This window comes from Pipistrellus kuhlii, unplaced genomic scaffold (assembly GCF_014108245.1).
Source record: "Pipistrellus kuhlii isolate mPipKuh1 unplaced genomic scaffold, mPipKuh1.p scaffold_m20_p_9, whole genome shotgun sequence".
Classification (NCBI taxonomy): domain Eukaryota; kingdom Metazoa; phylum Chordata; class Mammalia; order Chiroptera; family Vespertilionidae; genus Pipistrellus; species Pipistrellus kuhlii.
In genome coordinates, this window is record NW_023425595.1 from 525,516 (window position 1) to 594,632 (window position 69,117).

At 56.7% G+C, this 69,117-nt stretch overlaps 3 protein-coding genes across 6 annotated transcripts in view; all 3 read right to left on the reverse strand.

Annotated features, from left to right (window-relative positions):
• TESMIN (testis expressed metallothionein like protein) overlaps positions 1–6,906 on the reverse strand; it is a 14,156-nt gene extending 7,250 nt beyond the window's left edge. For both annotated transcript variants that reach the window (XM_045577828.1, XM_036426948.2), the window contains exons 1-4: positions 6,858–6,906; positions 6,105–6,635; positions 3,345–3,497; positions 1,509–1,629 (exon numbers count right to left, since the gene is read on the reverse strand). In XM_045577828.1, coding sequence (XP_045433784.1) covers positions 1,509–1,629; positions 3,345–3,497; positions 6,105–6,581 — 751 coding nt within the window. In that variant the 5' untranslated portion in view covers positions 6,582–6,635; positions 6,858–6,906. The remainder of the gene's footprint in view (positions 1–1,508; positions 1,630–3,344; positions 3,498–6,104; positions 6,636–6,857) is intronic.
• A 2,594-nt stretch (positions 6,907–9,500) lies between these two features.
• Positions 9,501–47,693, reverse strand: CPT1A (carnitine palmitoyltransferase 1A). Of its 3 annotated transcripts, none has more exons than XM_036427073.2 (19): positions 47,549–47,693; positions 32,848–33,000; positions 30,091–30,230; positions 28,347–28,518; positions 25,899–26,000; positions 24,297–24,434; positions 23,734–23,811; positions 23,473–23,580; positions 22,501–22,588; positions 21,089–21,284; positions 20,123–20,311; positions 19,328–19,433; positions 18,661–18,777; positions 17,148–17,312; positions 13,853–13,987; positions 12,938–13,090; positions 12,196–12,309; positions 11,978–12,070; positions 9,501–11,349 (listed from the first exon to the last, which is right to left on the reverse strand). In XM_036427073.2, the coding sequence occupies exons 2-19, from the start codon at positions 32,986–32,988 to the stop codon at positions 11,263–11,265; spliced, it is 2,322 nt and encodes a 773-aa protein (XP_036282966.1). In that variant the 5' UTR covers positions 32,989–33,000; positions 47,549–47,693; the 3' UTR covers positions 9,501–11,262. The 3 variants fall into 3 exon arrangements, with proteins under 3 accessions (XP_036282966.1, XP_036282964.1, XP_036282965.1); XM_036427071.2 differs by lacking the exon at positions 47,549–47,693 and adding an exon at positions 40,874–40,892; XM_036427072.2 differs by lacking the exons at positions 12,196–12,309; positions 47,549–47,693 and adding an exon at positions 40,874–40,893.
• Positions 47,694–66,930: 19,237 nt separating this feature from the next.
• The window catches only part of MRPL21 (mitochondrial ribosomal protein L21), a 3,983-nt gene continuing 1,796 nt past the window's right edge, over positions 66,931–69,117 (reverse strand). Inside the window, exons 3-6 of the mRNA XM_045577840.1 lie at positions 68,231–68,394; positions 67,754–67,806; positions 67,273–67,376; positions 66,931–66,995 (exon numbers count right to left, since the gene is read on the reverse strand). Coding sequence (XP_045433796.1) covers positions 66,931–66,995; positions 67,273–67,376; positions 67,754–67,806; positions 68,231–68,394 — 386 coding nt within the window. The remainder of the gene's footprint in view (positions 66,996–67,272; positions 67,377–67,753; positions 67,807–68,230; positions 68,395–69,117) is intronic.

Genomic DNA, 69,117 nt, shown 5'->3' on the forward strand with positions numbered 1-69,117 from the left:
CACGGAAGAAAGTTCAAATGTGAAAATGTATCATGGATTTATCATCATCCTCTTTGTTTTTTATCCTGTAAAAACTTTCAAGTCAATGTAAGTGTTTACTAATTACACCCTTTTTCTTTGCCATGGAGCCCCAGGGATAGTCTGTCCTAAACCATGTTGCATACACAGGTCCCCAAACTGCTGGCTGAGGTTCCCTGGAGTAGGCAGCAAACTGGCCCGGAAGTCGCCAGAAATTTTATTTTCAAAGCAAGCACAGCGACATCTGTTGGTCACCAGATGAAGTACTTTCCATTTAGGTGTTTTCTCTTTCAGCTGGTTGCTGAGTTGTTGGGATGTAAATACTGATCAGGCTATTTAGCCCAAACTCCCCGAGGAGCAGAGCCCATGCGAGTTTCCTGGCCTGAAGGCACAGTGACCACCATTCCTAAGACACTAGGGCCTGGTGGGTCCCGGGAAGGAGAGCTGTGCCTTCAGCTCCCGAGTCACCACCTGCAGCCGCAGAGTGATGCTGCCTTAAGGCTTAGGCCAGGATGCAGCGGTTTCATGCTGATACTTAGAGTGTTTACAGCATAACAAAGGGGACTAGGCAAGGGAATCGGGATCTGAAGGCACTAGGGCTTGCTGAGGGCCAGAGGGGGTTAGGAAAGAACCCCCTGCCTGTGTGAGGACCAGCGGCAGTGCTGATGGACAGCGAACGGAGCCCGAAAGCTCCCGGCTGTGAGGACCATGGCAGCCCTGCTCTGACGCTGGGACAAGGCTAAGTCCTGACGGCCTTGCTTGTCCCTGGATGGAGGGACTGTCGGAGGGAAGAGGGTCACAATCTCTCTGGACTCTGCAGGCCCATGGAAGTGACATCAGGGTTTAATGTTGATTTACATTATGGGCAGTGAGTCATCCGGTAAGGGAATAGTCTGGCTAAATCAAGATTTGGAGAATCACAATTACTACATATACAGTCCACATAGAAATGCCCAGTTTTTAAGAATTCTTGTCTGACTTCTGTGAGCACAATCCTAAAGCTATGCCATTCAGTCTCTCTTCGGTCATGCCTAAGGCATTACAGGATAATCAAGTACTTGCATGTCGCTTATTACTCTGGTGCCAGTTTGAAGGAGTTTCTGAGTAAATGAATGGCAGGTAGTCAGCATTTGTGCTGCTACTTCAGAGCTCCTGGGGATTACGTGAAGGCATTTCCATTACATGCAGTGTATCCCACACCTGATGCCTCAGCCAGGCCCCTCCAGCACCCGCCGCTGAGAGGAATTGCCACCTGTTAGGATGGGAGGCTGTCACAGCCACCCAAACTTTGACAGTCAATGCAAGGCCCGTAAACTGGTCTATACCGATGTGTTTCTATTCACAGCTCACTACTACGGGAGATGACGTTTGCCAAATTGCCTCCTTAATACCCTGACTGCCTATTTCACCCCTCCCCATGTACATAGCCAAACATGTTCACTTACCAACTTATAGACATGACAGAGTTTTTGAATTAATGTACTTCGTACCTGGCTGCAGAGAATTGTTTTGGTCTTGATACTGAGGAACCAGGTGGAGTGCTTTCAGTTCCCGCGCACTTGGGGTGTCTGTGCACAGCATCTGCGTGCCGCCCTTCAACTGGCAGAGCACCTGGAATGAGAAACAAGGTCTCCCTGTCAAAGCCGCCGGGGGAGGGGGCTCTTTCCCCTCCCACGTGGGAGTCTGTACTTGCTCTTTAATAAATTGTCACTTTTGCTAAAAAAAAAAAAAAAAAAAAAAGAAGAAAAAGAAAAAAGTCACACAGAAACTTCCACCAAGAACATAGCTTTAACCCAGAATTTATGTTTTTCTGGAAAATGGCAAACTGCCAGTCTGCTCCCGGTGTCTTGCCCGCAGCACGCTCTCTGAGGTGTCTGTCTCCGTCTCCAGCCCCTGAAAACAGAGTGCCTCAAGCTGCCCAACCCGGCCCCACTCAGAATCTTCTTTAATGTCATAACAATTGTTCTTTCCCGCCACCCTCATGTGCTATTAGTTAACATGTGTGATTTTTAAAGACATCTATTCATGTTATTTCCTACAAGCCCAGCTGAGAAAGGTTAACCCAAGAACTGGAAAATTCTAAGAAGCCATAGCAGTGTTCCTGGGCCTGGCCAGCCCCCAGGCACCTGGCTGGGCTCTGACCATCAGTAAACCCTCCGAGAGGCAAGTGCCCGCCATGGAGGCACGTCGGGCCAGCAGAGCCCAGCGGGAGCCCTCGCTGGTGGCCCCGTCCCAGGAAGGCAGCAGCGGTTTTACCCACTCAGCTTCCACCTCCAATGGGAAACCACAGGTCCCGGTTGCTGTGCTTCCGCCCTAGTGGCCTTTGGGCTCTGAGACAGGACAGCTCAAGCCTAAAGGGTCAGTGTCCCCGGTCACAGGGGGCCGTGCTCCCGGCGGAGCTCCGGGCACCCTGATCCTGGACGAGAGGCCAGCACTCGTGTTCAGTGGGAGTTTGTATCTGGAGGGGTAAATTATAGCCGCTCACGTTCTCTCTCTCTCTCTCTCTCTCTCTCTCTCTCCCTCTCTCTCTCTCTCTCTCTCTCTCTCTCTCTCTCTCACACACACACACACACACACACACACACACACACACAGGCGCAGGTGGACCCCAGGCCTCTGTCCCGTGTGAGAGGAGGAGGCCCCGCCCTGCTGGAGAGGCTCCGCCTCCTTCCCCCGGCCTGACAGAGCGGTGAGCGATGTGCATGCCAGAGTTAAGCCGAGTTCACTTCCTGGCAGAGCGTGGGCTTAGGGCTAAGGCCTCCTCCCTCAGAGTGAAGAGCTGGGGGTTGGGGGGCAATCTGGGTGGTTGGGCTCTTTGCTCACAAATGCATGGGGCAGGCCCGAATCCTACAGGCCCTGTACAGGGCCACTGTGTAACATGTTTTCTTGGCCATAAAATGAAGACAAAAATAATGCCCACCCTACAGACCTGATGGAGCCTTACAGGAGAGCAGCACGTAGGCCACAGGTGTCACTGCCTGTCCGGTCCGAGGGGAGTGTCGGTGGTTTTAGGGACTTGGAGGTGGGCGGGGAGGGCAGCAGCCTCAGCCCTCCATCAGGCCCCTGGGCCTGCGCTGACTGATGCGATGTGTGGTCACTATCCTCAAGAAACATAGCCCTGTCCTCCTCCTCGTTTGACTTGCTACATCTGGTTGGAGTGAGAATCTTAGAGCTGGGAGGATTAGGCAGGCACTAATGTCCCTCTGGATGAGACCGCAAAATGTTGATTCCACAGGCAAACAATGACAAACCAGCAGTGCAGCTGGCTCAGTCAGCATTCACTCAACAGCCGCATTCTCACTCTCTCGCTTTCTCGGCAGAGTTACCATGGTGTTCGCGTCCTTCTGAGAGCCGCCCGGGGCATCCTCGGCGTCTTGCGAGGACGGGAACTTGCAGGGCTCCTGGGACGGAGGGTTCTGCAGAGCGGCCTCCTCCACGCCCTCTCTCGGCACAACGCCACCTCCTTCCTTCACTTCCACCTGGAAAAGCAGTCGCTGCTCAGAAGCCACGTGGGGTCATTGGGTGCAGCAGCTGCACATACAGAACATTCTCTGGGGGAGTCACACTTGGCCCTTCTGCTCCTTCCTCACCCTCCCTCTCCCTGCGGGCACAGTCGTCCCACCAGCCTCCGTGGGCCGAGGGCCCGAGCCACCTGCCCGTGGGGCGCACAGGTGTGATCTCCATGTGGCCCGGTGTGACCGGCAGACGCCCAGGCCAGTCGGCACCCCTCGAGCTGCTCGCCATCCCCCACCCCACTGGAGCTGCAGCCAATGGGACCCTCCTGAAGTGCCCACCCTTCAGTACCACCCCGAGAGCAGGCTTGTCAGCTCTGTGGAAGGTTCTGGTCCATTGTTTGCTGTTTCCTCTCAAAGCAGGAAGTCCCTGCTGCTGTTTGGTAATGTTTATAACTAGAGGCCAGGCCCGGTGCACAGATTTGGCCTGCGGGGAATGGGGCCAAAACCAGCTCTCTGACATTCCTGAGGGGTCCCGGATAGCGAGAGGGCAGTTCTTGGATGATGCACCCTGGAATTGGGCTCCCTTCTCTCTGGTTCTGGGTGCATCACCCAAGAATCGCAGCTGCCAAGTCACCACAGCTTGGCAACTCCTGTATTAAGTGTCTGCCCCCTGGTGGTCAGTGCACATCATATTGATAGTTACCAGCTGGAGCATCTGCCCCTGGTGGTCATTATGTGTTATAGCTAGCAACCAGACAGTTGAAAAACCGGTAGCTTAGGCTTTTATATATATAATAGATGTAACTTATGAGCTGTTAGCAATAGTAGCAGAGCTTTCCTAACTGAACAATAGGACAATGTGAATATGAAACAGTGAGGGTAGGAATGACTGTCACTTTTGTGTCTAAGCTATGCTCTACACAACTGACACCTCAGTGACACACCAGCAAATTGCCAAGAACAGGGAGAAATACCATGATATTACTGAAAATCAGTAGAATAAGAAAAACACTAAAAAGTCTGTTAATAAAATTACCATCAGAATTGAGGGCTTTGAAATTAAGATACTTGGTAAATGATAAGAATGTAAGGAGGCTGCCCTCGGTTTTTCTCCGTGGTTAGAGCATTGACCTGCAGTCCCAAGAGTTTTGGGTTATTTGTCAAGGACATGTGCTTTGGTTGCAAGTTCAATCCCCGGCCCTGGTCAGGGCACATACAGGAAGCAACCAATTGATGTCTCTCTCATCGATGTTTTTCCCCCACCCCGTCTCCTCCTCCCTTTCTCTCTCTCTAAAAAATCTAAAAAAAATCTCTCTAAAAATCAATTTTCTCTAAGAAAAATAAAAATCAATAGGAAAATATCCTTGATTTTTAAAAAAAGAATGTAAAGAAGGCTGAAAACACAGTCAACCTAACTGTGCACCCTCCGTCCCCCACACTTAAGCTCCGCCTGCCCAGCTGCCTATGAGACAGGGCAGGTAGTCCTTCAAAAAAGATGGCATTTGTATGGGAGCTGTGCCAGAGCCAACAGGCAGAAGCTGTCAGGGTAAGTTTGGCAAATGGACATTCACACCGTCTGAGAGGTTCTGGGGAGACCTCAGTGCGAGGAAGGCTTAGGGGCTGCCTGCTCTGGGGTCCCTCTCAGTCAGCGATGGTGCTAACATAACCCAGAACACCAGAGAGCAGAAATCCAAGGTGCTGCTATGGCTTAGGGCTGTGGCCGGCAAATTGCGGCTCGAGAGCCACATGTGGCTCTTTGGCCTCTTGAATGTGGCTCGTCCTGGGTCTATTTTGAAGAAGTGGTGTTAGAAGAAGTTTTAAAAATTTGTCTCTCAAAAGAAATTTCAATCGTTGTACTGTTGATATTTGCTCTGTTGACTAATGAGTTTGCCGACCACTGCCCTGGCCGGTTTGGCTCAGTGGATAGAGCGTTGGCCTGTGGACTGAAGGGCCCGGGTTTGATGCCGTTCAAGGGCACTTGCCTGGGTTGCAGGCTCGACCCCCAGGAGGGGGTGTGCAGGAGGCAGCCGAGCCATGATTCTCTCTCCATTCCTCTCTGTGTGAAATCAATAAAAATATTTTTTTTTAAATGAATTTGTTTGGCGAGGGCAGAGCAGAAGATCATCCATGATTTTCTTCAGCAAAGGAGGGTAGTTAGCTGAGAATCGGCAGGAAATTGCTGTGCTCTATATGACATAGGCTCGAAGAGCAGAGCATTCAAAATGTAATTCTAAATAGAAAGGGGGAAGGAAGTAAAAGGCAAGCACATGGAAATTCATCCACGGTGCGTTTGTTGTCACCAGTTACTCTGACAGCCAGGGCTCCTTTCCTAAAGCCAGTGACAGCACGGGGATGGTTACCCACTTCCCATCCTTTTCCTGTTCTCGGGCGCCCCCTGCAGGGCTAGGCCAGGTTTGAATCCAGGGACCCCAGGACGTAATTCACCTGCAGGCAGAGTGGCTTGGCTGGCTGGTGTGTCTTGGGTTACAAAGGGGTGCACCCTGGGCGGGGGGACCCCAACCAGGGATGGGGCTGACATAGGGACATGCCGGCGGCGGCAGTCAGCGGTCTCCCCGCCCTGCTCCGGGAGGGGTGAGGGGGTGCCGTGCCCATTTCAGCCCCGGATCTTACTGGGATCACCCGGACGCCGGCGTGGGCGGCTCCGTCCAGGGCCCAGGCGCCCAGGGGCACGAGGGCGGGGCTGCGGTGCGGGGTCAGCAGGGAGGACAGGAGGTGGACGTTGTAAATGGGCGGGGGCGGCGGGGCGGCGGGGAGCACCGCGTCCTCCAGGGGGTCGAGCTCGGCGAGACCGGGGAACTGGCCCAGGATCTCCTCCTCGCGGTCGTCCACCAGCAGCTCCACCTTGACCTTGCTGCCGAAGTCGGCGCTCAGCGGCGGGTTGAAGGCGTGCAGCAGGGGCTCCGTGGGGCCCGCGGGGCTCAGGTAGGGGTCCTTGAACACGTGGAACTCCTCCTCCTCCGCCTTCACCACCGCCGGCGCTTTCAGGCCCGCGTTTTCCGAAACAAACCGGCCGTCTGCGCCGAAAAGGTCCGGCCCCATCTCATCTTCGGGGCTGGACATCCCGCCCAGCAGGGGCGCCTCGTCCATGTTCCCCGCGGGACCCCACACCTGGCTTCCGGCGGGGTCGGCACAGCCGCGCACCTGCGAAGACGCGGCCGAGTAAGAGGGCGCTTCTGCACCGCGGCCACCCCCGTCCCTCCGGCCGATGTGGGGAGAGGGGTCCCACCGTCCCGACCCGGGGGTCCAGCCGCCCCGAGGAGTTGCCCCCCTCCCCGAGGCCGGGCCAGGGCCCTGGGAGACCCGACGGCGGCCGGGGACCTCAGGTCCGGAGACACGGAGACAGGCCTCCTCGGAGGGGCGCACCTGGCTTCGGGGTTGCCGGACCACCAATGTGGCCGTTAACGGTTGTGGAAGGGGGCGGAATTGGGGTTGGACTGGGCGGGGCCTGGAAAGGGGCGTGGCGCGAGGCAGTGGGCGGGGATTGGAGGCCCGGCCCGCCGGCGGGAGTAGATTGGACCGCAGGCTAAGGGTGTGGCCTGTTTGCAGTAGGCGGGTCTGCAGGGCGGGGCGCGCACGTGGATTGGGTCTCAGGGAGGGGCGTGGCCTGTGGCGGTGGGCGGGGTGCGCGGAGGGCCACCCGGGACCAGCGGTCAGCCATTACGCGGAGGTGGGCAGGGAAGGACACTCTGGAGCTCAGCAGCTCCAGGCTCAGGTGGGGAAACAGGCCCTCAGACTCTTCTGATGCAGCGCTCGCGGGACTCCCTCGCTTGACTTATGACTTTAGTCTTTAAAATATACTTTTTCTGCTCCGTAGAGCTCAGCCCTCTGAGCTCCCCCCAACTTCCTACCATCGCTGGGGACGGACCGAGGGCCACACACTTTACAGCCTTGGTGCTGCAGCTTGGGGTGTGTGACTGAAAACTGGGGATCCCTAGTCAAAAGTAAACACCCAACGTTGATGACTGATGCTGGGGAGGAGGTGGAGTCCCGCAAACCCAGACACGGCTCACACTAGCATGACGCTCCCTTTGGGTGGCGAGTGAGCTAAATGCACCCTCCATAGCAGTGAACACTGCAAGAAGTGAGTTATTTACAACCCAAAGGGCAGAGCTGAAAGGGATTCTGAGGGTGCAAGGGGGGTGTCAGGGGTGAAGATTCACCAAAACTCTCAGGGACGGTTTTACGTGCAAATATTGTTTGGGTAAAATTAAAATGTAAACACAGCAATTTCATAATCTCATTTTTAAAAGTTTGGCTCAGTGGATAGAACATTGGCCTGTGGACTCAAGGGTCCCAGGTTTGATTCCGATCAAGGGCATGTACCTTGATTGTGGGTACATCCCCAATGGGGAGTGTGCAGGAAGCAGCTGATCAATGTTTCTCTCTCATCGATATTTCTAACTCTATCCATCTCCCTTCCTCTCTGTAAAAAATCAGTTAAAAAAATTTAAACTTTTCAAACAGTAACCAAGACAGCAGCACTGTATACTGCCATTTAGCCATACACCTTGCCATTCAAGAAATCCCAAGAAAATTTCATGCAGTTGAGAAATCCCAAATTCAAGGTACAGCCTTAAATGTTCTAGGGCTCATCTGATTTTTTTTTTTTTTCTTTTTCTGGGGCATTACAGTTTAGTTCAAAAGAAGACAATGTAATTAAGATTCCCCTGTTGGAATTTTCCTGCCATATTCCAGCAACTAGTTTATTACAAATGCGCTTGACTTGAAACTCAGGCCCACTTTTTGGACATTCACTTCCTGTTCCTGCGATCCACAGGACAGGACTCCATAGAAGGTTCTAGCGGCTCTTCAGATGGAAACTAGGATGGCTTTATAAAAATTACATTTAATATTTAAATATCACAGATAAAGCTGACAGTCCCTGGAGCACCATGGTGTCCCTAATCGCGCTGCTGGGCAAGGCGGGTCACTGTGAATGAAGTCCTTCCCGGGGGGTTTGCATACGTATGTGTGGCGACGGCTTTACGCTGATAACTTCATGGTTGTAATAACCATATTGAACTCAGCTGAGTTCTGGGGGAGGGGGAGGGGGGCAGAGAGTACAACTGCAGGGGCCTGAAGGCAGCTAATGTAAATCCAAGAGCCCAAGTGAAAAAGTGAGTGGCGCTGAAACCGGTTTGGCTCAGTGGATAGAGCATTGGCCTGCACACTAAAAGGTCCCAGGTTCGACTCCAGTCAAGGGCATGTACCTTGGTTGCGGGCACATCTCCAGTAGGGGGTGTGCAAGAGACAGCTGATTGATGTTTCTAACTCTCTATCCCTCTCTCTCTCTGTAAAAAAATCAATAAAATATATACATATATATTTTTAAAAAAAAGAAAAAAGAAAAAGCCAGTGGCTTGAATAGCCTGCACAAGCACACCGCCCACCCATCCACTCACACACCAGACATCTTTACGGAGCATGCTCCACACAGCCACCCGGACACCAAACTGGCCCCTAGCTGCCCTGCCGGGTGTCTCCCCTCAAGCCCGTTTCCAAATGAGCCCCCTTCCTGGGCCTGTACTCCCCCCTCCTCCTGCTAGACCCGCCCACCACGGTCCCCTTACCTGCCTTGGCCACTTACAACCCTTTTGACTGGCTCTCTTGGTTACCTGCTCCCCCTTGGTAATCTGAGCTCCAGCCACAGTCAGAACCTCGTGGGTCCCCACTGTATCCCCAGTGTGTAAATCGGTGCTTAGCACCGTGGGTGCTCCGTAAGAACTGAGAACACGGAACCCACGCGTTCATTGGATCGATAGTTACTGAGCAGCTCCTGTATGTCAGGCACTGTTCTAGGCACAGGGCGAGGGAGGGAGGGATGGATGGATGGATGGATGGATGGATGTGGAGTGAGAATCCACAGCCCCTGCCATCCACTCGGCCCGCGCCAGGCCTTTTCCTGCAAACCTCGGTTTCTTATCTTGGTCCCAAGTGGCCCAGCTTGGTATCTGACTTACAACCTCCTTGTTAACAGAACAAAAGACTCAGAAGCAAAGGCTGTCGTAGTCTGGATTAATGGTTTTATTAATGATAACGTTCATCCTGCATTTCTAAGATTTACAACCAAAAGAGCATATTGTATTTACATGCAACGGACAGTCCAAGCTAACAAATTCAAACCACAGCTCCGGTTAAGGCCGTGGTTCGCTCCGAATTAAATTAAATACATAATACTCTGACCTCTTCCTTTCACCATGTGCAGTAGAAACCCACTCTTCCACCTTTCAAGGAATATAAAAATTGCATTGACAGCTGCACTGATTAGCAAAAAATATTTAAAACCTGAGAGAGAAGCCCAAATATATTTGAGTGCTAACACGTGTACATCTGAACACTTGGTAACACACACTGGTCAGTGGTCGATAACGGGTGATGCAGGTGGCTCTGGGGCTCAGCCTGGGACCCACGCAGCCTGGGGCAGAGCGGGCCACGCCCCCCACGCCTGCTGGGCTGTGTACCACAGGTGAACTGGGGTTTTCTCATTATGGTTGTGTGTTTTTCTTTCTGTTTTCATTTCTTCTTACTTTAAGAAAAAACAAAAACAAAAAACACCTCTCTGGCCCAGTCAGACGGGATTTGTACATGACAACGCAGACACAGTGAACCACACACGCGTTCTGTGGCCGGCCCCTCCCCCTCCTCCTGTAGTTCAGCCCATCGAGGGTCCCTGAGCACGGAGCCACCTCAGAGCAAGCCCAGCGGGGAAAAGTGGTCAGAACACATGCGTGCAGTTCCTCAAACGGACAGCCGCGCTCATAAGGACGCGGAGACAGTGGCACTCAAGTCCCGGGATCCTTCCTTTTCACACCAAATACCGAGGGCGAGTCAGTGCACCCGTGTTTTTGTCCCTCGCCCTCTTCTGCTAAGGCACTCCCATCTGAAGGGTGGGCTGTGTGTATGAAACCCAGCACCCACCACTCGCAACGTGTTTTTTTTTTAAATACTTTTTTGCTGATTTCAGAGAGAGGAAGGGGGCGAGAGAAACATCCATGATGAGAGAATCATCGATCCGTCGCCTCTTGCACAACGAGGGACCGAGCCCGGTCTTTTAGGGGGGCGGGAGCCGCAGGAAAAGGCCTATTTAGGGTTACCACTCAGTAGACGGAGGAGTAAGACACCCACAACCCCACGTAAAGACTACAGAATACATCCCTGCTCTGGCCTCCCTTACACGTATAGGGCCTTCGTGTTTAAGGCACTGGGATCTGGGTACTCACAAGGCCAGGGACGCTAAAGATGCGCGAACTACATGCTTGAAACGTGGACAGGCAAGCGTGCGCGACGCTACTGGAGGAGGGCGGTTCCCGCGGGGACCACCGGGGGTTCAGAGCACAGCGCGCCCGTTGGCTGCTAACACCTCCACCCCCGGCACTCTCTCTCTGGACAAACACATTTTAGTTTTACTCTGAAAAATTATACACCCCCGGTACCAGGTCCCGGTGGCCACCGAGGAAGCGTGAGCGTCCCGCTCCGCAGGAGAAGTCCCCACGGGCGATGTCCTCAGCCCTCGGCACCCGCGGGCTGACGCGAAGGCGTTCGGGCGCTTCCTCCAGGGCCCCCCACGAGGGACCGGCCTGGAGGGAGGAGCAGGGTGGAGCCCGCTGTTCCGGACAAACAAGAACACACCACGCCCTCGGCGGCGGCAAGAGCAGTTCCGAGTTTTTTAGAGCAATTTTCCATCCTGAACTAGGATCAGGGGCAACAGCTATGCTTCATTTGGTTTCTGTCGGAGGAGCCCCCTCTCCTCCCCGCAGCCGTCCGGGGATTACTTCCTGGAGTTGGAGCTGAACCCGAAGAGGGCGATAATGTCGGTCATGGCTTGTCTCAGGTGCTTCCCGAAGCGATGAGAATCCTTTCGTTTGGAAACAAAAACAAACAAAAAAAAAGCACGTTACCATGTGGCCGTTCCCCCTTTCCCGACCTCTCCCCAAGTCTAAGTATATAATTGAAAATTTCTGTCAAATTAAGGATATAATTCGAGCCCAGCTGGTGTGGCTTAGTGGTTGAGAGTCAAAATATGAACCAGGAGGTCACAGTTGATTCCCGGTCGGGGCCCATGCCCAGGTTGTAGGCTCGATCCCCAGTAAGGGCTGTGTAGGAGGCACCGATCAATGATTCTCTCTCATCAATGATGTTTCTATCTCTTTCTCTTTCTCCCTTCCTCCCGGAAATCAATTAAAAAATATTTAAAGAAGCAGCCCTAGCTGGTTTGGCTCAGTGGATAGAGTGTTGGCCTGTGGACTGAAGGGCCCCAGGTTCAATTCTGGCCAAGGGCACATGCTTGGGTTGAGGGCTTGATCCCCAGTAGGGGGCGTGCAGGAGACAGCCGATCAATGATTCTCTCTCATCATTGATGTTTCTATCTCCCTCTCCCTTCCTCTCTGAAATCAATAATAAAAAAATTATATATATATATAATAAAACAACAACGAACACGAAACACATCCCATCTTTTTTGGGGGGGGCCCTTTGGTCTTTACCGTCTCGGGGCAGGAGAACTTGGACGATATGTGGAAATTGATGAGGTTCTCTCCCACTATAATGTAGGACACGCCGTACCCATCGTCAGCAACCTGCAGGACAAAGGAAATTGAAACTTAAGCTCAGGCTTTTAATGGTGACAAATAACAGGCAGGTGGGACGGGCAGTGCTGGCCCGGGGCCTGCCGCCGCGCGCCCACCGAGGCCCGTCCACTTACCGGCCCGAAGCCCCCACCGCTGCTCACGTACTCCGGGTTCCTCTCCAGGTCAAACAGCTCCACCTGCTGCTGCGGTGTCTGGCTGGTGGACAGCCGCCACGGCTCCGACAGGACCTGGGAGGGAGCAGGGACGTGTCCCGATGACCCTCTCCCAGCCCCGCCTGCGGTCCCCAGGGCCCCGGGAGCTCAGTTTGGGGCTGTTTCGGGCGGTACGCCTGCAGGCAGGGGCGGAGCAGGTGAGGACGTCTGGGCTGCGGGGGCCGACCCCAGTGAAAGCGTCCCTCGCACAAAAGGTGGCAGACACGTGGAGGCTCGGAGCGGGGCCCTGGGCAGGCTGGCACCAGGTGAGCCCAGGGAGGACTCCCCGAAACTCTCAGGCTGCTTGTGACACACAGCCATTCCTAGAAACGAAATGAACTCCACTGACAACACGGTGAGACACCCTCAGGGTCCGGCTCTTCTGAGCTGTCTCCGTGCACCTGGCCAGCACCTGCGCCCTGTGGCTGGCCACACCCGTCGGTCAGGAGGGTGTGGGTGTCTTACAGAGCAGAGCGGGCAGGGCTGAATCAATGCAGCTGGAGACACAGCCCCAACTCCTCCGCTCCCTGCCCCCGCCCCCCTGCAGCAGGGAAGCCCGGGCTCCGCAGCTCTGGCCGCCCGGCCCCTGGAGCGGTCGCCAACCTTTCGGACCTGCCCCTCATCCCGACCCCGAGCGGAGGGGCCGCCCGGAGGAGGGACTCACTTCCTTCAGGAACGGGGACTCCACAGCCAGGTACTTGGACACGACGTACAGGCAGAAGAGGTGGCGGTCGATGCCCGCGCCCGTCATGGCCAGGCGGTACATGTGCTGGTGCTTCTCCGACGCGATCTTGAACAACCGCAGTCTCTGCTCCATCTGAGCGACAAGGACGCCGTCACTAACCCCACCGGGGCTGGCTCACACCTCCGCCAAGACAGCCCTTCCGGACGGTCAGGGCTGCCCCGGGAGGCGGCCACCCAGGTCACAGGACAAGGAGGCCAGTCCAGGGGAGCCCCTCCCCCGCCCGCAGACCTGGCCATCGGGAGCCCCGCGTTCACACGGCTGCTCCCCCTCGGACGGAAGCCCTCCCGGAACCAGGCGCCCGTCCCGCAGAGCAGAGCAGAGCAGAGCAGGGCGAGCGCGCCCCGGGGCCTCTGCGCTCCGGCCAGTAGGCCTGGGCTGAGCCCACCTGCACCTCGGCTCCTTTAGCTACAAAAACCGGGCAACACTTCCTGGGCCAACGCAGGGATGTGCGAAGGCGGTGACAGGGCGCTGGGCTGCCTGCTCCGGCCGCCGTCACCGAGCTCCAGGCCCCCGTGGCTCACCCTTTCCCCACCGCACCCCGACTGCTGCACCCCGACTGCCGTCCTGCTGAGCGCGCTTCCAGAGAAAGGCCTCGGGGAGCCTTGGGTGTGTGTGTGGGGGGGGGGGGGGGTGGAGGGGGGCACGGGAGTTACAAAAGGCAGAGGACGGGCTCCAGGCCGTGTGTGTCCGGGCAGGTACGCGCTAACTCCCTGCTCCCGGGAGAGGGCGGAGGGAAGCAGGCGGCGAACGTGGGACCGGATGAGCAGGTGCGCACAGGACTCCATCAGAGACCCCGGGCCTCCTCCTGGAAGCGCAGGAAGCGGCGTCTCTCACCGTCTGGGAGGGGTCCGCCATGGCGAGCACGAAGGCGCAGGACTCCACGGTGCAGGATCGCACGGTCTCCGTCCGCCCCTCTCGGAAGAGCCGGGTCATGGATGCCTCGTACGTGAGGCAGAACTTGCCCATGTCCTGGGGGAGGAGAGGCACGTCACACGGGCACGCCGAGGACGCACACACACAGCCGGGCCAGCTAGGGTCGGCCAGGAGACAGGGCCTGGCCATCAGCTTTAGTTTTTAGTCGTCGTCAGTTTTAACAGGGTTATGAGCGGCAGACGGACACGCCGTTAGCGTTAGACAGGCTGGGAGTCCGTTCCCGACGCGGTTGACGCCACGGCACACGCCTCCTCGCGTGCGCACACGCCTGCAGCATGAACACGACACGCAGGCCTCATGCACCGGTTTGGGGTTATCGGTGGGGAGAGGATGGAGGTCTCTTGGGACTCTCGCTTTCTCGGCAACACAGGTCCCCATGAGAGTGAGGCCGGGAGGAGGTGCTGACGTGTGAGGGGTGACCCGGGCATTTAGGCCACAGAAGCACTGCTGGTCAATCAGGTGAGACAAGCCGGGGGCTCGGGGTTTCCTCCGGCCACGCTGGCTGCCGGGAGCCGGCTGACGCAGGCAGGGCGGGCACAGAACCAGGCTGTGCTTGGGGTCAGGCCGAGCCGGGGACTGGAATTGGAATGGAGCTGGGAAGTCTGCGGCTGAGAGGAGAAGGCGGCACGGTGGCGGGCAGAAGGGCCCAGGTGCTAAGGTGACAGCCGGCGAGGGCTCGGAGGGCAGCAGAGGATGAGGACGGAGGCGGGTCCCAGGGCGTGTGACACCCGGGCACAAGCACCGGGCGAGGAAGTTACTGGCAGTCTGCCCCCTCCCACGGCCACCAGGCAGCTCGGGGACGAGCGGGCCCACACAGAGCGGAAACGTGACCGCTGTGGACCCCCATGTCTCCCGACCAGACACAGCCAGGCTTTCGGGGGCCGCCTGCACAGGCCTGGGGACCCCAGGGAGACAGGATGCTCCCAGGGGAGGGGCCAACCCCAAGGCCCACCGTCCGGGTGTGCGGCCGGCCCCGGGAGCTCTCCCGCCTCCCCGACCCGCTTCCCTTCGGCTCTGCGCGAGAGGCTGGCGGGCCGGGCAGGGGGGCGGGGGGGAAGCCCTGCGGTGAGCTCTACCCCTGCGGTGCCTGTGCCCAGCCTCCTGGGTCCGCACGGAAGGCGTCACAGTGCCCCCAACAGAGACCGCCCGCTCCCAGCGCCGGCCACTGAGGCTCCGCCGCCCACTCCCCTCGGGCCAGCCTGCGAGGAGGGGGACCCAGGTTTATCACTCGGCCCTTCAGGGCCCTCACAGGCCCCCCCGACAGGGTGTTCCAGGGGCTCGCTGAAGGAGGGGGAATGGGGACAGGAAAAGCACCAGGCGTTTTAGTCACTCAGGGGTTAACGGGCCACAGGAAGCAATGATTTACGTGAAGTCGGCTTTTCCAGCGTCACACTCGAACGTCACACTAGCACCGTCATGCACGAGAGCCACCCCCGCAGACAGGGCCCTCCGACACCCGCGGCAAACGCAGGCTATTCGTGCGCTCAGACCCCAGAGCCAGGCCCGCAGCGCCTGCCCCCACCGAACCTGCCACGGCCACCGGGAGCGGCCGCTCGCCGCCGCCACCACCACCGCGCCTCCGGCGTCTAGCGCCCAGGATGGAGAGGCGATGTCTACAAAGACATAACGCGCGCAGGACACGTGAGAACAGACCTGTGACACAGCATGGGGCATGTTCATCCCCCGCTCCCTCAGGAAAAGCAAAAACGCCTAAAAGCAGGAAGAAGATGACTACAGACTAAGACGATGGCCGCTGTCCAGTGTCGCGTTCGGCCAGTCATCAAATATGTGTCTGTCTCTTCCTGGCTCTGCGGATCCCGCAGCACACAACCGCCCGGCAGGTGACGGCGTGAGGTCACGTGGTGAGGGACAGGTGCACCGAACAGAAATGACGCTGCTGAGCTAGTGAGAGCGATGGAGTGGTGTCTATTCCCAACGGAGAGAGGGTGGCACCGTAAGAGGCCTACGCTCCCGCGCCTCACTCGGGAAGAGGGCACCTGCCGGCAGAGAGCAGGTGCAAAGGCCCTGCGGCAGGAATGAGCTTCCCATCGCTGACAGCAGCAAGAAGGGCAGAGTGACAAACACAGTGCAGGAGGCTCGGAGTGGCACCAGAGAAGGCTGGGAGGGTAGCCAGGGACCAGACCACTGGTTACTAACCTTGGGGCTGTGTGAACTTGGAAGGGAAAACACAAATATTTTAGTCTCCGCTAACTTCAAGCCGGAATATCACCTTACGGAGCACAGGCCACAAGCCACAGGAATAATGAGCAGTGCCTGTGACTTTGAGTAGAAAATCATAGCTGTTTTCACATCAAGTTACGTTTGTCGCACATGTTCCAAAATATCATCCACGCTTATCGCTGCCTCAGAGTTACAGCCGCTCTTAGACCTGCCGCTCAAATAATTAGTGCACAAAGAATCATGCTTCCTGCACACAAACTGCTGCTGAATGTTCTGGCACCTGCATTTAAATCACCTGGTTCACCTCTGTAACCCGGGTATTTCCCGTTATGCTTTAAAACATTATTCTGGGAAGGGTCCCCAGGGCTTTGCCAAACTGCCCGAGGGGCCTGGTGCAGAGGAGGTCCAGAAGCCTGGAGCAGACCCCAGGACCAGGCAGGACGCCCAGACTGAGGCCACGCTGCTCTGAGCTGGGCGGAGGTGGGTCTGACCCTTAGCTCTACAGAGAGCCCCATCCCTAAATGAGCTGGTGCTCAACTGAGCATGCACCGAAAAGTTCCTGGTCGACGGAGCGTGCCTGGGTGGCAGGTTCGATCCCCGCCCCGGTCAGGTGCATGCAGGAAGCAACCAATTGACTTTTCTCTCCCTCTCCCTTCCTCTCTGAAATAAATAAAAACATATTTAAAAAAACAAAACAAAACAATGCAGCCGTACACAATCTGGGAGTCTATTGCATCTATAATCATGAGTAAACTTAGTCCAGAACAAAGATCAGAGACATCAGTCATCTGCCCCAAGGGTGTCTGCTTCCCCAAACCCTCAAGGTCAGAGCTGAGTTTAAGGGTTACGTGTGCACTTTGCAGGGCAGTGCGATCTGGCTGTGCTCCCCTCCCTGTCCTGCGGGATGGGGGACATCACCACACCCCACCCCCCGGCACAGGCCTCAGGCCTTAGCCCCCAGCACCCCCTGCACCCCGGCCAGGTGCAGGGCCAGCTCCCCACAAACCCGCCTCACCTTGTAGTGCGCCAGCTGCAGGGCCAGCTGCACAAAGGCGTCCGGGCTGGTGCGGGACTTCTTGATCAGCCCCTTCCCGAACGTGTCGAAGGGAAAGGAGTGGAAGTCCACATCGTTGGCCAGGAGGCTGGCGGTGCTCAGGGACGCCTCGATCACCTCCTGACACTGGGGAGGAGGGGGGAGAAGGAGGTTTCCCTGAGGGGGAAGTGCGGACACGCAGGAGGGTCCCAGCACAGCCAACAGAGCGACACAGATGCCGCCACGCTTTCTCGTTGGCTCTTTCCAGAAAGGTCACCGTGTGCCCGCCACCTGCACCCGCCCGCCCTGAGGTGCCACGCCCCCCCCCCCCCCCCCCCCCCCGCAGGCAGAGCACGGGTGGGACACGGGGCTTCCTGGTTCCAGGTCAGACCCCAAAGGGCACTCCCGGCAGCCGCGGTGCGCTTTGTAAAGCCCCTTATTCCACACGGGGGTCGAGGACCTGTTTTAAAGAATAAAAGCACGGAGGTCCAATCCTGCCACGGAAGGAGCTTTCTGCTGCGAAGTCACTCGGAGGAGCCTTCACTGCAGCCCCTGGGTGGGCACGCCCGGCAGTGACGCCGGGAAAGGGCAGAAAAGGGGGCGCAGGGGGAGAGGGCGTGGCTGGGAAGTCTCAGCACAGGGCCCTTTATTCTCTACGTCGGAAACCCCTCCCAGCCCCAAAACGTTCAACTCTTACAGCAAAACGAAAAAGTGGTGCAGCCCGGCCCGGGCGGGGACGGAGCATCGTCCCGCACACGGAAAGGTCTCGGGTGCGATTCCCCGTCGGGGCACCCATCTCGGTTTCCGGTTCAGACTCTGGTTTGGCACATGGGAATCACCTGACCGATGTTTCTCTCTCACATCCATGTTCCCCTCTCTCTTTGACTGTCTACCTTCCTCTCTCTGAATCAGATGATTAAAATAAAAATTTAAACCCGGTGTATGCTGTGGTCTACAAGGGTACTTTATGGGTATTTCTAAAAACAGTTTACAGCCAGGGATTTTAAACAAGCATAGCTGAAAACGGTTCCTTTCAGTGAGAAATAAATGTTTTTTTAAATTAAAAAAAGTTACTTCTTGGGCCCTAGGAATTCCTGCTTGGATCAGACAAGCCAGGATTTGGCATTCCTAGCCCTAAAATTCCTCCCCCCAATAAACCTGTACTAGGTGGACATCTGAGAATCGTGAGGAGTAACAAACATGATACGTGAGTGGCTCAGAGTATTTCAGCGGTAAAAGGAAGCGGTTCTGCCTGTCCCATTCTCTCTGCGTCATGGGGCCGAGTCTGAGCTGGAACGCTCCCCGACCCGCTCAGCTAAAAGCTCAGCATGGGAGGAGGAGGACTTGCTGGGGTTTCTGAGGCTACAGGACTAGAGCCGCTCCACGGCTCGGCCAAACTCTGTGAGGTGGACGGATTCCGGTCTCCGGGGCCTTCCCCGGGGCTGTGAGCACGGGCCTGCCACGGGGACCCGCCCCCTGGGACCGGCCCACTCACCTCCTCCGGGATGTCCCACTGCAGCCGCGTGGGGGGCGGGATGTTCGGGTTGGTGTCCCCTTTGCAGTGCCCGTCCTCCAGGTAGCCCAGCTGGAAGCTGTCGGTGGCCATGACGTACTGGGGGAGAGACACACGTGGAGTCAGAGAAGATGACACAGTTCACAGTGTCAGGGAACACGTGTGTGTCCCACCTGGCCAGGGTGCTTGGTGGTTAGAGTGCCCACCGAACACGCAAGGGTAGAGGGTGTGGTTCCCGGTCAAGGGCACGGGCAGGAGGCAGCCAGTCGGTGTGTGTCTCTCACATCGATGTTCCTCTCTCTCTCTCCCCTCTCCCTTACACTCTCTCTCTGAAGAGCAATGGAAAAAATATCCCCAGGTGAGGATTAACAAAACAGACGAAGAGGAAAAAAAACAAAAAAAACAAAATCGTGTTTGTCCTCCAAAGTATATGCCCGGGTTGTGGGCTAGATGCCAAGTAGGGGGCGTGCAGGAGGCAACTAATCTCTGATTCTCTCCCGTTGCTGTTTCTCTCTCTCCCCCTCTCCCTTCCTCTCTGTGGAACCAATACACACATAGAAAACTCAGCCAGACAAACCCCACGCGAAACCCATGCCAGGGCGCGGGGGTCGGCCGGCAGCTCCTCGCTCAGGGCCCTGCGCGCACTCACCTCCCAGAGGTGGCCCACGATGGGCGCGTCCGCCCAGGAGTGCTCGGCGTTCATGCCCATCTTCCCGTTCTTGAAGACAATGAACGTGAAGGACTTGTCAAACCACCTGCGGGAAGCAGAGGCGTTTGTGGAGCGTCAGCGTCGGAAGAAACGAGGACACACAGACGCGGAGACTGCTTCCTCCTGGGCGGGGTCCGGCCTCCGCCCCCGGCCGGACCGTTCCCCGAGGCCGCCGACCTCCGAGCCTCGCAACACGGGCTCACACGGGACACACGTCCTGCATCTTCCTCGAGGACCTCGAGGACAAGCTGTTACAACAGCAAGGACACAGGCAGCAACTCCGGAGAGCCGCGAGGCTCCCTGTGCCTGCCCCCACCTGCGGGCGGGAGGCCTCCTCTACAGGCGAGGAAAGGCCGACTGGGAGGTGCAGCTGCCTCACAGCTGTCTCAGGCCCAGCTGCCACCTTCCCCGCCTGGGGAACTGACCCCACGCCTCACTGGCATCCGCAAAGGGAGGCGGGCGGGCATGCACAGAGGGGGAGACTCACTGCTTCAGCTGTGAGTGGGTGCACGTGTGTGTGTGTATGTGTGTGTGTGTGTGTGTGTGTGTGTGTGGAGCAGACAGACGGGAGACAGACAAGTCGGGTGGAGAGGAAGGAGAAGCCGTGTTTTAAGGGCCTATTCCTCAGGGTCCCGATGCTGAGGCGGGTTGGCTGCACCCGTCCTCAGGCTCACGGGTAGAGGCCACACACACACACACACACACACACACACACACACCCCGGCGGGGACGCACCTGTCGAAGCAGCGGCCGTGCAGCAGGGACTTGGCGTAGCTGTCCAGGGAGGCGCCGGGGTCCTCCTCCCGGTAGCCCTGCTCGGTCTCGTCCAGCGTCACGAAGAAGGCGGCCTTCTCCACCGCGTCCAGCGACTGCTTGTTCTTCCCGCGCGCGAAGTGGGCCTGGCGGCAGCGGGCCCAGGGCACCCTGCGGGGCGGGCGGCGCTGGTCAGGACATCGTGTCCCTCGTTCCCACCGGCTTTTAGGAACGTAAAGCACACGTTCCACGACCGTCCCAGGTTCTGGCAGCGGGGGCTGTGGCTAGAGCGTGGGGGCGGCCCCCTGATGGACACCGGCCACCCCTCCCCCAGATGAGGAAACCGGCCCCGAGGGAAGTCACGGCTCCTGTGTGGCAGGCAGAGAGGGGTTCACGCCCAAGCCGGCCTGCCGGAGCCCACGCTCCTGTGGCATCTCTCAGTGAGGGACCCGGGAGGCAGACCCGAGGGGTTCTGTTCTGACCACCTCGCGGGGGACATGGCGGACACCTGGCGGCTCCCTCTGACAGCCCTGGCCCCTCGGTGCCGCCCCGGGCCTAGGGCCCCTGCCCGCCTGCAGGCCATGGTCGTCTGGCCCCTCTCCCGCCCTCTTCTCTGCCCGAGCGCTTGGCCGAGGTGCCCGTGGTGCCAAAGGCCCGTAAACACGACGGGTCTGAAACAAAGTAACCCTGACACGGCCTTGGTTTAAACCCTTCCGTTTCCTAAATTAAATCCGGGGCAGCCCGTGAGGAAGCCTAACCCCTGACTTCCCTCTGCCTCGTGCCCTGGCGCCTGCCTGCGCACACGCCTGCCCGTCACACGGAGGCGGCCAAGGTCACTCAACGGGGTGGGCGGGACCTGCGGCCCCAATGGGGGCTCTAGTCCCGCTGGTGCCCCCGCAGGCCAGGCCGTGGGCACAGCCCGGAGGCGGCCGCCGTCCACGCACACACCTGTCTCCCGCGGTGAGGGCCGCCAGCTTGGCCTCCCCGGCCTGCGGCTCCGACGGGTCGTCCAGGATCCGCTGCATCTGCTGCTCCAGCTCGCGGGGCCGCAGCAGCCGGCCGTCGTGGTACAGCCAGACCTTGAAGTAGCGGCCCCTGTGGAAGACCACGATGTGCCTGCTGTCCCGGACGTGCTGGATGGTGTCTGCGGGCAGGACAGACCCGGTCAGAGGAGGGGACGCCCCGCCACGCCCCGCCGGCTCCCACGTCCGTGCCTCCTGTCTGCGGGGGCGGAGGGGGGGTTAAGCACAGGGTCAGACAGGCCTGGCTCGAGGCTCTGCTCTGCCAGAGACTCATCGGCTCCGGCCACTGACAGAACCTCGCGCAGCCTCCGCTGTCTCATCTGGAGAACGCGCCAGCAGGCTGTCCCTCACCCGGACGCGCAGGAACTAGGGGGCCCAGTGCCCGGTCTCACAGGAAGAGCTCTGGGCCTCCAGCGTGTCAGCTGTGGGCTTGCCCAGAGCGGGAAGGAAGGAAGAAAACCGTCACGGCTCACAGATGACCTGCTATTGTACACAGAAGCCCCTGGCGGCTGCACCAAGAACTGTTAGAACTGGCAAAGTCAGCACAGCCCTGGCCATGGCTCAGTGGGTTAGAGCATCGTCCCGAGACACTGAGGCTGCAAGTTCAACCCCTGGGCAGGCTCATTCAAGACCCACCCAGGGATGAATTCATGAGCAAGTGGAACAAAAGTGGATGTTTCTCTTTTTCTCCCACTCTCTCTAAAAAATTTTTTTTAAAAAACTTCAGTATAGCCGAAACCGGTTTGGCTCAATGGATAGAGCGTCGGCTTGGGGACTGAAGGGTCCCAGGTTTGATTCCGGTCAAGGGCATGTACCTTGGTTGCGGGTATATCCCCAGTAGGGGGTGTGCAAGAGGCAGCTGATCATTGATGTTTCTAACTCTGTATCTCTCTCCCTTCCTCTCTGTACAAAATCAATAAAATATATATATATATATTTTAAAACAAACAAACAAAAAAACTTCAGTATAAAATTGCAGGATATAAAAACCAGTTGCATCTTTATACACTAATAATGAACTACCAGAAAAAGAAATTCAGGGGGAAAAAATCCCAGCCTGGCTCAGTGGATAGAGCGTCAGCCTTCAGACTGACGGGTCCTGGGTTGATTCTGGCCAAGGGCACAGGCCCAGGCTGTGGGCTCGATCCCCAGTGGGGGGCGTGCTGGAGGCAGCCAGTCAATGGTTCTCTCTCATGGATGCTTCTCTCTCTCTTCCTCTCTGAAATCAATTAAAAAAAAAAAAGAAAAGAAAATCCCATTTATGACTGCATCAAAGAGGATAAAACACAGAGGAATGGATTTCACCGGAGGGGGAGGCCCAGGACGCTGCGCACTCACCCGTCTCCTCCCCGGGGATCCGGGACGTGTTGAACATCCGCTCCCACTGCGCGGAGCAGAGCGGCACCGTGGAGCCCAGGAGGAGAATCTGCGGCAGAAACACGTGCCACCCGGGAAGGTTCCGGAGGACAGAGGAGCGGGCGGACGGCACGCGGGCAGTGCCGGCCGTGCTCTGGGCTCACCGTGCCCCTCGCTCCGTGAAGAGCTCGTCCCCGGGGCGCCCGCCTCCCGGGACTTCCCCGCAGGACCTGGCCACGCCCCCGCTTCCCACGCCACTCCCGAGGGACACGCTGGCCGGTCGTGTATAAACCGACACTTCTCAACCAGAGGGTATTTACGAAAGCCACGTCTTATTCCTGAGCGGCTCACCAGCTACACTGTTTTCCTTCAAAAGTCAACAAGAGGGCGGGCGCTGGAGGAAGGCAGGATTCAGCAAAAGAGAGAGACTCCCGGACATGGTCAGGGGCGTGGGGATTGTGGGGAAGGGGTGGGTGGAGATGGATGAGGCATAGAGCGGATACATGGTGATGGGATGAGTAAAATAAAATTTGAATATTTCCTTTGTACTAAAAAAATAAAGTGAGCAAGAGTCTCTTCAAGGGGCAAATGATAGAAGTACATCAGACGTGTCCCTCCCCCAGAAGCATCCCGATGCTCCCACTGACATAAAGCGCTGGGGGATCACAAAGCAGCTGGAGCCGTCACCAACCCTTGGGGCCTCAGGACCGCCACTCGGCGCCCGCGGGCCTGGAGTGCCGGGAGGCGGACAGGAGTGGCCTGGCGGGCGATGGGTGAGGAGGGGGGGCAGGGAGGGACGGGGCAGGAGGCAGAGTCCCAAGCGCCTGGGGAACTCTAGAGGGCGGCTGTGCTGGCCGTCACGGCTGGGGTGCGACGGGTGTGCACGCGTGTGTCCGAGCTCACACACGTGCCTCACAGAGCCGAGGGTGTCTCTGAGAAGCGGTGTCTGCTCACCGGTTTGAGCTCCTCCCGGTCCAGCTTGCGCCTGTAGAGCAGGATGGCGTGGATGGCGTTGCCCGCCCTGGCGGCCTGGATGTGGGTGGGCTGCACGTACAGCAAATCCTGAAACGGGGCGCGTGTCAGTGGGGAGCCGGCCCTCGGGGGCAGACGGGCGGGCGTGGAGCCCTGGGCAGAGGTAGCAGAACAGGAGGGGCCCGGCCAAGCCCTGGAGCCTCCCCAGCAGCCGGGAGGGCCGGCAGCCCCGGGAGCACTCACCATGGCGTAGTAGTTGCTGTTGACCATCAGCGGCCCCCGTCCGCGCAGGTAGATGTACTCCTCCCACCAGTCGCTCACCTGTTGGTGCGAACAGACGAGCTCAACCAGAGGGCACTGGCCCCACGGGGCTGGGGGTGTTTCGTGCGAGAAAATGGGGGGTGGAGTGGGTTTTTTAAGGTCACGTGTTGGAACTGCTACTCGCAGACTGGTGTGCAGGGAAGAGTCTGAGGGCAAGTGTAAGAATTCGACACCCCGTGCACCCCGCACCTGCTCCAAAGAGGAGCGTTCCCCGACACCCCCCACACCCCCCCCACCCCCCCCACCCCCGTCCAGGTCTCACTCCCTCCCTCTGCCATGCCCACTCCGAGCCCGGATGCCAACACCTCTCTTCCAGCTGTTCCTCAAAACCTAGACCCCCACCCCACCGCTCACCCGCCAAAGGTCCCCTGTGGCTGCCACCCATGGGGACGCCCGGATGTCCCGGGAACGGATCAGTGTCTCACATGAGAAATCTAGTTTCTGGGTTGGAATTCAATCAGGGAAAACCGTGGGCGTGCACTTACGTAGTTGGTGGCCCACCAGGATTTCAGCTTCAGGTACCACTGCAGCTTCGGCCCGAGGCTGACGGCAAAGTCCTCGGCGAGAGCCGTCATCCGCTTGAAGTCGGCTTCCTTCATGAGGGGCTTCACGGAGTCCAGGTACTGGGTTCGCGAGGGAAACACAGCCCGTTAGCACCCGGCTCCCTCCGGGAAAACGCGAGCACACGGAAAAGGCGGTCACGGCCTCCCCCACGCCGCCAGTCCTCCACCAGCTGGCCGACCCCAACGCGGAACGGCGACCTGGGGGTGACTGACAACCACTCCCGTCCGTTCTTTGTTGGCCTGCAAGCGCCCAGACCCTGCGTCACCAGAAAACCATCAACGTGACTTCCGGGTGGACCAGATCAGAGTCTTATAGACGTAAACGGGACGTTGCAGGGGTCTCCCTGGCCCTCCCGGAGCTCCGTTCTCACTGGCTGCAGTGATGGCACCGGGTGTGTGTGTGGGGGGGGGGGGGACGGGGAGAGCACCATGCGCGGAGAGTGCTGCCCAGTGCCTCCCACACCAGGACAGAAGGAGGGGCCGGAACAGTGACAGGGCACAGCTTAAAACAATTAGTCATGCCCCGCTGGGCGGCTCAGTTGGTTGGCGTGCCATCCATACCCCAAAAGGTCCTGGGTTTGATTCCCAGGCAGGGCACATACGTAGGTTGTGGGTTCAATCTCCAATCCAGGAGCGTACGGGAGACAACAGATCAATGTTTATCTCTCACATTGATGTGTCTGTGTGTCTCTCTCTCCCATCTTGTCTAAAATAAAAAGGTGTCCTCAGGTGAGGATTTAAAAAACAAAACAATTAGTAATGGAATCCAACAAAACCAATGACGTGGACACTTGGAGAGTGAGTCAGATTTCAACAAAGTTGTTTTAAAAATTTGCCAAGTGGTTTCACTACCATATATTATGCCTTTTATTAAAAAACATCTAAGTTGCCAAAACCTGTTTGGCTCAGTGGATAGAGCGTCAGCCTGCGGACTGAAAGGTCCCGGGTTCGATTCCAGTCAAGGGCATGTACCTGGGTTGTGGGCACATCCCCAGTAGGAGGTGTGCAAGAGGCAGCTGACTGATGATTCTCTCTCATCGATGTTTCTCTCTATCCCTCTCCTTTCCTCTCTGTAAAAAATCAATAAAATAAAATAAAAAATAAAAAAAGTTGCTGAAACCGGTTTGGCTCAGTGGATAGAGCGTCCTGCGGACTGAAAGGTCCCGGGTTCGATTCCGGTCAAGGGCATGTACCTTGGTTGCCGGCACATCCCCAGTAGGGGTATGCAAGAGGCAGCGGATCGATGTTTCTCTCTCGTCGATGTTTCTAACTCTCTATCCCGCTCTCTTCTTCTCTGTAAAAAGTCAATAAAATATATTTTTTAAAAACATCTTAAGTGGCGGGAGGGCAGGGGGAAGAATAAAACTCCTAAGACGTGCTGATGGGAAAAACATGCCCTGGAACAGCCTCAGCCGCTGCTGGGCGCTCACACCCCCAGGACAGCGGGTTCAGGGCAGTGGTCTCTGAGTCCCAACCCTCCCTCCCTCCCTCGGCGACGGCGTGCTGTGACCGAGGGACACCCACCCGGCTCACGGTGTCGCTCACGGCGGGCACCGGCAGGCGCGGCAGAGACGTCTGGAAGCTGTACAGCATGGGCTTCCGGCCGGAGAAGAGCTTCACCATCCCCTTCAGGAAAAGGCACGTTTTAGCCCAAACCGGTGTGGCTCAGTGGATAGAGCGTCGGCCTGCGGACTGAGGGGTCCCAGGTTCGATTCCGGTCAAGGGCATGTACCATGGTTGCGGGCACATCCCCAGTGGGGGGTGTGCAGGGGGCAGCTGGTCAATGTTTCTCTCTCATTGATGTTTCTAGCTCTCTCTCTCTCTCCCTTCCTCCTCTCTGTAAAAAAATCAATAAAATATATTTAAAAAAAAGAAAGAAAGAAAGAAAGAAAAGGCACGTTTTAAACGGTGAGACAGCCGGACACCGTTCTCCGGGGTCTGCAACTTACCGTCCATTTTCTGTGGTTCGTTTTCCCCATTTTCTGCCCCCGCCCTCGCAGGCCCCAGCAAAGACACTGGTGACCCTGAATAACCAGGCCGAGCGGAAGCTCAGGAGCTGGGAGATGCTGCACCCTGTCCGCCCCCGGGCCCCTGGGGGCGCGGCCTGACCGCCTCCACACCCGGGGAAGCCGCCCTCCCATCCTGCGAGGCTCCTGGGCTCCGGGTGGGCTCAGGGCTCTGTCAGCGGTGAGAAGGGCCGACCGAGGTGCCTCGGCCTTGGCCGAGCCCGGCAGGGCAGCGTGACCCTTTCGGTCACTGTCAAGGCCAGTGGACAGCACGCTTGCCCGCCAGCGGCCTTGCTTGAGGCTGCAGTGACCTAAACCTGGTCATGCCACGCCGACCAGACCTCAGAGGAGTGTCCAGGGCTCACGGGGGGCGGGGGCTGAGGGGCGTGATTCTGGACCCAACTGGGCCTCAGCCACCCAGGGAGCCTCACGGAACTGGTTTTGTCAAGTGCGGGCATCCCCTCTGGCATTAAACTGAGCTTCTACGGGAATTAGAAAACGGAGTGAAGCAGTGGCAGAACTCGGTCTGGGGAAGAGTGGTGGGGTGAGGGGTGAAGGGTGAGGGGTGGGGGGTGGGGCGGGCGGAGGGTGCAGTGGGCTCACACACGAGGTGGCCCCCAAACCTCTCTCACGAGCGGCCCCGGCCGCGGCAATCACCACGCAGACAGAGTCAGAGGCGGCCGGCAGCGGTACGGACAGCCCCGCACTCGGCAGATGCCCGACTGGCGGGCCAGGGGTGAGAGCAGGTGGAAATGACTAGAAGCTCAGGGTGAGTCACAGGGGGCTGGTCAGCCGGGGCAGCCACTCAGCCGTGACCTCACGTGGGAAAAGGACACCTCTATTTCATGGAGGACCTGGAGGACCCACCTCGCGGACAAACATAAAATGCCCAGAACTCACATCCGTTGGTCCCAGACTCATGAGTCACCATGAATCCATCCTCCCCGGCAACACCAAGGGTCAGAGGGAGAGAAGGTCCTGTGCGGATCCTGCTTTAAAAAGTGAAAGCTGCCCTGGCCCGCTGGGCTCAGTGGACAGAGCGTCGGCCTGTGGGCCGAAGGGTCCCAGGTTCGATTCCGGTCAAGGGCACATGCCTGGGTTGTGGGCTCGATCCCCAATGTGGGGCGTGCTGGAAGGCAGCCGATCAATGATACGTAAAAAGTAAAAGCTCGCTCTTGCTGGTTTGGCTCAGTAGATAGAGCATCAGCCTGTGGACTGAAGGGTCCCGGGTTCGATTCTGGTCAAGGGCCCATGTCCAGGTTGGGGGCTTAATCCCCAGTGGGGGCCATGCAGATTCCCTCTCAATATTGATCCTATCTCCCTCTCCCTCTCCCTCCCTCTCTGCAATCAATAAAAATGTTCTTTTAATTTTTATTTTGTACAGAGAGGAAGGGAGAGAGATAGAGATCCAGAAACATCGATGAGAGAGAGTCATCGATCAGCTGCCTCTTGCACACCCCCTACTGGGGATGTGCCCGCAACCAAGGTACATGCCCTTGACCGGAATCAAACCCGGGTCCCCTCAGTCCCCAAGCCGACGCTCTATCCATTGAGCCAAACCGGTCTCGGCAATAAAAATGTTCTTAAAAGAAAAAGTAAAAGCTCTGTGAGATGAGCCAAGCCCAGAGGGACAAACGCCAGGGCCTCACTGGCCTGTGGAATCTAAAACAGCCCCAGTGACAGAGCCGCGCGGACGGGCCTGACCAGGGTGGGGAAGGAAGGCCCGATGGGTAAGGGGTACCATGTCTCAGTACATTCCGGAGACTTAGGAGAAAGGGCGGGGACCCGAGGAAACTTTGGGGGGAGGTGTCACCGTCTGTGGTGACGGCCGCCTGGGCGTCCACGTGTCTCCAAACACAGCGAGGGGCTGCCCGGGCCCCACCGCCTCGCCCTCGCCCGTCCGCCACGCTGGGTCCCGCGGCCGGGAACACCCGCCCCGCCCTGGGCCCGGGGTGCGTCCACTTACGATCCAGACTTTGGTGGCCCGGCTCATCTTGCCGTGCTCGGCGAACATCCAGCCGTGGTAGGACAGCAGCACCTTGAGGGAGTACCGCATGGTGAAGATCAGCGCCACCCACAGGCCCGTGCCGAACAGCACGCCGCTCACCACGTGCTTCGTCTGGCTGGACATGTTGGCCCTGCCGGGACGGGACGACACAAGCCGGGGACGCGTGAGCGGGCAAGAGAGGCCGGGAGGAGACCCTGCACACGAGGAGAAGCACAGCCACGCATGCTTTGTGCCTCCGTGGCCCTGCTGCTCGTCTCCGTGGCCCTGCTCCTCATCTCGTGGCTTGGGGGAACTGCAGGATGTTTACAGAGTAAACACTCGGTGTTTTTCTCCCTGGCATCACAGGAGCAGACCAGTATGTGACGGAAGGAGTCTCCGAGATTTGGAAAGCCATCCATGGAACACTTGGCCCTCCTTCAGTGGCACCAGACATCGCACACGTCTCTGCCACAGAACTCACCTCTTTCTGAGCCTGTCACACCTGGAGTGAAGTGCAGCTGTCTGTACCAGCAACCAAGATACATGCCCTTCACCAGAATCGAACCCGGGACCCTTCAGTCTGCACGCCTATCCACTCTATCCACTGAGCCAAACTGGTTTTGGCGACACAGTCCCAATTTTTAACCTCTGAGAGGGCCTGCAGTGGAGATGTCCATGCGTGACATCCCCGAAGGAGGCACACACACACACACACACACACACACACACACACACCTCCTCGGGCACAATTCCACCCTTCTCTCCCCCTCCCTTCGCTCCACACCCCACACTCCCCCGCCCCTCGCCCACACAGCGTTCTGGCGTGAGCAAGCACACGTCAGGGACTGTGCTGCTTCCTATAAGCCGAAGGCGCTTTTCCGTAAGAGCAGGCGCGGATGAGCTCCCGTCAAAGACGAGTCCACACAGAACACCGTGCCGGCCCCACGGACAACGCTCAGGCGGTCCCCGCCGGCGCTTTCTGAACGTGGGCAGGGTGGCCCCGTCACCACCCTCGGTGGAGAGGGACAAAGAGGCAAATCTTGTAAAGACCCTCATGAAAGGGCTTTAGCTGGCCGGCACTTCCACAATCCAGTGCTCAGAGCAGCCCGCAGCGGAGAGCAAGTTAAGCATCTGCGGTCAACCCACGCCAGGCCAGTGTGAGGAGCAGGTAAGACTGGCAGAGCGGCTGCCGGGTGGGAGCGGAGGGATGAAAGGAGAGCGGCTGGGGCCGGGTGGCCAGTCCCTGCCCGCAGGCAGCCCGGGCACCTGGCGGGGGTCCAGGGCAGGCGCTTCCAGGGCACATGGCGGGGAGACCTCGCAGGGCCTCGCACAGGCTTATCAAGGCGGGGTCACACCCCCGGGGCCCATGAGGCTGTGGACACTCAGCTGGAGCCGAGTCCAAGGGCTTCTGAAGGAACCAGATTTAAACCTGAACCATGGGCTGGCTTATGCTCAGGCCAGACCCCACAGCAGCCAGGAGCCAGGCACACACACACACACACCTGCACCCGCACACGCACACGCACCAGCACACGCACACGCGAGCTGCTTCTCGTCCCTAAGAGACCCAATTCCACAGAAGCCCTGGCCGGAAACCCAAAGCCCGCTCATGGCACAAGGACGAGGGGCCTGGTATTTCCTGGAGACGGGCCTGAACCGCTCAGGGCGGAGGGAGCCTTGGCCGGGACCCGAGAGGAGAGAACACGGAGGACTGATCACTCACGTGGTGCCCAGGGTCCGGTTGATCTTCTCGATGATCCCCAGCGAGGGGTCGATCTTGGCGTACATGGTGGACATCACGCCCACCACGACGATGAGCCAACTGGAGGGACTGGCCGGGTACACGCCGGTGATTATGCCATTCTGAAGAGACAGGCGCCCGGAGCAGCGTCAGGAGCAGCGTCAGGCTGCGGGAGGGGTGTCTGCAGCAGGGACCATGCTGCCGCCACTGACACCTCCCCCAGAGCCTCCAGCTGCAGCTGCAGGGGCCTCAGTATCCCTCCCTGACTTCTGAGCCGGAGTGACCCAGAGTGACCCCAGGAAGTTAGAATCACCGAGTTTAGCATGCAGATTCCTGGGTCCACCCAGGAGCAATGACACCCAGGGGTTAAGGATGTCACTGAGCCAAGCAGGAAGTGCTCTCCCCAACCTGCTAACCCTCAACCTGCTACTCCCCAACCTGCTACTCCCCAACCTGAGATGCCCCTGGACAGCCCTCTCCAATTCCACCCTTCTCTCCCCCTCCCTTCGCTCCACACCCCACACTCCCCCGCCCCACTCCCCAGCCCCTCGCTCCCCCACCCGCCCCTCGCCCCCCCCGCCCCTCGCCCCCCCCGCCCCCCGCCCCCCCCCCCCCGCCCCTCGCTCCCCCGCCCCTCGCTCCCCCGCCCCACACTCCCCCGCCCCACACTCCCCCGCCCCTCACTCCCCCACCCCTGCCCCAGATGCCATTACCCTAAGTGTCTGCAGGACCCTCACTCCAGGTAGAGAATGTGGTGTAAGACACTCCCTCTCCTACCCCCCCCGCCCCCCCCCCCCCCCCCCCCGTCCAAAAAAACCCCAAAGAGTAGCAAGAAGGGCGGGCGTTGGAGGAAAATGAATCAGAACTGGCAGAATGTAAGCAGTGGGTCCTGGGAGGTGAGCAGTGCCACTCCTCTTTTTTTAATTTTAATTTTATTGATTTTGTACAGAGAGGAAGGGAGAGGGATAGGGAGCTAGAAACATCGATGAGAGAGAAACATCAATCAGCTGCCTCTTGCACACTCCCTACCGGGGACACCCCGCAACCAATGTACATGCCCTTGACCGGAATCGAACCCGGGACACCTCAGTCCGGAGACCAACGCTCTATGCACGGAGCCAAACCGGTTTTGACTATGTGGCTCCTTCTCTTGACTTTTGTGTAAGTTCCCAAATTCCAAGTAGAAAAATTCTTCCTGGAGCCATAAATAAGAGATTGATTTGACCAAGACAGTGGATTTAAAAACTCTCCGTGCTTTATCTGATTTTTTTAGAAGATGCTTGCATCCCTACAAGATTGTTTAAAAGGGGTGGGGTGGAATTAAGCTCGGTGAAACGGAGGGTTCTAGATAAGGAGGGCTCACCCCGCCCACCCCTCCTCCTCCTTCCCCTCCCGGGAGACGGCAGCTCCTACAAACCCTGTGGCTACAGAAGGCCGTGCACCGTTCAGGCCGTTTGTTTTCGTATCTACTGTTCTCCTTTCTCAGCTGACCGGCCAGACCTTTAAAATCAGGAACAGGCTGAAACCGGTTTGGCTCGATGGATAGAGCGTCGGCTTGGGGACTGAAGGGTCCCGGGTTCGATTCCGGTCAAGGGCATGTACCTTGGTTGCGGGCACATCCCCAGTAGGGGGTGTGCAGGAGGCAGCTGATCGATGACTCTCTCTCATCGATGTTTCTAGCTCTCTACCCCTCTCCCTTCATCTCTAAAATATCAATAAAATATATTTTTAAAAAATACCAACTGTGTAACCTACCCTGAGGGGAAAGGCAGAGGAGGACATTCATTTTTCACTGGAAACCCTTTCATTTGCTTGAATTTTTTAAACATGGCATTTATTTATTCCTTCTGTGATTTTTACTTTATTTTATTTCCCTCTCTTATTTTTTCTCCATCATCATTTACCCTCCTCCACCTCCCCCAGCATCTTCTCCACCTCCATCCCTTCTTCTTTGACTTTTATATTTATTTATTTATTTATTATTTATTTATTTAATAAACACCTTGCTAGTAATGTTCATTTCTTTTTTTTTTAAATTATATTTTATTGATTTTTTTACAGAGAGGAAGGGAGAGGGATAGAGTTAGAAACATCGATGAGAGAGAAACATCGATCAGCTGCCTCCTGCACAACCCCCTACTGGGGATGTGCCCGCAATCAAGGTAGTACATGCCCTTGACCGGAATCGAACCTGGGACCTTTCAGTCCGCAGGCTGACGCTCTATCCACTGAGTCAAACCGATTTGGGCCCTTTTGTGATTTTTTAAATAAACTAAATTAAAAGCAAGACAGGTGCTTAAGATAGCGATTAACTGTCCTCTTTCAGGAAACAGGACTGAGAACCTGCGAAGGCAGCTGCACTTGAGTTGACGTGCGTGTCTGCCCATGTTTGACCGCGTTACCCATGAGGCACCTGTTGGACAGACTGGCTGCACTTTCGCCCGAAACACCCGGTTTCCAGAAGGTGGGGGGGAGGCACCGGTCCTTACTCTGCTCCCTCCACGCGGGCTGCTCACCCTCTCGGAGCCCCCTCACCTGCCCCACAGGGGACTCCACCCGCCTCCAGAATGTCTTCCAGAATTCAGCGAGTCCATGTACGTCAAGGTGTGACATGAGCGTTAGGCGCCACGAAGATATGAATTAGGTGCCAAAAACCACTCAGCAATATGGGTACTTCACCCCGAGAAGGGCCCCGTGCCTCAGGGGGGACGCCCTGGATTTGAACAAGTGTCTGCACACCTTGAATCTGATGAACTTCTTCTTCCAGGAGTGAAGTCCGGACAGGTAGATCTGCTTCAGGGCCTCATGGCTCAGCCGCAGGTCGATGCCGTCGGGGGTGACCGTGAACTGGAAGGCCACAGCCTGGTGAGCCTCTGCCATCGTGAGGATCTCCTGGGAGGAGACGGAGACGATTGTATAGATTATATAGAGTGTAATTTGTCCTTACCCTTGGCCCTGACCCTCCCACCAACTTCCCTCCCGGCCAGCCGCCTGGGCCCCACCCAGTTGACAAGGGAAGAGGTGGCGGGGTAGAGAGCTGGTCCCATCCCTGCCCTCCACCTGGAGGCCACGAGTGAGTCACCACAGCCCTGAACCCTTATCTGCAAGCGGGCGGTGGGCTGACACCTTGGCCTCACCTTGGCCTCCGGTGCACCAGGGCGTGGAGCCTGAGAGTCAGACTTCCTCCCAGAGGCTGGGACTGAATTCAAGCCCCAGGGGGTCAGAGCACAGACCCCCGGGCAGGCTCCCCCGTCCAGTCCAGCCCTGCCCCACTAACGAAAGCACATTTCATCTGAGCTGTTCAGAGTCTACAGCCTGTCCTCTGTCTCCCATCATCCCACTCCCATCTGCTTCCTCTGCTTCCTCCCAGGGGCACGCGGCCCCAGAGGCTGCCACTGCCCTCACGGCCTCCCCCACCTGCTGGCCTCCGGAGGGTGAGGGAGCCCACCGTCTCCTGAATGGTCTGCACAGAGCAGCCTGTGGACAAAGTGGATAAAAAGGCAGCTAGGGCCGAAACCGGTTTGGCTCAATGGATAGAGCGTCGGCTTGGGGACTGAAGGGTCCCAGGTTCGATTCCGGGCAAGGGCATGTACCTTGGCTGAGGGCATATCCCCAGTAGGGGGTGTGCAAGAGGCAGCTGATCGATGACTCTTTCATCGATGTTTCTAGCTCTCTATCCCTCTCTCTTCCTCTCTGTACAAAATCAATAAAATATATTAAAAAAAAGAAGAAAAAAAAAAAGGCAGCTAGGAGCACGGGCTGGTTTGGCTCAGTGGACAGAGCGTTGGCCTGTGGACTGAAGGGTCCTGGGTTCAATTCCAGCCTGGGTTGTGGGCCATCCCCCAATGAGGGGGGGGGGCATACAGGAGGCAGCTGATCAATGACTCTTTCATCACTGATGTTTCTATCTCTAGCTCCCTCTCCCTACCTCTCTGAAATCAATATATATATATATATATTAAAAGGCAGCTAAGAGGAAAAAGCTATCATGCACCATAAGAACCTAAAATTGCATGGTGTCTTTTCTCCTTGTGTACAATTCCCCGTTTTTTACCCACATAAGCCTATGACGTGCAGAGGTGGGGCTGTCACAAAGAAGCCCAGTTACAAAAGTCAAATTAGCCTAATCTTCAGCCGACCAGACCGAACGATGCCAGGAGCAGGTGCCAGGAGCAGGTGCCGGAAAGGCACCGGACTTTCGTTCATTTGTTCCTCCCACAGGGCGTGGGCCTCAGGGATGGGCCAGGGAAGCAAGACCAGGAAGAGGCTGGGGGTGTTCCAGGCGAGTCCCCGAGGGGGAACAGAGGGACTTGCTTGTTTTGCAGTAGCCACCACGGCTGTCCTGAGCCGGCCTCTCCCTCCTCCGGCCCGAAGCGGGATTAGTGATCGGCCGTCCAAGCGGCTTGGAAAACTCCCTGTGCAACTGTAATGAGCTGAAATGCCACCTCAGTCCCAGGCTGCTCAGCAGCATTGGTCTCTGGAATGCGGCCCCCTGTGGCCATCAGGAGCACGAGGGTCAGAACCACAGCCAGCCCTGGCCATGGCTCCGCTGGTTGGAGCGACAACATTGATCTCTCTCTCAAAATCATCCAAATTAAAAAATAAAATAAAATCCATAGAAAACATCCTCAGTTGAGGATAACATACAGAATAAATTAAACCCACGTAAGAAAAACAAAAGGCCATGTCACCCCCACCAACATGGCCACAACCAGAAAGGCTGTGAGGAGGGCTGGGAGGGGGTGGGGAAGGATGTAAAACACGCAGCCTCATTGGAAAGCAGCCAGAATGAGAATGTTCCTGCTCTGACCGAGGCTCCCAGGCCTGCGGAAAGCCATCCTGCCCCTCTAGACGGACAGCTGCAGAAGCCAATCAGATCAGCAGCCTCCCAGCACAGGGCGGGAGTGCCAGCAGCTGAGTCAGGCCCAGGCCACCTGGAGTGCCCTCCCCGCAGCTAATCCCCCTGCCTGGTGCAGCTCCGGGTGGGAGGAGGCAGGCCGTTAAATCACGGCCAGTTAGGGGGACTGTCCTCTGCCTTTAAGTCTGGACATCGGCAAACAGGAGGAACACCTAACACCGGCCTCCCCTCCGGAGGGAGCAGCTGTGAGCATTTGGTGCGCTGACCTGAGACCCCGTCGCCAGCTCTCCCTGGCGTCCCAGGCACACCCACCCAGGCCGAGGCTGAGCCCAGCTGGGAACCCCCACCCACTGGGAGAGGAAGGCCCGGGGGCCAGCGGGCAGCCGGGCCTGGGTCTGGATCCCGGCCACCTACCCTGGACAGCCTCTCCTCGGGATCCCTCAAGTCCTCAGGGGAGTGGCCGCCCCACCACCTCTGGGGCTGGGGCTGGGCTGGGGCTGGGGCTGGGCTGGCTGGGCTGGGGTCTCACAGGCAGGACACAACTAAACCAGCAGTCTCGGCACCAGCCCCTCGTCCTGCATCGGGTCTCCAGGTGCTCGATGGTCTTACTCTGTACCTGCTGCTGCCACCGCCCTGTCTCCTGAGCTGTGTCACCTCTGTAACCCAGGCCCTGCAGGGGCTTAACTTCTACCCGCGCACAAGGCTGACGTCTCAGCACGTCTCCAGAGGCCAAAGCACATCCACCGAGGAAGAATCCTGCCCCCTTACCCCACCGCCTCGCCACTGCCCCCTGAGCCCCGCTCACCGCACCTGCTGGCTTTGGGAGGCATGCGCCCCCCCTCCCGCCCCGCCTGGGCACCTATCTGCCGGGGTGGAGAGAGGAGGCTTCCCTGGGGGCAGAGCCACGCCTGCACCTGTGCCCGATTCTCAGGTGGCTCCAGAGAGAACGCATGGACTGGCACGAAGAGCAAGGAGAAGGGGCAAGGAAGGTCACAGAGAGGAAATGAGAAGATACGGAGGGAGGAAAAGAGAGCTTAACCTCTCCCGTCACTCGCTGCCCCTCACATGGGCAGGAGGAGCTCCTGCAGGGAGCGGGGTGCGGAGGCCCCGCCTCCCGGGGACGGGACACACAGGTGGCTGCTCCTCCCTGGCTCTGAGGGCTGAGCACCTTGACTTTCCAGAAACCACCTCTGGGGCGGCAGTTGGCACGCACAGACCTCCTTCCTGGAACACACCTGCGGCCGAAGCCCCCAGCAGAGCGTGGGAACCGGGAGGCCATCTGAGGGCCATTACGGGAGAGAGATTTCCGAGGTCCGCACAGAGCACTTGGCACCTCTCGCTAATCGGCTCTCGGGGAAACACCCAGACCCAGAATAAGAGGCTTCAGAGTGAGAACAAAGACCCATTTATCACCACTTTAAAAAAAAAAAAAATCCACATCTCTTTAAAAAATCCACATCTGGTTTGGCTCAGTGGATAGAGCGTAGGCCTGCGGACGGAAAGGTCCCAGGTTCGATTCTGGTCAAGGGCATGTACCTTGGTTGCTGGCACATCCCCAGTAGGGAGTGTGCAGGAGGCAGCTGATCAATGTTTCTCTCTGATCCATGTTTATAGCTCTCTATCCCTCTACCTTCCTCTCTATATAAAATCAATAAAATATATTTTAAAAAAATCCACATCCCCATCCCGTTGGGCAGCTCAGTGGTTAGAGCACCGTTCCCATATGCCAGGGTTGCAGGGTTGAGCCGCTGTCAGAGCAGACAAGAACCAACCAATGCATTTGTAAATAAGTGGAGCAAAGTTGATGTTTCTCATTTCTCTCTCTCTCTCTCTCTCTCTCTAAAAATCAATTTTTAAAAATAGCCTGCCGGGCCCTAGCTGGTTTGGCTGTGGATAGTGTGTCAGTCTACAGACAGAAAGGTTCCGGGTTCAATTCCCAGAGAAGGGCACATGCCTGGGGAGCTGGGCTCGATCCTCAGAGTGTGTGTGTATGGGGCGGGGTGTGTGTGTGTGGGGGGGGGGGGGGCGCGCGAGCGCAGGAGGCAGCTGATGATTCTCTCCCATCATTGATGTGTCTATCTCTCTCTCTTGCTCTCTGAAGTCAATAAAAACATATTTATGTATATATATCCACATAACATATTGCTCTTAGCTGTTCCCTCCACTTCCCCATGCTCAGTCTCCCGTCACCTGGGCCAGCCTGGGACTCGGAGGGGAGGTCTGTGTCCTCCATCCCTTTCTATTTCCGGCCTCACACCCGCCTCACACCCGCCTGGAAGCGCCCTCTCCCAGGCCTGCTCTGGTCAGCCTTGGAACCGTGTGACCTCACAGGGTGAGCAGATCACACATCCCCAACCACCGCAGGTCCCGGTGGGGAGCCAGGCCCCAGGCCTGTAACCCTCCCGTTCACCTTCGCCCTGAGCAGGCCTCCTCCCTCGTTTCTGTGCAGCCAGGTTACCACGCCTTTCCAGGGACGTGTCAGTCCACAGCCCCAGGCACCAATCCCGTCCTCCCCTCCCCTCCCCTCCTCGGCTTTTCCCACCTCCAGTGACCTTCCGCGTCCCCTCCTTAATCTCCAGGCGGCAGAGAAGCCTGCGCACTGGAGGTCTTGCTCCCAGGCATGTCCTGTGTGTGGTCAGATCGGCTCAAACACTCAACAGTTCTCTTCAGGGTTAGCTGCTTCTGGCATGGACGGAACACACATTCCCTGCTGACGACTGATACTTGTCAATTATTTGTTTAATAATTGCCAGTTAAAAGCTACTCCAGGCCCTAGCCAGTTTAGCTCAGTGGATAGAGCCTCTGCCTTAGACTGAAGGGTCCCAGGTTTGATTCTGGTCAAGGGCACATACTGAGGTTGCAAGCTCAATCCCAGTGGAGGGGAGAGGGGGTATGTGTGCAGAACGCAGCCCCGATCAATGATTCTCTCTCATCACTGACATTTCTATCTCTCTCCCCGTCTCCCTTCCTCTCTGAAATCAATGAAAATACATTAAAAAAAAAAAAAAAAAAAAAAAAAAAAAGCCCCAGGACACGCACGCATCCTTGTTTAATTCTCTGAATCAGATCACGGGCTGCAGACAGCTCCCAACACTGAGCGTCAAACGAGTGATTGGAGGAGGAGCGGAGCTCATTCAGCTTTGGTAAGATGACCTTCAACTTCAACATTCTGCCCAATGCCTCGCCCGAACCCTGGGCCAATCACTGTGCTTTCCAAATGCATTCACTTTGACCTGCAGTTCCTCCTCACCTAAAACCTTCCACCTCAGAGGCCAGCGGCCTACAAATCCTGATCCTGCCCCAAAATCCAGAAGCCAGGTCCGTCTCCCTGGAGGAGGCCAGGCCCTCGGGCAGACAGGGGCCTCCGCCTTCCCAAATACCCTCCACCCCGCCCCAGGCCTGAGCCGGGAGCTGACGGACAGGGAGCCCGTTATTTGGAAAGAAGTCAAAGGTCATCACAGTGCAGTGTGGTGCCAGGCTGCGAAGCTCGCCCAGGGGAGATGTGGCAATCGCCTCTGCAACATAAAACGCACAATGAAACCGGTCCTGGGACGGGGGCGGGACCCAAGAATAGTCATTACAGTAACAGAGAGGGAGAGAGTGAACAGAGTGAACAGAGAGGGAGAGAGGCCAGGGGCAGGCAGGTGGGGAGGTGCGTAGGGAGATGGATGTGGCAAACAGATTTTGTGCTATTAACAACCAAGACACAAAGTATTCTTTCTACCAAACTGGCATGTGGCGGACAATGGATCACATTTCACCTGCACTGGCCCACGTCATTCCCGCTGGCCGAGGCTTGGAGGTCCAGAAACTTGCCTGAGGTCAGAGCCGGCAAAGAGCAGAGCGGGACATCAGACTCAGGTACCCCTCTGGCCTACCAAATGAGGTGGTGAGTCCACCACATAAAAAGTTCCAGCCCTGGCTCGTGTGGCTCAGTTGGTTGAGCATCATCTCGTGCCCTGAAAGGTCGCCGGTTCGATGCCTGGTAAGGCACATGCCTAGGTTTCTCGGGTTCAATCCCCGGTTGGGGTACATATGGGAGGCCACGGATCAACGTTCAACGTTCCTCTCTCACATGGATGTTTCTCTCTCTCTCCCCCTTCTCTCTTAAAAAAAAAATTCCACTTAAGGTTCCTAAAGTTACAACACAGATATAAAATTAGGTCACCCTGTTGGAACCAAATGACATGACTGCAGCCAGCAATAAAAGTACAGTAACTGCACATGCGGCAGTGCCAGCTCTAAAAAGCGTTCGCACGCCCGCCTTCCCGCCAGAATGGCACAAGTCCCCGCCCCAAGGGAGCTGGCCCTGCCTCCGCGGAAGTCCGGCTGACGGCCTCGCCGGGTAGCTCAGCTGGTGGGAGCATCGTCCCGTATACCGAAAGGTCGATCCCTGGCGGGGCACATGTGGAGAGGCAATTGATGGATGTTCCCCTCTCTCCAAAATCAATAAAAAGATATCCTCTGGTGAGGCTTAAAAAAAAAGGAATCCGGCTGGCAGCGGGCCCATCTCACGTCGAGGTCAATGACTGTGCTGGAAATTCTCTAAGAAAATGGTACCCACAGGGAGCAACAGCTTAGCACAGCTCAAGTGCCAGCAGGGGCTCCAGAAGCACAGCCCTGCCCCTCACCGGGGAGAAAGCCCGAGCCTGTGACACGCAGGCCACCATCGCTGGAAACACTGAGAGAAGCCCAGGAGGAGAATGAGCAGCGTTATCTTTAGTGAAAGCCAATGCAGTTATTACAGCATGTAGTCAGCATGCACGGCCAGCATGTACAGTCAGTATGTATGGGCAGCATGCACGGCCAGCATGTACAGTCAGCATGTATGGTCAGCATGCACGGCCAGCATGTACAGTCAGTATGTATGGTCAGCATGCACGGCCAGCATGTACAATCAGTATGTATGGTCAGCATGCACGGCCAGCATGTACAGTCAGCATGTATGGTCAGCATGCACGGCCAGCATGTACAGTCAGTATGTATGGTCAGTATGCACGGCCAGCATGTACAGTCAGTATGTATGGTCAGTATGCACGGCCAGCATGTACAGTCAGCATGTATGGCCAGCATGCACGGCCAGCATGTACAGTCAGCATGCATGGCCAGCATGTATGGTCTGGTGAGCAACGCCCAGGAGGGTTCTGTTTGCCCCCGGAAGTACAAGCTCTCACGTGGGAAAACCACACCCCTGCCATGCAGTCTACCAAGGCTGGCCTGGGCACTGCTACCAAAGCACTTCCAGAAAAGTACCAGGAAGGGTCTGGAAGGGTTTCCCTGACCCCCGCCTGTGCAGGACTCCTCTCCCACCCCTTCTCCCCCCTCAGCATGTGGCACTCCTGCTGCCAGGCGCGGACCAGGGCGAGAGGTCAGGCACAGCGACAATTAGCAGTAACAGGAGGAAGGAGAAACAGGCCCTCTCCACTCTGTGGGCGAGAACCCTCCGTGCACCCCCACATGCAGAGGGGTGCTCTGTGATTGTGCTGAAAGTGTGGACACAAACACCTACAAAACTCAAAACTCACTTTGTGTCTGGGAGGGCGGGAACTTTCACTTATGAAACATTTTATCTCCAACTCATGCCTGGGCCTTCAACAGTTGCATTTTTATTTTATTTATTTATTTTTTTTTAAATATATTTTATTGATTTTTTTACAGAGAGGAAGGGAGAGAGAAAGAGAGCTAGAAACGTCGATGAGAGAGAAACATCGACCAGCTGCCTCTTGCACACCCCCGACCCGGGAGGTGCCCGCAACCAACGTACATGCCCTTGACCGGAATCGAACCCGGGACCCTTCAGTCCGCAGACCAATGCTCTACCGCTGAGCCAAACCGGTTTCGGCAACAGTTGCATTTTTAAAAGAGCTAATTCCTTGCAATGAAGTATCTTGTAAGTAAACCATTTACATTTGCCCAGTACATGTGCAGAGTCAAGCCAGGTCATACAGGGAATTCTGAATCCTATTTTTCTACGGCTGTTAGAATGCATCGAGGCTACTGTCTGCCAAGAGTTGATAAAAATAAAGCAAATTCAAAGTTAAGCCTATGTTGCCCCACACCAACAATGGGGAAAGGTCACTGAGGGTCACGTTTTTGGTAAGAACCCCGTAAGCATGATGGCAGGGAGAGGCATGCACCTGCCCAGAGATTCCCCAGTCTCTCCCCCTACCAGGATGCCATTGTCACAAATGTTTCTAAAACCATGGGGAGGGGGGTGCCCCAATTTCCCACGCATTCTTCACCTTTGCACCCGGAAGTACAACAGAACCTGTTACACTGCACATTCCAGTGGAGGCAGGGCAGGACACTGTCAACTCACCCAACCCACCCGCAGCCCCGCACTGCGTGTGTGTGAGGACCTGCGTTCATTCTCTGCCCTGAAAACTACTCCCACGCCGGCCTCACGGGGCCCTCGTAAAACCCGTGACAGGATGGCGGGGGTCAGGGCACCACTTCCCAAAAGCGGAAATGGAAACCCAGAACCCTCCGCGGCTGATCCAGCACTGAGTCAGTGGGCGCGGGGTGGGGGGTGCGGGCACCGCGGTCTGGAAAGCAGGGGAAACGGGAGGGAGACGGGCTTTGGAGGACACAGATCCAACTCACCCCTTCCTCAGCCGGACATGCACCGGTGTGTGCGTGTCCCCTTTGAGAAAATGTCACTTCAGCCTTTCGTAAGATCTGTTTATGGGCTTGTAAAGTACAGATGCTCCTTGACTTAATATCCCAATAAACCCACTCTAAGTTGAAAACGCATTTAATAACATCGGAGCTCCGCTCGCTCGCCCAAGTTTCTGTTCGCACCCACCTCCCTCCCCGCGGCTGCGGTTGCCTTGGCGACGGAGAGCGTAGATGGGACCCGCTCAGCGCGGACCGGCGCGGACCACCTTGGACGGGCCCTGAGCTGCCGACCAATGGCTTCCGGTGCCGGACACGTTTTGTTGTGTCTCCGAGCCCTCTCGGAAGGCAGGCAGTCGGAGCATTTAAAAGGAGGCCAAAAAAAATAAAAATAAAATAATAATAAAAAATAAATAAAAGGAGGCCAAACGGTTGGCACATTTGCTTGTGTTTATGAAATTAAACATCCAGTCAAAATGCAAACCAGCCGAAACCGGTGTGGCTCAGTGGATAGAGCGTCGGCCTGCGGACTGAAAGGTCCCGGGTTCGATTCCGGTCAAGGGCATGTACTTGGTTGCGGGCACATCCCCAGTGGGGGTTGTGCAAGAGGCAGCTGATCGATGATTCTCTCATCGATGTTTCTGACTCTCTATCCCTCTCTTCCTCTCTATAAAAAAATCAATAAAATATATATTTTTAAAAATGCAAAGAAAAACTTGAAGTGAGGAAAAAATAAAATAAAATAAAAATAACATCGGAGCTTAGCCCAGCCGACTTTGAGCACGCTCAGAACACAACATCTACTCCTTAGGCAATCCATCTCCATAAGTCAGGACCGTCTGCCTGTGTGATACCCACAACCTCACACCAACAGGAGAGCGAGTGACGGGACCAGGTCCACAGTAGGTGTTCCCAAAGGAACAGTCCTCCCTCCTCCGAGAATGTGGGCGGCCACTGGATGTGACTTCTTCCTCTCTCAGTACCCACAGGTGATGTCTCGGTGGACATTAACTTTTTGCAGCGTTGCTGATTTGTTTTACATATTCCTCACTGTACCTCCTATTACTCCAGGTGTGCTTGAGAAGGTAGAAAGAAACCCAAACTGTGCACATTAAATCTTTTTAAGGGCAGTGGAGGAGCTAACACCTGGGGAATCAGTGGCAAACACCTACTTTTAGAAATGTGGAATTCTTCCATAAGAAGCAGAGTTTAGCCGAAACTGGTTTGGCTCAGTGGTCTGCGGACTGAAAGGTTCCAGGTTCGATTCTGGTCAAGGGCATGTACATTGGTTGCGGGCACATCCCCGGTAGGGGGTGTGCAAGAGGCAGCTCGTCAATGTTTCTCTCTCATTGATGTTTCTAGCTCTCTATCCCTCTCTCCTCCTCTCTGTAAAAAAAAAAAAATCAATAAAATATATTTAAAAAAAAGAAGAAGCAAAGAGTTTAGAGCACATGACAATTCCTTAAAAGTAGGGTTATTTTATGTTTGCTTTTAACACAAAGCATGCATTATCTTTAAAAAATAAATAAATACATACATGTGTGTGTATATATATATATATATATATATATGCATATGTGTGTGTATGTATTGATTTCAGAGGGGAAGGGAGAGGGGGGAGAGATAGAAATACCAACGCTGAGAATCACGGATCAGCTGCCTCCTCCACACCTCACACTGGGGATTGAGCCCGCAACCTGGGCATGTGCCCCTAACTGGAATGGAACCCGGGACCCTTCAGTCTGCAGGCTGACACACTTTCTGTCCACTGAGCCAAACCAGTGAGGGCTACATGCATTCATTTTTTTAACAAGGGGCGAAGGATTCTAAAGAGCAAATCAACCCCTAACTTAAAACCTCAGAAACGGAAAGGACAACACAGCCTTCGGAATGCTGTGCGTGTGCGGAGCCCCTCAGGAAGCCAGGACTGGTGAGAGCGAGAGCGGAGCTGTCCCCTTTGGTGTGGGGAATGAATGAGCTCACTCGTACCCTGACCAGACGCCCCTGATCACAGTGACAGGGTAAAGCAAGGTGCACGGCTAGGAAGGAGCCAGCAGCTTCCACTGCCTCTGCCTGACCGGGCACCAACTTCCTGCGCCCCGAAGGACCCCCACCACCTTAGGGGGTCGCAGCAATCCGGGGACAGATGGTTTGCGCAAACATCCTCCAGACAAATATCCAAATGCTGCTCTGGCTCAGGGAAATGGGAGGAAGGCCAGTTTAGGGGCCATTAGGAGGCAGAAGTGGCAGGTGGGCTGGAGAGACAGTCGGAGGGCACCCAGGGCCCCTCCGGTTCCCGGGACGGGTGGGGGAGGGGGGTGAATGACCCCATGAGGAGCATGGGAGATTCTTTCCCTTATTACCGAGAGCATTAGTCAACAGAGCCGAATATCAACAGGACAACGATTGAAATTTCTTTTGAGAGCCACATTTTTTTAAACTTAAAACTTCTTCTAACAACACTTCTGCAAAATAGACTCACCCAGGCTGTGGTATTTTGTGGAAGAGCCACACTCAAGGGGCCAAAAGAGCCGCATGTGGCTGGCGAGCCTCAGTTTGCCCACCACTGGCCTAAAGATCGCCAACCATTAGTCGGTAATCCTTGGGAAGGAGGGCAGTAGCCAGCCTCTTTCCCAACCCTCCAGTGGCCACCCTGCCATTCAACCGGGAGGGGCAGGCCTCACACTCACACCACTTCTTTCAATGATCAACTTCCAGGGAACACTAGCGCAGGACATAAAAATAACACGCACAGGAGCAAAGGTGGGCATTCCCAACCCTGAGGCTCCCAGTCACCCACACACACGAGCAAAGCTGGACATTCTGTAACTCTGAGGCTCCCAGTCACCCAAACAGGTCTCGTTGGCCAGAGTCCAGGGCCTGCTGGGAACCCAGCATCCACCTGGTATTTGTTTGGGGTAAAAGGTGAAGTTCACCTTTTAGGCAACAAAGTATTACCAACCAACAGCAGAAAACATTCCTTACTGGTGTTAAGTAACAGTTGTTGTTTTTTTAAGCACTCCCTGTACTGCCTCGATTATTTCTGGAATCATCAGAGAAACTGGGGAACAGTGGTGTGTTCTGCAGAGGGTACCCCGAGTGAGGAGGCCGACTCTGCACCCCACCCCCCATGCACCCTGTCCTTGGACTTACTTATCTTGAAACGAGAAAAGACCTGGCTGAAGCCACTCAAAGAGAGTAGAAACCTCCGTCCACCGTGAAGGTTATTTCTGAAACACACTTTAAACACACTAGTTTGAATAACAATGTTACTCTCAAAAGCACACTTCTCGGGGAATTCAAGTCCAGGCTCCCATCGGCAACAAAACACTGGCCTGCCAATAATAACCATGCAGAGTGACTAAACATTTTTTTTTCCCCAACAAGGGGTAAAAAAAAAAAAAAATGCTCCTGATCAAAGTGCAGAACCAGCTCGGGGCCGGAGCGGGCGCGCGCGTTTCCGCCTCCCACCTTCTTCCCACCGCCTCCGGAGCTCGGGCCGCGCCTAATTGCTCCACTGGAAAGCGTCCTCCAAGGCTCTGCCAGCAGCGGCGCCCCAAACACTCCGCCCCTCCCCCGCCCGCCGCGGGGTCACGTGACGGCGGAGAAAAAGTAGGGGAAAGGTTAGCGGGAGCCCCGCCCCCGGCCCGGCGCGCCCCGGGCGCTCAGATCCTGTTCCACCCGCCGCGCCTCCGGAGACCTGCCTCGGCTCTCGGGCGCGCGTCGCCGGCGCTGCCACCCGGGCGACGGCGAGCGGAACGCGGTGCCTCTTCCGGAGGCCGAGGCCTGCGTGCGCTCAGCCTCGGGGGCAGATAGGAACTCGGTGTGCCCGGGGGCATCCCACACCGGGAACGCAGCCCCGCGCCCCCGCGCGCCGGGAGCGCGTCCGGAAGGGGCTCGCCGGGACGCACCCGGAAAGCCTAATTAACGGCGTTTCTATGAATGAGCACGCCGGGCCGGGGTTGCGTAAGCGCCGGCCTGCGCCCCGGGACTCCCGGCAGGCCCGGGCTTGGCCGCTCTCCGTGAGCACTGGGCCGAGCCAAGGCCAAGGGCTTAGCGGCACCCGGTTTCTTCTCGGCACCCCCGGGGCTAGGCCGTTTGCGTTCAGTACATCCTCGAAAGGTTATGTTGACCTGTGCACGATGCCAGTTTCAAAGTATGCGCGCTCCTAACCCTGGCCGGCCCTGTTTCTGGTGCAAAAAACAGCTTCTCGGAGGGCGATCAATGTGCAAGGTCCAGCGGGACCTCGCTGCCCGGGGAGGACACCGGGCGTTTGCTGGCAAACAGAGCCGCAGGACACACAGACAGACCCGGGTCCCAATGCGGCATTCCGTCCCAATCAGACGCGGCGGCTCCAGATACTCCCTGGCCTCCACCGCCGGCGCTATCAGCCTCCCCGGCCTCCTATCTGTGCGGCGCTCCCGCTTGCAAGTCACCTTAAGCGACTGGGTGAGGGGCGGGCGACGCTGGCTGGCATCAATAAAAGACCAGCGAGTTCGGCCATATTTTATTCATGCGGTTTATAAGGAAATAAACATGCTTGAATATCTGGAATGACCAGAAATCGGACGCCTGTGCAAAGAAAAACGGTGTAACAAAAGACACGTTTCAAAAGGTTCAACTGATTTCCATTTCCTTCGGTCACTTACAAAGTTACCGGTTTTCTACTAAAAATCTGTCCTTGGGTATTTTCATAATCCACGGAGCCCCAGGGGGACTGCAAGCCTGTCTTCAACCTGGGGAATTACTTGGCATGTTTCACCGACGGTGTTAAAAAAGAAATGAAAGTAAAATCGGTCGTCATCTTTGTTCTCTAGGTCTGTAAGGAGAGCCAGCCACCATTTACATTGTAAAGACGCGGACCCACACACACACACACAGCCCGGCGAACAAAACGAAACAAACTAGCAGGGGCCTCGCGGGGGGTGGGGGGAGAAGTTGGGGTTAGGGACTCGCCCGCGACCAACTCGCAGGCCCGGTGGGTCCTGGTCACGTGATGCCGTCCCCCCACCTTCACACACACACACACACACACACACACACACACACACACACCGGCACCGCAGCTCCCGGTCCTGCGCGACCCTGGGCAGGTTCTGCACCCCCACCTGCCCCGGAACCCGCATGGCCCGGAGGGATGGGTGTTCGCAGGCGGAGACACCGGTCCAGCCCTCTATCCGGGCCGCTGCGGGCGCTCAGACCGGCCTGCAGGACCCATGCGTGGGGCGCCCGCGCCAAGGGCGTGTCCTGGAGGCTGCACTGCGGGGGGGGGGGGCGCGGAGAGTGGGGGGGACTGGGGTGCCCCTCGGAGGTCCGAGGACCTAGGGTCCCCTGCCTCCCGCATGGACTGGGGTACCCCAGACCTAACCAATCCACTCCGCAGGGTGGGTTCGGAAGACGGTGGGCGAAGAAAGCCGCGGCCCGACTATCTCCAGGCCGGAGTCGCCCGGCCCACGCCCGGAACACCAAGCGTGCCCCCCTCTCTAGCTCCTGAACGGTACCTGCCTGGGGATCGACGACCGGCGGGCGCACCCCCAGACCCATTCCCCTCCCAGGGAGCGGGTGGAGGTGGGGCGGGGAAGGACGCTGGCGGCCCGCTGGCCCCGAGCCCGTGGCGTCTGGCCAAGTCCGGAGCGCCGAGCAGCATCCCTCCCGCCGCAGCGCGGAACCTGCCCGCGTGCAGACAGACCCCCGGGAGGATCGACCCCCAGACCAATCCATTGGGGGGGGGGGGAGTTGGGGAGCCGCTGCCCCGCTCCGGTTTGGGGTTCTCTACTGACCCCGTTGTCCAAGAGGGATCCTGGGGGTTCCCCTCCGGGTCCAGGCTCAGAAGGCGGACCCCCCCACTCCCCCGCCTGCGTCCGGGCCACGGCAGTCCCCGCGCGCTCCCCGCCCTGGAGCCCGCCGCCTCCACCCCCGCAGCGCTCCCAGCCCTCCCCCCGGCGCCCGGCCTCGGCCCGGCCTTACCGAGTCCGGGACGGAGCGCGGCGGGGGCTGCGGCGGCGGCGGCGGCAGCGGCGGCGAAGTGAGCGAGCAGCGACCCGGCGCCGGGAGCTGGGGGACCGCGGGCACGGCTACTGCCGCCGCCGCCGCCGCCGCCGATTGGCTGCGGCGGGGGAGGGCGGAGCCTCCGGGCGCCCGGCGGGCCGGGGGCGGGGCCTGGCCGGGGCGTCCCGGGGAGGGAGCGCGTCAGGTGGGGAAACTGAGGCTCTCCCAGGCGCTCAGCTCTAGGTTTCACCAGCCCGGAGCCTAGAGCAAGATTCCCCACGCTACCAGCCTCAGCTGCCTCCTCTGAAAAGTGGGCCAACTCATCAAAGCGCTGAGCACGCGCCCAGCTCCTGCTCGCCCCTTAGAGCTATCGCCCTGTGTAATCCTCAGGGCAGCCCTATAAATAGCCCATATCAGCCCGGGGAGGGGACCGGGGAGTCACTAAGGTGTCCACGATCACACAACTAAGAAGATGGATCCCGCCGAAGCCGGTTTGGCTAAGTGGATAGAGCATCAGTCTGCGGACTGAAGGGTCCCGGGTTCGATGCCGGTCAAGGGCATGTACCTTGGTTGCGGGCACATCCACGGTGGGGGGTGTGTGTGCAGGAGGCAGCTGATCGATGTTTCTAACTCAATATCCCTCCCTTCCTCGCTTTAAAAAAATCAATAAAATGTATTTTTTTAAAAAAAAAAAAAGAAGATAGATCCAACCGACCTTGGCTCCCGGCTGACTCCAGGGCCCACGCACGAAATGGGACCTTATCCACCCCCACACACACACACACACCGCCCCAGGGACGGCTGATACGACGTGGCTCGAGGGGCCCTCCTCAACTTACAGGATTAAAAACACTTTTGAGAGGCTTTGGTGAAATTTCATAAAGGAATTAAACAGCCTGGTGCATGCCAGGAAAGGAGTGGCAGGAGATGGTGACAGAGAGGCCCAGACTCCTGCGCCCGCTCCGGAGAGGGGCTGCCGCGCCGGCCCATCTCCGGGATCCAGGAAGCGCCCGCAGCCAGGGTCCCGCGCTTCCCAGGGCCAGCCCCCTCCCCTCCCCTCCCGGCCCGAGCTGGTGGTGTGCAAACAGCAGGCGCCCCATAAGTGCACCTGTGCATGAACAAAGCCTCGGCTCTCCTAAAGGTCACTCCCTCCCTGTGGTGTGGAAAGTCCACGCTTGCCCCTGTCTCTCTGTCGGAATTATTGGGCGGTTACCGCACAAGGATTTGGCGGAGAAAATGAAAGTCCCCATCGGTTCCCGCCGCCACGGCCACAGCTGACGGCTGGTGCACGCGGTCCGGGCTGTTCTCAGCCACGTCATAGGACCCGGGCTGCTTGCAAAACTTGTGTTTTCACTCGGCTTCTGTCGTGGACAGAGTTCCTGTCGAGGCTCCGAGATGCCCACGCTTTTCATAGTGTTTATCCCACCGCTTGGACTGAGCCCCTCCCCCCTTCTCACCAGGGCGGGTAGAAATAAAGCTGCCTTGGCCCGGATGTGGTAGTGGTTTCTCTCTCTAAATCCCTATTAGTGAAGCAGCCAGGTCAAGGGCAAGCACATGAGACGTTCTGGTAACACTGTAGTGCGGGCAGCCCTTTAGAAAAGCTATAGGAACCCCAGGATCTCACTGCGCAAGCTGTCTTACCCCCTTTAAAAATCTTTGCCAAAACCAAAGGTGGCGGTAGAGATCCCTCCTTGTTTTAAATTGCATTTCTTTGCAGTTAAAAGTTGGCCCCGACCCTCTCCTCTCCCATCCTCTCCCCCCAGGTTTTGCGCTCAGGGGAAGGCAGGTGATCCCGGCCAGAGCACACCTGCCACCCGCGGCTGCACCGCAGCTGCCTCCGGGGCCACCTGCCTGCCTCCTCCTGTCCTTAGGCCTTCCAGGTTTGTGCCTCGGGAGCTGGACTGCCACCCTCATTTCCAATGCCCTTCCTTCCTCTCCCTGGAAACCCGCTGCCTGCAGGTCCCGTCCCAAGGTCATGTTCTCCCTCGCTCCAAGCTCGTCAGGCGCCCCGCTGGGATTGGCCGGGCGCCCGGTGTGTTCCCAGGGCTCTTCCGCCTTGGCTGCGCCCCTCCCTCCCTGAGCGCCGCCTCCTTGCCACCTGCAGGCCTAGCGGTGGGTCAGAGCTCAGCCGCACCCACAGGGCGCCTCTCACCTGTGCCCCAGTGGCCCAGCTTGGGGCGGCGGGCGGGCGGCAATTCCAGCCGCGCCCAGGAGGCACCATTGCAGGCCCAGGAACTGGGCCCCAGGGGAGCTGTGAGCCAGGTCCCATCCTGAGCTCCCTCTCCCCACACCAAAATGTCCCAGCCAGCCTCAGAAACGAAGGAAGTCTCTTAAATTTCTTTTTCTCTCCAATTCTTCCCCAGTGTGAAACAAACATACTTGAGCAGCTGCTTATTGTGGCTATAAAGAAACCTTAAACGTGTTCTAATGCATATATTAATATTTTTATTATCACTAAGAGATCCACCCCCCCTTTACTCTAAAAATATCTTTGCATGGAAAAATTTAAAAATTGCCGAAGTCGGTCTGGCTCAGCGGTAGAGCGTCGGTCTGCGGACTGAAAGGTCCCAGGTTCGATTCTGGTCAAGGGCATGTACATTGGTTACGGGCACATCCCCGGTAGGGGGTGTGCAAGAGGCAGCTGGTCGATGTTTCTCTCTCATCGATGTTTCTAGCTCTCAATCTTTCTCCCTTCCTCTCTGTAAAAAAAATCAATAAAATATACTTTTTTAAAAAAAGAAAAGAAAAATTTAAAAATTAAAAATTACTGAGAATAGCCTATTTGTATATAGGTAAATCCTATATAACCAAAACTCAGGTTCAACAGCTATAAAGCTAGGGCCAAGGTGTTTGCTTTTGCCCACAAGCTCTTGAGTACAAATCTCTAAAAGATAAGGGTTCTTTGTTTAAAACATGACCGCAATACCATTGTCCAACCTAAAGAGGGGGAACGAAATAACATAAGACTGGTAAAGCCCTCTGCGCCTGCCAGGAGCCCAGCTGAGCCCTCGCTCTCTTGCCAGACTCTTCCTTGCTGGCAGCTCCCAGCAGGTTCTGGTCCAAAAGTGTGTGAGACTTTTTGGAGCTCAGCTGCCATTTCCCATAGGAAACGGTTTTGTAATCTCGGCGTTCTGCGCTTCCAGCTCCTCTCCCAGCGCTTTGAGCCCCCCTGAACTTGAACCTTGAACCCCTGCAGGTGGCTGTGCCACGTCAGGGTGGTGATAGTGTTTGCTGAGACTATTTGCTTGGCCTGCATCCCCGGGTCTGGTGAGGACAAAATGAGGTAATACAGATGTGAGCACCCCGAAGGCAGCCCAGAGGCAACCAGCGGAAGCAGCCCGTGAAAGGAACTCACAGCCACAACAACAATGTGTTCTTCATTGAATAGGCTCGCCCTCTGACCCAGTAACCCGACCCCTGGGTACACACACCAGAGAGCTGTGTCCACGAAAAGACTGGTACAGGGATGTTTACAAAAGATTCATTCAAGTTGACAAAAATCCAGAGAACAACCCCATGTCCACCAACAGGAGAATGGGTGGATAAATGGTGGCTGCTCCATACAGCGTAATGACCTTAAGCAGCAAGACACATAACATCGATGGAGTTTGCAGATCTAAAAAAAAAAAAAAAGGCAGTTAAAAAAATAAATAAATAAATAAATAAATAAAATAAAATAAAGGCAGCTACCAAGCACACAGAAGATACACACAGTTTGTGTCTGGCAAGGTAAGTGATGCACCTTAATGAGAGAGAAGCATCGATCAGCTGCCTCCTGCACACCTCCTACTGGGGATGTGCCCGCAACCAAGGTACATGCCCTTGACAGGGATCAAACCTGGGACCTTTCAGTCCGCAGGCCGACACTCTATCCACTGAGCCAAACCAGTTAGGGGTAGGCCTCCATTTTTTAAAATTAAAAATGATTGAGCCGAAACCGGTTTGGCTCAATGGATAGAGCGTCGGCTTGGGGACTGAAGGGACCCGGGTTCGATTCCGGTCAAGGGCATGTACCTTGGTTGCGGGCACATCCCCGGTAGGGGGTGTGCAAGAGGCAGCTAATCGATGACTCTCTCTCATCGATGTTTCTAGCTCTCTATCTCTCTCCCTTCCTCTCTGTACAAATCAATAAAATATATTTAAAAAAATAAAAATGATTGAGCCCCGGTGCAGCTCGGTTGAGCGTTGGTTCATGCATGAAAGGGTCGCTGGTTTGATTCCCAGTCGGGGCACATGCCCAGGTGCCAGAAACCCATCATTGTCTCACTAATAGAAAGATGTGGAAGGCTAGTCAACTTTGAAGCTCTGAAAGGACAGAGCCAACCACTCCCTATCTAGTTGAGAAAATGGCAACTGAGTCAACTTCCCCACCAAATAACGTAAATCCTTACTGATAAAATAATCTGCCTGTTATTGGAATTACTTCAGGGCAATGGGTGGATCCCAAACCTGAATAAAAGGGATGGCGAGGCCCACTAGAGATGGGCTCCTCCCTGGCCACCAATGTTCCCAAATGAACACTTTTCTAGTCTCTTTTCATTTGTGTGCGGCCTTCTCTAGAACCCAAACCCTGAACCGGAACCCTGAACCATGCGGGTCATGAAAGTGGTTCCCACACTCAGGTTTCGGGCTTGATCCTTAGTGGAGGGCATGCAGTAGCCAACCTATCAAGATCTCCTCTCTCTCTCTCTCTCTCTCTCTCTCTCTCTCTCTCTCTCTCTCTCTCTCTCTCAAATCAACAAAAACACATTCTAAAAAATAACTGGGAGGTGAGTGGGCATTGACTGTTAGTGGGAAGGGTGAGGCCATGACATGAGGAGGTGATGAAGCTGGGACACTGGGATCACCTGGGGAGACGGTAGAGTTGGAGGAGGGGAGAGGCAGGGAGTGTCCCAAGCCTGGGAGGTGGCAATACCTTGGGCAAGAGTGAGAGAAGAAGCCTGTGCACCCCATCTCCTCTCCCTCCTCCTCTCTGCTTCTCCGCTCCAGGGCAAGGATCACACCTGGTTCCCTCTGCACTCAGAAGTACCCAGCACCCTGATGGGCCGTCTTTAAGAGATGAAGGTGGGCAGATGCCTGCCTTCCTGGGGAGGCCTCCCAGCACAGCAGCAAGATCAGCGCCTGGGGGTGCGCACGCCTGCTGCCTGCCACCTGCCTGGTCTGCCTCTGGCTGGCTGCGTGGACGCCTCGCAACCCCACCTTGGCCCGTTTCCTACGTAAATAAATGAGGATTCAGCTGGCCCTTGGAGGCCACAGACTTTCCATCCTAGAACCATGGCCCAGTTTGTCTGTAACGCAGTGGGGAAGGCCCTGGTGCTGGTAGACACCATGGTGACTTGAAGCCTCGACTGGCCATGTTTTGGCACTTACCATGGTTGAGGTGGTTCCTCCAATCCTACTGAGATCCCTACAGCTCTTCGGAGCTTGAAAAAACTAATCAACGGTGCTGACATCGATGGCTTCAGACAGGTAAAGACGCTCTGAAAGGTCTGGTGGCCACGAAAGGGTGGTGTTATTGGATGCAATGTTTGAAGAGCAGTCTTTAACACCTGATTCTATTTGCTTTATTATTTGAATATCCCTGGACCATGAGTAATCAGAATATTATTTGAATAAAAGAAAATATGTCCCCAGAAATGAGGCTGTTGATCTAAGACACATGTGTCAAACACAAGGCCCGCGGGCCAAATCCGTCCCGCCAGGCCTTGCAATGTGGCCCGCACCGCGCTGTCATAACTGCACTCCGCTGCGTTTCCATCACAATGACAGTTTATGACTGTTCAGTAAAACATTCGGCCCGCGATTTAGGCTGGATTTTAGATTTTGGCCCCTTCTCTGATTGAGTTCGACACCCCTAATCTAAGAGATTAATGACCAAACATTCACCACCATTTTTTTATTTATTTGGAGAAGCAGTAATCCTAGTTGCTTGGTGATGTGAACTCTAGAGCCAGATGGCCTGGGTACAAATCCTGACCTTGCTACTTACCAGCTGAGTGATCTTAACCTATCGGTGCCTCAGTTTCCTCACCTGTAAAATGGGAGAGTGATAGAAGCTGCCTTGGGGAGTCTTAAGGAAAGTTGTATGAGTAGCCGAGAGAAAGTACTCAGAACACCCCTGGTGCACAGAAGCTGGGATAATTTTTTCTCTATGAAGTCCATTTTCAAAAGCATTTGTCTGTAAACAGTGAAATTCAATGAAAGAAAAACTTATTTCCTTGTTTATTAACCAGAAACGGGGTACACCTGCCAGCCAGAGTGCATTCCTGGAACAGATTCCTCCCTGGGAACCAGGACTGCAGAGACCCACAGAATCCAGCCAGGAGCAAACGGTTCGACGTGTCAGATAAATGTGGAACCCCTTTCAGAGAGCAAGGGAGTGGGAAGAGAAAGATAGAAACATCAATGATGACACTCATTGATCGGCTGCCTCCTGCACGCCCCACACTGGGTATGGAGCCAGCAGCCGGGCATGTGCCCCAACCGGGAATCAAACTGTGTCTACTGCTTCACAAGTTGATGCTCAACCACTGAGTCACACAGGCTGGGCCCTTTAAGGCTTTTTGTAAAGGCCAGAGTACTTCAAAGGTCAGCGTTGTGTCCTCTTCAGATCCCAAACCTCTGAGGCCCCACTATTGCAATCTGCCTGAGCTTCTTGGTGTGGTCACAGCAACGTGCTGGGCCTAGAGCTGGCAGGATCTTTTTTTTTTTTTTTTTTTTTTTAATATATTTTTTATTGATTTTTTTTACAGAGAGGAAGGGAGAGGGATAGAGAGCCAGAAACATCGATGAGAGAGAGACATCGATCAGCTGCCTCTGGGGATGTGCCCACAGCCAATGTACATGCCCTTGACTGGAATTGAACCTGGGACCTTTCAGTCCGCAGACCGACACTCTATCCACTGAGCCAAACCAGTTTCGGCAAGCTGGCAGCATCTTAGTGGGCATGTCTTGAAGCCGGTGTCATGACTGGCCTATGGCCAGGGCCTCACTAACCTGGACACAGGTTATCAGAGGTGGAAAAGGGAGACATTCCTTTTATTTTTAAAAATATATATTTTATTGATTTTTTACAGAGAGGAAGAGAGAGGATAGAGAGTTAGAAACATCGATGAGAAAGAATCATCGATCAACTGCCTCTTGCACACCCTCCACTGGGAATGTGTCTGCAACCAAGGTACATGCCCTTGACTGGAATTGAACATGGGACCCTTCAGTCCGCAGGCCGATGCTCTATCCACTGAGCCAAACTGGTTTGGGCATATTTTTTAATTTAAAAAAAAAAATACATTTTATTAATTTTTTACAGAGAGGAAGGGAGAGGGGTAGAGAGTTAGAAACATTGATGAGAGAGAAACATCGATCAGCTGCCTCCTACACCCTCCCCACTGGGTACGTGCCTGCAACCAAGGTATATGCCCTTAGCTAGAATCGAACCTGGTTCCGCGCCTCCTGGGCACCTGTTCTTGCAGTCTCCGCAGAGTGCCATGCCCTCCCGCTCACCTCCTGTCTGTGTGCCTGGCTGTGGGCTCAATGCCCGGAAGGGAGACAGGGTAGACCAGGACCCTTTCCCCACGCTTGGAGGCACCTGACTTCTGGCTCAGCCGCAGCCCAGCCCAGCTGTGAGGCCCAGCGCACATAAACTTTCCTCTATTGCAAAACGGGTAACAGTCAGATGGTGCCAGACCCGCCTGGGGCTCTGCCCGCAGTCCGACTCTCTATCCATTGAGCCAAACCAGCTTGGGCAGGGAGACATTCTTGTAGCTCGTTGTCGCAGATGCCCAAGTACCCATCCACGTGAGAATGCTGACAGGAGGCTTCTGTGCCAAGACGCACATTCTTCTGCTTTGGAGGGAGAAGGAGCCAGGCAGCTGATACGGAGTCAATAGTTTATAAATTTGGGGGTGGGGGTGGGGTGGGCGTGCAGTCACTGAGCCTTTGAAAACCTGGAGACAGCTTCAAACGCTTTCCCCAGAAAAAACCGGGGGAGATAACAGCCTCCGGCCTCCCAAAGCTCATTCATGGACTCCGGACCTAAGGGGAATTCTTCGAAATTTGGAAATAAGGCAAAAGGATGTCTGAACGTCCTTCCCCTGGCCCTGGTCCAGCAGGCCTGCCCAAGGACCGGCTCCTTCTCCAGGAAACGTGTGTGGCTGGGCCCCACGCTGGGTGAGGTTGCATGGTAACGGGTAGACTTTGTCCAAGAGCAACACAAAGGATTCCTATTGTTCCCGGGCAGGGCACAGGCCTGGGTTGGGAGTTCTGTCCCCAGGAAGGCCTGTGCAGGAGGCAGCCGACCAAGGGTTTTCATCATTGATGTTTCTGTCTCTCTCCCTCTCCCTTCCTCTCTGAAATCAATAAAAATAAATTAAAAAATAAAAATATGGGGGTGGGACGCACCAAAACCGGTTTGGCTCAGTGGATAGAGCGTCGGTCTGGGGACTGAAAGGTCCCAGGTTCAATTCCAGTCAAGGGCATGTACCTTGGTTGCGGGCACATCCCCGGTAGGGGGTGTGCAGGAGGCAAGTGGTCGATGTTTCTCTCTCATCGATGTTTCTAGTTCTCTATCCCTCTCCCTTCCTCTCTGTAAAAAAAATCAATAAAATCTATTTTAAAAATTATGGCGGGGGGGCAATGGTAAGATATGTACACATATAATACCTTAATTAAAAAATTAAAATAAATCAATAAATAAAGTATTCACCGGAGTTATGGTTTATTGCCCTGTTTAAGGAAAAAATTCAGATTTTGTCTACCTTTCTGTGTTAGGAAGAAAAAACCTACTGTGTTTCTTCCCTACTGTGTGTTTCTCTCCCAAGAGTCTCTTTTGTGGCTAACACACAAAACACTTCATTTCTGCCACCGCTGCTCACAGCGTGGAGGTTTCTCCCCTACACCAACAAGCAATTCAGCTCGATTCTGACACTATCTTCCCCAAACAGAATCAGTTCCCACAAGGCGAGGGCTGAGTCCCACAACACTGCCCCCAGCACCCCCCCTGCGAGGCCTGTGGGGACCCTAGTATGACCCGCACACCCAGGAAGCTGGCCTTGTCTCCAAGGCAGGCTCACAAGACCCAGGACCTGCACCCAAAGGACCACCCGGCGGTGCTTGTCACCTGGATGACCTCTGTGCCTCTTCCACACAAGCTCTCCCCCCACTTCCTGCTTCTGGGCACCTGTCCTTGCTGTGCCCGCCCTTCCGCTCACCTCCTGTCTGTGTGCCTGGCTGTGGGCTCAATGCCAGGAAGGGAGACAGGGTAGACCAGGACCCTTTCCCAGTCGTGGAGGCACCTGACTTCTGGCTCAGCCGCAGCCCAGCCCAGCTGTGAGGCCCAGCGCAGATTAACTTCCCTCTATTGCAAAACGGGTAACAGTCAGCTGGTGCCAGACCCCCTGGGCTCTGCCCGCAGCTCTCCTCCCTTAAAAAAAAATATGCTAGGATATGACTCATGTGCACCGTGAACTCCATCCTTCCAAAGTGTATCTTTCTGTGGTTTTTAGTGGACACACATGATCGTGCAACCATCACCACAGTCTGACCCCAGAACAGCTCCCCTAAACATGCTCCCTTCACAGAAACCCCGACCCGTCCCCGTTAGCAGTCACTCCCCACACCCGCACACCCCCAGCCCCTGGCGACCACCCACCCGCTGCGTGTTTCTCTGGTCTCCCTGTGGGAACAGTTCCTATGGATGGGACCACAGTGTGTGTGCCTGAGCCTGGATCTTCCTCCGAGCACAGGCCTTTCCCGGCCCATCCAAGGTGTAGCCTGTGTCAGAGCTTCCTTCCTCTTTGTGGCTGGATAATAATACCCCATTGTGTGCGCGGACACGTCTGTCTGGCCATCTCCCTCGCCAGCCCCATCCACCTGCGGGGGAGTGGGAGGGGGGGCTGGGGGTGGCGCTCCCACACTGACCTTGACCCCATGGCTGCCCCTCCCCATGACCCCCTGGAAACACTTACTTAGCCTCCAAGTACAGCTCGGATGGCCAGCAGCTCCCAGAAGCCCTCAAGCCCTCTGACCCCCCTTCCTAGGAGCCCTCCTCCGGGGCACCGCCTTCTCCACGGTCCCGGGCCTGCCTCCCCGCTCCGGATCCGGAACTGGGGCGGAGGCGCTGTCGGAGGACCCGGGCTCTGCCCCTCGCTAGGCCTTTGTGCAAAGCTGCAGGGGGAGCTGGCTGGGCGCACACGGGCCGCGGAGGAGCGGATCGCTTCCTGGCGGCCACTCGCTTTGGACGCGAGGAGAGACGAGCCGGGGAACTCGGGGACGGGTGCAGGGAGAGGAAGTGACCGGGCCCGCGGCGGAGCGGGCCGGGGTGGGCAGACCGGAGGGTTTGGGCAGCTGCCAGAGCGGCTGCAGTTAAAAAGAAAGAAAGAAGAAAGAAAGAGAGAGAGAGAGAGAGAGAGAGAGAGAGAGAGAGAGAGAGAGAGAGAGAGAGAGAGAGAGAGAGAGAGAGAGAGAGAGAGAAAGAAAAAGAATGGAAGGAAGGAAGGAAGGAAGGAAGGAAGGAAGGAAAGGAAAGAAGGAAATAGAAGCAGGAAAGAAAGAAAGAAGAAGAAAGAAAGAAAGAAAGGAAAGAAGAACGAAATACAAGAGAAAAAAAGAAAAAGCCCTGTTGCCCTTCTCGCTGGCATTGGCATTTCTCCTGCAGGAAGCTCGGGAGCGATGCAGACGCTCAGCCCCACCCCTGCCCGCTGGGTGCCTGCCTGGGGCCGGAGGGGTGATGCCCAGGGCGCGACCCGGGTCCGGGCTCCGTGCGCAGGCGCGGTGCTGCAGCCGGGGTGGCGGGAGGCGCCCTTCCCTCCCTCCCCTCCCCTCCGCTCCCCGCCAGCTTCCTCCCCCCCCCAACCCCCCCCCCCCCCCAGTCCGGCTCCTCGGGGCGCCCACCCTCAGCCCGTGCGCGCCCCCAGCGCCCAGCGCCCCTCCTTTGCGCACGAGGCGGAGCCGGGGTGGGAGGGGGGCAGCCCCCGCCCCCGCCCCCGCGGGCAGCCCGAGCCTTCGGCGGGAGGAAGGGGGCGCCCGGGGAGGTCGCTTCGGGTCAAGGTCGTCCGGGCCGTTCGCAAGGCTGAGTCAGACTGCGGGAGGGACCGGCGCGCCGGGGGGACCTGAACCCTGGCGGACGCCGGGCCGCTAGTGGGGAGGGCGGGGGGGGGGGGGGGAGGCGCCCGCCCTGCGCCTTCCACGCCGGAGCCAGGACTCCCTCCCGGGCCGGGCGCCCTCGGCCCGCCCCGCTGCCCAGCCGCGGACCGCCTGGCCGCCAGCGCCCCCAGGGGCCGGTGCAGGGGCCGGTGCAGGGCTGGCCTCCTGAGCGGGCTGCTAGGTCCCCTTTGGAAGTTCTAAACAGACGCGATTAAGGTGCCGTCACTGTGGAAAAGAGCAAACACGGCCCTTAAAGCAAAAAGGGTTTACAAGTTGCCTGAAGCCTCACCGCCTGATACTCCTGGGCTGCATCTCCTGTGCGTCCTTTGTGCCACCCTCGGTGCCTGCACACTCCCACTTCCTGCGCTTTTACACAATGGAAGCCATTTATTTAGGGGTGGCTTTGCTATAGGAACCCACAGGCGGTGTGTGTCCTTCTGGAACTCGTCCCCCGACTCCCCAACGGTACGATTTGGAAATCCCTTGCTCTAGAGCACATGTGTCAAACACAAGGCCCGCGGGCCAAATCCGTCCCGCCAGGCCTTGCAATGTGGCCCGCACCGCACTGTCATCACTACACTCCGCTGCGTTTCCATCACAATGACAGTTTATGACTGCTCAGTAAACCATTCGGCCCGCGATTTAGGCTGGATTTTAGATTTTGGCCCCTTCTCTGATTGAGTTCGACACCCCTACACTAGAGTCTAGAAGACCAGCTCCTCAGCAGCTCCAGGAGGTGCCGGTGGAATGCTCCATCACCATGGCAGGCGTTCTCCGGGTCCTCGTTAGTAGCTGGCTTCAGGTTTCTCCAGGCAGCCATTCCTCCACAATGTGCTTTCCAGCACGTTGTGCGCGGCCTCTCTGAGGTTGGCCAAGTACAGGAATGACCAGGAGATGCCACCCTCTGAGGCCCGTTTCTAGAGGGAGTGAACAGGTACACTGCAGGTGGTTATCTTTTTAAAAAGTGTATTTTATTGATTTTTTACAGAGAGGAAGGGAGAGGGAGAGAGAGTTAGAAACATGGATGAGAGAGAAACATCAATCAGCTGCCTCCTGCATACCCCCCACTGGAGATGGGCTCACAACGAAGGTACATAATGCCCTTGACCGGAATCGAACCTGGAACCCTGGAGTCCGGTTAGGGCTGCAGATGGTCATCTTGGTTTTGAATAGGGAATGTGTTCAAATATCAAACCAGTCTAAAAAGTATCTAGGGCAGTGGGCAAGGAGGTGCCAGATTGGTGGTGGTGGTGGTCTTATATCCGACGGGAGCGAAGCAGATGGAGGCTTACTTTGCTAGTTCATCCTGGCTTGACGCCCGTGTTGGTGGCTGGAGCTGTTTCATGCGTGGGGCACATTAAAAAAAGAATCTAGGGCCGAAACCGGTTTGGCTCAATGGATAGAGCGTTGGCTTGGGGACTGAAAGGTCCTGGGTTCGATTCCGGTCAGGGGCATATCTTGGTTGTGGGCATATCCCCAGTAGGGGGTGTGCAAGAGGCAGCTGATCAATGACTCTCTCTCATCGATGTTTCTAACTCTCTATCTCTCTCCCTTCCTCTCTGTACAAAATCAATAAAATATATTAAAAAAAAAAAAAAAGAATCTAGGGAAAAGTTTTACTCTCACCCCTGTCCCCACTAGCACACAGGTAACCACTCTTACTAGTTTCTTGGGTTGTCCTTCCAGAATTTCCTTCTGAACATACAAGCAAAAATGAGAATGTATGTATATTTCCTTTTTTTTTTTTTTTTTTTTTTTAATATTTCCTTCTTATTCATGTAAAAGTGTTGTAAGTGGCGGGATCAGCACCAGGTGTCTGACAGGTGGGGTCGGATGGAGCCTGGGTTCAGCGACCTCGATTCTTAGGGTTCTGGCTGGAAAAGAATTCAGAGCCAAAGGAACATTTATTTGGTATATCATGGAGGTAGAAGAAGTAATTCCTAAAAGAAATGGGCTTAGGGAACACGTTCTAGAGGCAAAGGAAGGACTTGGGAGTGAGGAAGCTCATGGTATCAGGGAGGGTAGGGGGCGGAGGAAGGGCGGGCGGGGTGCTCTTGGGAGGGAGAGAGCACTGGGCCCTCCACCCTGAGGGTTTTAAGGGCGGAGATTCTTGCTCTAATTCAGCTGCTCGGCAATTGGTGCTCTAGCTGGTTCGGCTCAGTGGTTAGAGCGTCGCCTGTGGACAGAAGGGTCCGGGTTTGATTCCAGTTAAGGGCATATACAGGCTCCTCATAGGCCCAGGAGCCAGGGCTCCTGCAGGAGGCAAACAATCAATGCGTTTCTCTCACATCGACATTTCCCTCTCTCTAAAACTCAATGGAGAAGTACCTTCAGGTGAGGATTTAAAAACAAACAACAACTGAGGCATAGATGTTATCTCCAGGGAGGAAAGGTCATGACCAGCGATGTGTTCTGGGAGGAAAATCACCAGGGGGTCAGGTCCCTCTCCACCACTGATGGTCTATTGCTTGGCACCTGGGACTGGTGACCTGTACCTGTCTGCTCATGTCTAAGTGCCCACCTCAGAAGGAAGCTGCTCTAGCCCCCTGCCCTGCTTGCTTTTTAAAATTTTTGCTTATATATGTTGGTGCTATTTTGCTTTAAGGCACCAAATTTGTGATTTTATTGATTTTTTTTTTGAGAGGGCGAGAGCGAGAGATTTATGTGATATAGAAACATGGATGGGTTGCCTCCTGCAGACCAGGGATCAAACCCACAACCTAGGTGTGGCCCTGACCGGGAATCAGACCTGCAACCTTTTGGTGGACAGGATGGTACTCTAACCAACCGAGCTACCCACCAAGGTTGTGGATCCTTTCATAAACTGAGATGAAAAAAAAAATTTCCAAGTGTTTCTTTTTTTTAATTTTATATATATACATATTTTTTTTTTTATTTATTTATTTTTTTTTTTTAAATTTCAGAGAACAAGTGAGAGGGAGAAATAGAAACCTTGGCATGTGCTCTGACAGGGAATTGAACCAGGGCCTCCTGGTTCATAGTTCAACATTCAACCACTGAGCCACCTCGGCCGGGCTGGACCTCGTATTCAGATGGGGCCTTACACGTGTGTTTTTCCTGTGAACCGGTCTCATGGCAATTTAATTCTTAGACCACCTAGAAGAACCTAGAAGGGCAGAGGACAAGTGTTTTCTCCTGACACCTGCTTGAGCGGGGTCTTCCTCCTGCTCCTGCCCTCTCACGCTGCCAGAGGCAAAGGAAGGGCCCTTGGACTTGGGAGTGCCGTTGGGTTGGCTGGCCCGTGATCCCAACCAGCTTTCGCCTCGCAGTCCCTGGGGGGTGCAATCTCCAGGGCAGGGGATCCGGCTGTCTAGGAGTCTGCTTGGCGCTGGAAGGAACGCTAGGCACCGGCTGGGCCTGGGCACAGCCGCAGCTGGACGCCCCACATCGTCACCGCCGCCTCTTTCCCGGGGCACACTCCAGAGGCTTCACCTGCAGAAAAAACTCTCCCCCATTTTGGAGGCTGCAAGTCTGAGGTCGAGGTGTTGGCAGGGCCATGCTCCCCCCGAAGGCACTGGGGAGGGGTCATTGCCCCTCTCCTGACTCCGGAGGTTCCTTGGCTGCGGCTGCATCGCTCTGATCTCCACGTGGCGTTCTCCCTGTGTGCCTGTCAGCGTCCACATTTCCAGTTCGGAAGGACACCAGCCATGTCGCATTAGGGGCCCTCTTTCTCCAGTGTGACCTCATCTTAATTAACAACATCTGCAATGACCCTCTCTCCAAATATGGCCACATTCTGGTGCTGGGCCTACGGCTTCCACACAGGCATTTCCGGGGGCACAGTTCAGCCCTAACGACCAGAGCAGCTGTTTTTCCAGCCCAGCCATCCTGTGGGCCCCACCCTTCCCCGTGTCAGCCCTGCTGACAAGCAGACATGTGCTCTGGGGGGGTGGGTTGGGAATCGGTGTCCCCGTGAGCAGCCCGAGGCCTTAGACTTGCTGCCTGGCCTCTGACCCCCTCCCTGGGCACAGGACATGCCCACGGGGGCTGCCATCAGAGAGGCCACCACACCTGCCCACAGCCCCCTCTTCTGAAAATGCAAGTGAGAGGCAGACGCGCTCCAGCTCTGTGACGCCCACCTGGGACGTGGGCACCCAGCAGGTGTGGAGGGGCCACATGCATGCCAAGGCCAAGCTCCACAGGACTGCCACCTGGATGCCACCCGGACCCCGCCCTCGCTGGGCTCTGGCAGGGAGCTGGCCCAGCCATCAGGTTCTACCCGGGGCTCAGAATCTCATCAGGCGCTTCCCCAAGCAAAACTCCCAGCCCACACTTACTGTTGCCACCAAGAGCGATTTTATTAAGTCCGTCTCTGTGGCCATCTCCTCTGTGGGGACCGCCCGAGGGACAGCTCCCAGGACATCCTGGCTCTTTCCCGCCTCTGCAGTGCTGGGGACTTCACGCCTTTCGCATTCTGAGTGGCCTCACTGTCACCTGACGCTCCCTCGGGGTCCCCTCCTGGTTATTCTCTGCTACAGCCTGTGATGCTCAGGAACCTGCCTGCGGGCTGTCCATTCATTGAAGAGTCCACAGCACCGAGAGGGGTCCTGGCGAGACGGGGAGCCTCACAGGGTGTGTGTGTGTGTGGGGTGGAGGGGAGGGCTGCCCTCAGGAGGAAGGCCAGGACAGGGTTCCCCACGCTGGGCACCTCTATGTGATACGTGCTTCAAACATGTCTGCGTGGGAGTTCACTCCTGGTGCGTGGGGAGATGGAGTTGCCGAAGATCCCGTCTTGTGGTGCAGCCAGCACGGTCAGGCCAGGTGTGTGCGTGTGTGTGTGTGTGTGTGTGTGTGTGTGTGTGTCTGTGTGTGGAGGTGGGGGTGGGGATCTGGGTTCGGACACAAATGCAGTCTCTCCCCTCGGCCCGGCTGCCCGAGGGCACTTCCCTCTTTGTACTTTCCGTCTTCTGATTCTCTGGCATCCGGCCTTGCTGAGGTGGCGGGTGAAGGGATGGCCCAGCCCACGAGCTAATTTCTGTGGCCGGTAAGCAGCTGCTGAGAGGGAGCCCCATTTAAGCGCAGACCAACCCTCTAGCGCTAAACCCGTCCCCCTCCCTTGCCACACCTTCAGACACTGTCCCCTGCCCTCAGCACCCGGGCAGGGCACCCCACAACCAGGGACACCTCTTATGCCCTGGGGCCCCTGAAATCACCCCAGCGTGCCACGCCTAAACCTGCCCTTCTGCCTCACCGGCTCCTTCCAGTGGAAAACACAGCCCAGGCCGCTGCCCACAGGCCCCAGCCTCCCTCTGCCGGAGTGCCCCTGCCCCCTGTGGGAACTGTGAGTGACAGACCGTCATTTCATGGCCGCGGTCTGCTGACCTGCAGGCCTCAGGCACGTGAATGGTAAGAAAACTATAGGACGGCATGTGTGGAGGCGCCACCATGACTGCCCTGGGGAGGCATCGCCAAGGTGCAGGCTGATGCCCGAGGCGGTGCCCCAGGAAGCAATAGTGCTTTTGCCCCGTTTGGCTGAGGGGGAAGCCAGAGCTCAGAGGTGGCCCTGCCTATCAGATTCGGGCCTCCGGACCAGGCCACCTGTCCTGGGAGGGTGGAGGGGTTGGGGCGAGGATTCCGCACGCCCGGCAGAGCGAGCCTGGTGAGCTCCATTACCCCTGAGCCACCACAGGAGCATTATAGCTGGGGAAGGGTCCGAGGGCTGTGAGAGGCGCGGATACAGAGCGGTCAGTCTTCTGGGGTCACTGACTAGCCCCACTGCCCAGGATGTCCTCGGAGCCTCCTGGGACCGTGGGGTGCAATTCAGGCACTCGGGGGGGGGGGGGTGGTGGGGGGAGATGGATGGGGAGGGGGGTGGTCGTGGTGGTGGGGGAGGTGGTTTCAGGCCTCAGTGGCTCCGTTCCTGCAGTGAGCTCAGCCAGGCCTGGCAGCCGGGTATGCGCACAGGCTGGCAGGCATGGGCAGGAGGGACGGCAGAGGCAGCCAGACCTCCAGGTTCAGCCTCAGGCTGGCTTTCAGATCTCCTCATTTCGGAGATTTGGCAAGTTTTCTCAAGGATAACAGTCCTTCTCAGATGAAGCATCCACGTTAATGTCAAGGTTTAGGTTGACAGTTAAGTCATTAGTTTCTGTTTCTATGCATCAGAGGATCCTGGGAGAAACTTCTGTTGTTAATCCTCACCTGAGGATATTTATTTCCACTGATTTATTTTTTATTATTATTATTTTTTTTTTAGAGAGTGAGTGGGAGGGGAGAGACACACAGAGAGAAACATTGATGTGTTGCCTCCTCATGCACCCCGACCAGGGCCGAGGGATTGAGCCTACAACCGAGGTAGGTGCCCTTGAACAGAATCAAAACCATGACCCTTCAGTCCCTGGGTGGACACTCTAACCACTGCAAAGTCAGCTAGGGCAAGGAGAATTTTCTGGAAGGCAAAAGATGTCAGTGAGCGTTGCCCTAGCTGGTTTGGCTCAGTGGATAGAGCGTCAGCCTGTGGACTCAAGGGTCCCAGTTTGATTCTGGTCAAGGGCACACGCCTGAGTTGCAGGCTCTGTCCCCAGCAGGAGGTGTGCAGGAGGCAGCCAATCAATGATTCTCTCTCATCACTGTTGTTTTTCTCTCTCCTTCTCCCTTCCTCTCTGAAACCAATAAAAAAAATATATCTAAAAAAGGAGAGAGATGTCCGTGCGCCGTTAACAATCAGCAGCCACCACGATGATGACAATGATGGCAACATGCACCCTCCCGCCACCGGGCAAGAAAAAGTGGGCACATTAGTCCCCACTTCACAGATAAGGAAACTGAGGCACGTGGCATGAGCCTCCTCCGGGTCACAGAGAGTAAGGAGGGAGGTGGGGGCTCAGCCCACCCCAGCTGAGGGGGCCCCAGCAGTCTGCAGCCCGGGTGTGAAGGCGCAGGGGTGTGAAGGCGCAGGGGTGTGAAGGCGCAGGGGTGTGAAGGTGCAGGGGTGTGAAGGTGCGGGGGTGTGAAGGCGCGGGGGTGTGAAGGCGCGGGGGTGTGAAGGTGCAGGGGTGTGAAGGCGCAGGGGTGTGAAGGCGCAGGAGGGAAGTGCTCAGGGGTCTATCTGCCTGGGACAGGCTGTACTGTCAGCACTTCCAGAGTCACATTTTCCTGTGGTTTCGAGAGACACCAGTGACCCCATCTCTCCCACAAACCACTGGGCTGTCAGCCTCGGTGATATCACTGGGCAGGCCCCCTGACCCCTACTCCGGCCCCCCCCCCCCCCCCCGAGTCTGCACTGCGGGGGGGAAAAGCCACTCTAGCCCTTCCTGGGACTTGGGTCTCCCTGGCTGTGTGGAATTAGGGGTTCGGAGGGAGGCATTCATTCGGAGCTGGGGCCCAGACTCCCACCTGGCAGCACTAGCGGGTGCTCCACCTTCTGAGGTCCCGCCCACCACCCTCCCAGCCCAGCGCCCGCAGCCAGGAAACAGCATGGCGGCCGCCCCCTGCTGTCCACAGATGGTCCTGCTGGGGAGGGAGCGTCCCCAAGGCCTGGGCCACATCTCCCAGGGTGACTGGTACCTGAAGAGGGTGCTGGAGAGGGAGAAAGAGAAGCAGGAGAGGAGAAAGGCCTCCTGGGAAGTGCTGTCTTCATGTCCTGATCCCCCCTCACAGAGGGATCTGGCCAAGAAAGGATTTCCTCTGGTTTGTGCCATTGAAAGCCCCAACTATTGTCTGGGAGGAAGCACAGGGCCTGGGCGTCTGAGAGCCCCTCCTCCCCACAGTCCTCCGCTCCATTTCCTGGGCCACTCCGGTTCAGGGTTCAAGACCCATCCCTCTTTCCTGTTGGCTGCCTGCCTGTCCGCCCAACCCCAGGCGGCTGCTTTCAGGACCAAGTTCAAGCCTCATCTGGCCTTGCTGTCTCTACCGCTCCTCAGCACTGGCCCTCAAGCCCCGCCCCACACGGCAGTCCATCCTCCCTCCTCCACCCTCCCTCCTCCCGTGATTCTGAGACGGAATCTGCTCATGTTTCTGTCCGTCTCTGCAGAAGTGGGTTCGAGGTTGTGTCTCTTGGTGTCAAGCTCTGGGGTCCCAGTGGCGCCTCCCGAAGGGTCCCCCGGGTCTCCCCAATTCCCGGCCTCTGACTCAGGAACGCTGTGCTCAGACCTGGCGCGCAAGCCAGACCGTAACAGGCATCGAACTTTGGCATCGGACACAGAAACAGACTTCTGGAAAACGGGTTTATTTTTATGTTTCTGTAAATGTCGGCTCCACGATCAGCACAGACACGGAGCAATCTCAATGGAGTTTATCCGGAGGATGGTCTGCGCGCTCACAATAACTGGGAGAGAGAGAACTCAGTCACAGCCTGACCTTGTTCACCAGCCACCAGAGACCCGCCGTCCGACACCCCCCGCCCCTTCCCATGAGGGCTGTACACGACACGCATGTCTGAGACAGGACAGCTCAGCCTGCAGAGTCCCCGGGGGCTGGGGGAGCCTGTGACACGCAGGGGGGGTCCCCGCCTGTGTCTCAGCTCCCCTCCTTGTCAGACCCACAGGGGTGACGCCCAGAGCAGGCGGGGCCGCAGGGCGCCAGCTCCGCTTTCTGTCACTTACTTCTCTTCTTCCTGTAGTTTTTCCTTTTCTTAAACTTCATGTTGATCTTGGGCCATGACTCTGTCTTTTCAATGACGGTGGCTTCTACGCGAACAAGATCCCTCCTGGAAATAAATGACAGACCTTCCCGATGAGCTGGCCACGCTGCCGATGCTTTACATACGGTTTTCAAACATGAGGTTTACTTTCCTTTTTTGCTGATCATAAAAGCGATATGTGACCCACCCCTGCAGACATTTTGGAAGCTACAAAGAAGCATAACAAAGACGGTGCAGGCTGTCCACAGGTCTTACAGGCTGTGTGGGAACGAGACAGTAACAGCCCAGTGCCCTGGCCTGGGTGTCCTGCCCCCAGGGGCTCTTCGCACCCGCCATGATGAAGTACAAGCCTCTGGCGTTTGGCGATGGTTCTAGTGATGGACGCCCCCCCGCCCCCGTCTCACCGCCCGGCCCCGGCAGGGCCCCACCGGAGAGCACGTTACCCCAAGAGCGGCTTGCCCAGCAACGTGAAATCGTCAGCGCCGACCAGCAGGACCTGCGACGTGAAACAGGGCGTTCATTGCCGTGAGGAGCAAACGTGGCGAGAACAGGGAGGGCCCGGAAGCACCGGGACGCGGGAAAGGTATGAGCTGAGCGCGGGATCTGCTATCGCACTGTCGCTTTAAACAAACTGTGAACAGCAGGGGACTCGGACACAGGTCGGATAAAACTGGTTTATCTGATGTGGCGATCACTTACCGAGTTGTGTCAACCTCCTGTGACAATGATGGTGTTTTAACGGAAACAACAAAACCCTAGCGAAGTCTAACACACAGGGAAACCCACACACGTCAGACCACGTGTCTCTGAGGCGGTCGCAGGACTGCGAAGGCGTGAAGGCTCCGCTCGGGTCTATCTGCCGCCGGCGGATCGCTGTGCCGCCGCCACCACCTTCTTGGGTAGGGAAACCGGAACCTTACCTTCTCCAGCCGAATCCTCTCTCCACACGCGAGGTCCAGCTCGTTTTCGATGAGGATCAGGTCCTCGGCGGTCACCTTCCACTGGTGGCTGGCGAAGTGCACCACGGCGAACAGCCGGCCATACTGGCCCCTGGCGATCCGCTCGTTCACCTTCCGCACGACCTCTGCGGGGAGGCGGCCGCGGCGTCACCGGTGGGAAGGCAGCAGCGGCCCCTCCACAGGGGCCCCTCCGCTCTCCTGCAGCGGTGTGGAGGGAGGGGAGGGAGGGGGCGCCGGTGGGGCGGTCGCAGGGCGGTGACGGCTGGTGGCCGAGCCTCGCGCCCCCCGCTGAAGGCACAGGCGCCCGGGCACGGGGTCCCCTCTATCCCAGCAGCACTGGCCGAGTGGCATGCAGGGCACACGGCCCTGACAGAGGAAGCTCCCCACGCTGCCCAGGTGCCCTGCCTCCGCCGTTCTCTGGCCTGAGCGCACAGTGTGCTGCCTTGGGTCTCACATCCTGTTTGGCTCCCAGTTGTTCTCAGTAAAGAGCCGGGGCCAGGAAGGGTGCAGACCCTGAGAGGAAACCCGGAACGCTGCCCTGCACGCCTCCTGCACGGCTGCCTGCTTCCCGCTTCTGTGGTCACTGCCACTGCTCAGGTCACCACCCTCTGTCCTCTGACCGTTTATGTCTGAGCAGCGTCTGCGGAGACCCGACCCGCGGGCCTCGCCTCGGCGGGTGCAGGAGCAGAACCCGCACAGCTCCTGCCCGGAGACAGTCCCGCCAGAGGCTGAACGAGGCCCAGGGCCGGGACCCAGACTGTGCCTTATTTTTCTCTATGTCTTCAAAACAGTGTTTGAACTACCGTGTTTCCCCGAAAATAAGACATCCTCTGAAAATAAGACCTACT

Bases quoted from the DNA above. Each gene is read 5' to 3' on its own strand.
- CPT1A (XM_036427071.2), bottom strand. The intron at 28,519-30,090 runs GTGAGTGATCAG...CCGTCCCGGCAG, and splicing joins AACCGGACCCTGGGCACCAC to GGCCAACATGTCCAGCCAGA. The intron at 17,313-18,660 runs GTGAGTGGGCCG...CCTCCTCCCCAG, and splicing joins AGTGGGACATCCCGGAGGAG to TGTCAGGAGGTGATCGAGGC.